The sequence below is a fragment of the Bufo bufo genome, chromosome 2 (assembly GCF_905171765.1).
Source record: "Bufo bufo chromosome 2, aBufBuf1.1, whole genome shotgun sequence".
Classification (NCBI taxonomy): Eukaryota; Metazoa; Chordata; class Amphibia; order Anura; family Bufonidae; genus Bufo; species Bufo bufo.
This window is the reverse complement of record NC_053390.1, coordinates 437,949,752-438,021,840: the sequence shown is the minus strand read 5'-3', so window position 1 is coordinate 438,021,840 and position 72,089 is coordinate 437,949,752.

The window sequence follows — 72,089 nt, the reverse complement described above, 5'->3', positions numbered from 1 at the left end:
CGTCTTCATCCCTGACCTCCTGTTCAGTCTGCACACTGCAGAAAGACGCAGCAGTTGGAACCTGTGTTTCGTCATCATCAGAGACGTGCTGAGGTGGTATTCCCATGTCCTCATCATCAGGAAACATAAGTGGTTGTGCGTTAGTGCATTCTATGTCTTCCACCGCTGGGGAAGGTCTAGGTGGATGCCCTTGGGAAACCCTGCCAGCAGAGTCTTCAAACAGCATAAGAGACTGCTGCATAACTTGAGGCTCAGACAGTTTCCCTGATATGCATGGGGGTGATGTGACAGACTGATGGGCTTGTTTTTCATGCGCCATCTGTGTGCTTTCTGTAGAAGACTGGGTGGGAGATAATGTGAACGTGCTGGATCCACTGTCGGCCACCCAATTGACTAATGCCTGTACCTGCTCAGGCCTTACCATCCTTAGAACGGCATTGGGCCCCACCAAATATGGCTGTAAATTCTGGCGGCTACTGGGACCTGAGGTAGTTGGTACACTAGGACGTGTGGCTGTGGCAGAACGGCCACGTCCTCTCCCAGCACCAGAGGGTCCACTAACACCACCACGACCATGTCCGCGTCCCTTACTAGATGTTTTCCTCATTGTTACAGTTCACCACAATAAGAAAAATATTATTTGGCCCAATGTATTGAATTCAAATTCAGGCCTTTTTTTACAGACACCTAACACTATCTGGCTATCTATTTAGGTACCGTATTACACTAATACAGGCACAGCAGTAATGACCGATTTAGCTGAATATAAATTTGAGGCCTATTATTTAGGCGCTGGGTGACAGGTATACGTTTACGGACAGAATTAGACTTGGATCTGCACAGTAGCGTGTGTGTGAAGTTATTGAGAATTACCCTATCAGCACCTTGAATCTAATATACCCTTTTAGGGATAGATTTAAAGTAGGCCTGATACAGCAGAAATCACTAATTTAGAGAATTGCAAAATTGGGAATTGTATTTCAACCCAGAACAAAAACTGTGCTTTGACGGACACTAAATAACTTGACCAGCTAAAGCAATAATGACAGATTTGGATGAATATAAATTTGAGGCCTATTTTTTAGGCGCTGGGTGACAGGTATACGTTTACACACAGAATTAGACTTGGAATTGCACTGTAGCGTGTGTGTGATGTTATTGAGAATAACCCTATCTGCACCTTGAATCTTGTATACCCTTTTAGGGATAGATTTAAAGTAGGCCTGATACAGCAGAAACCACTAATTTAGAGAATTTCAAAATTGGGAATTGTATTTCAACCCAGAACAAAAACTGTGCTTTGACGGACACTAAATAACTTGACCAGCTAAAGCAATAATGACAGATTTGGATGAATATAAATTTGAGGCCTATTTTTTAGGCGCTGGGTGACAGGTATACGTTTACACACAGAATTAGACTTGGAATTGCACTGTAGCGTGTGTGTGATGTTATTGAGAATAACCCTATCTGCACCTTGAATCTTATATACCCTTTTAGGGATAGATTTAAAGTAGGCCTGATACAGCAGAAACCACTAATTTAGAGAATTGCAAAATTGGGAATTGTATTTCAACCCAGAACAAAAACTGTGCTTTGACGGACACTAAATAACTTGACCAGCTAAAGCAATAATGACAGATTTGGATGAATATAAATTTGAGGCCTATTTTTTAGGCGCTGGGTGACAGGTATACGTTTACACACAGAATTAGACTTGGAATTGAACAGTAGCGTGTGTGTGAAGTTATTGAGAATAACCCTATCTGCACCTTGAATCTTATATACCCTTTTAGGGATAGATTTAAAGTAGGCCTGATACAGCAGAAACCACTAATTTACAGAATTGCAAAATTGGGACTGTATTTCAACCCAGAACAAAAACTGTGCTTTGACGGACACTAAATAACTTGACCAGCTAAAGCAATAATGACAGATTTGGATGAATATAAATTTGAGGCCTATTTTTTAGGCGCTGGGTGACAGGTATACGTTTACACACAGAATTAGACTTGGAATTGAACAATAGCGTGTGTGTGAAGTTATTGAGAATAACCCTATCTGCACCTTGAATCTTATATACCCTTTTAGGGATAGATTTAAAGTAGGCCTGATACAGCAGAAACCACTAATTTAGAGAATTGCAAAATTGGGAATTGTATTTCAACCCAGAACAAAAACTGTGCTTTGACAGACACTAAATAACTTGACCAGCTAAAGCAATAATGACAGATTTGGATGAATATAAATTTGAGGCCTATTTTTTAGGCGCTGGGTGACAGGTATACGTTTACACACAGAATTAGACTTGGAATTGCACAGTAGCGTGTGTGTGAAGTTATTGAGAATAACTTTGTGACAGGCTCAGCTTGACCCTGATGTAGTATATTGCCAAAAAATAACCACACTATTCATGGTTAAATGCACTTGATGACAGCTTGACCCTGATGTAGGATATAGCCAAAATATAACCACACTATTGATGGTTAAATGCACTTCGTGACAGGCTCAGCTTGCCCCTGATGTAGTATATGGCCAAAAAATAACCACACTATTGATGGTTAAATGCACTTGGTGACAGCTTGACCCTGATGTAGGATATAGCCAAAAAATAACCACACTATTGATGGTTAAATGCACTTCGTGACAGGCTCAGCTTGCCCCCGATGTAGTATATGGCCAAAAAACCACACTATTGATGGTTAAATGCACTTTGTGACAGGCTCAGCTTGACCCTGATGTAGGATATAGCCAAAAAATAACCACACTATTGATGGTTAAATGTACTTGGTGGCAGCTTGTGCTGGCGCACCACAAGACACAAAATGGCCGCCGATCAACCCAGAAAAAAGTGAATGAAAAACGCTCTGGGCACCCTAAAAACAGTGAGCAATTGAATAGCAGCAGTTCAATGATCCACAGCTGTAGATCGATCACTGAATGAAGTCTTTTGGAGGAGTTAATCACTGCCTAATCTCGCCCTAACGTCGCAGCTGCAACCTCTCCCTACACTTGTAACAGCAGACTGACGTGCAGCGCTACGTGACCCAAGCTTATATAGAGGCTGGGTCACATGCTGCACTGGCCAATCACAGCCATGCCAATAGTAGGCATGGCTGTGACGGCCTCTTGGGGCAAGTAGTATGATGCTTGTTGATTGGCTGCTTTGCAGCCTTTCAAAAAGCGGCAAGAAAGCGCCGAACACCGAACCCGAACCCGGACTTTTACGAAAATGTTCGGGTTCGGGTCCGTGTCACGGACACCCCAAAATTCGGTACGAACCCGAACTATACAGTTCGGGTTCGCTCATCCCTAGTGTTGAAATGGAAATATTTCTGACGGGGTAGATCATGTGCTATTTTGATAGAGCCGATTGTAATAGACGCGGCAGTACCCAATATGTCTTTTTGTTTTGCAATATTCTACAATAAAAACATATATTTTTTTAAATCCTGTTTTCGCGTTGCCATTTTCTTAGAGCCATATTTTTTACATTTTTCTGCCGATCATCTTGTGTGGAGTTTCATTGGTGCCATAGTACTTTTTGATCACTCGCGGTTACACTTTTTGTAGGGTAATGTGACCAAAAAATTTCAATTTTGGCAGTTTTTTTTATGGCGTTCATCTGACAGTGTAGATTATGTGCTAATTTTTATAGCGCCAGTCGTTACGGACACGGCGATACCTAATATGCCTTTTATATATATTTTTTTTATTGTACTCGATTACAGGAAAGGGCGCTTTTTTTTTACTTGAAGCTTAATTTTTTATTGTTAAAAATCTTTTTTTTTTTACTTTTTCTTTAAGTCTATATGGGACAACATTTCAGGGTCTGATCCCTGTTTCAATGCAGTACAATACATGGCTATGGCTGAGCCTCATAGGCCTCCATAGCTGCCAGGCCACAAACCCTTTTCAAGGCTTGGGTTGCCATGGCAACCATCAGAACCCCGCCATCGCAGTTTGGTGATCCCTCAACAGCACACTAAAGGGTTAATCTTCCTTTCTCCCTACTAGCACAGAAGAAAAAAAGAACAACATTCAAATTGAAAAGAACTGCCCAGGGGCGGACACTATAAGAGCCACACTAAGACAACCCTCACACATGTTTTTTTCTTCTGTCTCCTCCAGTAAGAAGTGGAGGGTTAAATGCGGCATACCTGGGGGTTACTAGGCTCAGCCCGCCCCCCGCTACCTCGTTTCTGCGGCCAGGTGGAGCAGGAGCTTTCCTGTCTCGCTACCTAGGGGGGACCCTGTTGGTTTTTTTCACCTTTTACGTCACTCTTCATTCCAGCTGAGGCCGCTTCCCAGGTTTGATGGCACATGCGCCGCTTCTCTGTGTGATTGCTTGTGCGCCATCTTTGATTCTCCTCTTTGGAGTATTTTGTTGTACGCATGCCCCAGTGGCTCAGCATCACTCCCAGGGCCGGAGTTTACAAAATATAACACAGCCTTGGCTACCTGTGTTTGGTGCCCAGCCAGGCAGCAGAGTTTAGCTGGTGTATGAGGTGTGAAGGGCTTCTCTGCCCTTCAAGGCTCTGGTTCCTGTGTTTTTAGCCTGCATTATGATTGTTGGTTGAGCATTTTTTTTTTGTGCCCCATATGTTCTTTTGCAGTTGTCATCCTCCAGAGAGTTCGCTAAAAGAAGGAGGAAGGAGAAGCACAGGATATGTCTTCAGTGCTCCGAACCACTTTCAGACGACCATCCTGCAGATGTCTGTGGTCAGTGCTCTGTTTCTGAAGAGGCTCTCTATGGTCCTAGAACCCACCAGTTTTTAGGCTGGTTTCAAAACCAGGTTTCTGAAGTTTTTCAGGAATTTATGTCTAGTCACTGCTCCAGTAAACGTCCAAGACGAAGCTCTCCTATCCCTGGTGTGTTATCTACTGAAGATTCAGATACTCAGATCCGCTCAGAAGGAGAATTGGATTCAGACTCCAGTTCCAGTGACAAGGGTGACCCTGAAGATTTTTATCTTCTTCCAAAGGATAGAGCCTCTTACCTTATTAAGAAAGTCAAAAGAACAGTTGAGGAAGCATCTGCCTCTAATGTAATTTCAAAAAAGGAAGCACTTTATTATTTTCCAAAAGCCCCTTATTATTGTCTTCCAGAGCAGCCCTTACTTAAGTACTTTATGCAGTCTGATTGGAACAACCCAGAAAGAAGCCAGATACAGGCTCCAGATTCAAGTCTATGTATAATCTAGACCCCAAAGCCACGGCTGAGTGAGAGTCTCCCTCCCGGTGTCAAGACTTTCTAGAATATCTATGTTTCCTTCTGAGGAATCCTCTCTCCTCAGGGATGCTATTGACAGACAGGCAGAAGCATCCCTAAAAAGGGTTAAGTAGGTTATTTAAGTAGAAGCATGCAATAGTGATTTCCTCATCTCAAACAATTTATCTCAAAGGCTTGTCTGCTGACAATGGCTGATGCATTATGCTCTCCTTGACGTCTCCAACATTGTTGGCGGCCATCATTTCTGCTTAATGTGAATTAACTTTTATCGGTGAACAGCACTGAGGCCCACTGGCCTGTGCCTGGTGGTTTGGTCAGGTACCATTGCAGGTCGCCTAATACGCAGACCACGCTGATGTAAATGGTTTCAAATGGTCTGATGTGACACTTGGGTGCCTCTCACCTCCCTTAAATGTGCCTGGAGTTGTGTGGCATTCATCATCTGGTTCCGCAGGGTATTGCTCACAATGAAGCGGTCATCAATGTGGGATGTAGCCAAAGGATGTCCATGTCTATACATTTCTGTGATTCTTTCAGTCTCTCTGTATCTCTGTTGCAACTTGCTGATGACACTCTGTGAAATTCTAAACTCAGTGGCCACTTCCGTCTGAGAACATCCTGCTTGAGGCCTCGCAATGGCGAGATACTGTTGATCATTTGTTAGGTGTTGGTCTCATGATGTCAAAATGTGAATAGCATGATGAGGAGGACTGTTTAAATACCAATTCTAATTGAACCAGGAAATTTTTTATATTATACACATTATATAATATATTATTATATACTTTAGAATTATAAGACTACCATTTCACCAATGTTTTCTTTGGATGGGCTCATGAACTATTTACATATTGACAGTATTGGGGTGTATACTGAGAATAAAGGGTGTACATGTGGACAGAGCGTAATGTCACTTAGGTGATACACTATTGGGATGGATGTTGAATGGATGAGAATACAGCTGATGAGATGTCTCGCCCTGCCAATCAAAGGGGAGGGGGGAGTACCTAGAGGGGATGGGCATTAGAATAGCAGTGCTCCAAGGCTTCTGGCCTACCCCTTGGTGCTTGAAAGAGCTCTTATCTGCTTAATAAGAATAATGCTTGTATCTTGGGAACAGTGCTACTTATAAAAACCTAACTAAGCTTTTTAATCAGCATGATCAACCCTACCAGGCCATATGCCTAGTTTTACAGGGCTGATCATGCTGACAGAGGCTCTTTAAGGATACATTTACACAACAATATCCGTTTTGCATTTACAATTCACGGATCTACAAAATATGGATGTCATCTATGTGGATTCTACACTTTTCGAGGGCATCATTGTAAAAATGCCTATTCTTGTCCACAAAATTAACAACAGGACATGATCTATAATTTGAGGCACTGCAACACGGATGGCACATGGATGACATCTGTGTGCTGTCCACATTTTTTGCGGACCAATAGACATGAATAGGTCTGTGTGCAAGCCGCAGAAAATGTGGATTGGACACGGACCAAAAATATAGTTGTGTGAATGTAGCCTAAAGCACAGTTTGCGTGAATCTATGATCTGCAAACAATTTTTGTTCTAGGGAAAGGACAGGCACCTAGTAACAGCTATGAGGTGAAGATGGCTGCCTCTCTTCTTCCGAGCTGAAGTAGCTGATGCAAGTAGGTCTATTTTCCTGGTACCAAATGTTTGACTTATCTGTGTGAATAGGTGTTGTTTGAATGCTACAGTTGATGACCAGTGTCAGACTGGGGTGCCTAGGGCCCACCATTTAAATTCATTCTAGGGGCCCACTGTATAACTACATGCAAATTATTGTTAGCTTACATTATGCCAGACAGCAGCAAGACGATACAGAATGATTATGGGAGTCCCTGCAGTGACTTCGAGAGGCCAGGTCTCTGATGAAAGAGGATACTGACTGGCCTGCCTGTTTACCTGCAAGTCATCTGAGCCACCTGATGAATCTATAGTAATAAACTGGGTAATTTGTTACATAATCTATCCAGTTTGGGATGCTATACACTGCATATCTACAGTATATTTAGTGCATTCAGTCTATTGTGCCATGAGCCGCTTGTGCAGGGCATGGGATCTAGGGTCTCACCTTGCTCAGGGTCCTACCGGGTGATTTACCTGTTCCTCTGTGAGGAAGTCCAAGCCTGGTGATGACTGCTGTATCTTGACTAATAGGGCCAACACTGCAGCGCAGATACAAGGTTATCGGGACAGGAGCTGCTGCGCACAGATGTCTAGACTAGATGTGCTCCCACGGTCCCGGCCACTAGAGAAACCAGTGGTTTTTCTTATAGTGTGCAAGCATGGGCACCACTACTGAATTACAGGGCAGTTGTAACCTCTGGAAACAAACAGTGTATAATGCGATGGAAAATGAATCCAGCCAGCAAAGGAAGTAACATGGACGATCACAATACATTAGTAAGTGCTTTGTATTAACTTTGTCTATATGATGAATGCCATTTGCTGAAGTGAGATGTACCTCTGAGGTCCATTTTTTCATGTGTTTCAGACGTTTGCCTAACCAATTATGTGTCTGGCACAGTAATGGCACAATTTTAAAAGCTGTCTGCATCACTACTAAAGAGTGTATTAGACTGCCAGGTTTTCTGGCAGATGATCGCTAATGAGCGTTCCTATGAATGCGTTCATCGGGCAATTGTGATTGTTAAGCATACTTAAAAATTACAATGGTGCCAGCGGCAGATTGCTCTGTGTAAGAGGGATCTGCAACGGCACTCCATTGCCCTGCATAGGGACGACCGATGGCATTGTGATCACTCCTCATACCACGGAGGACATCGCTGCATGTAATAGCAAGCTATCTGACGATTGCTGGGAGGGAACACTTCTCTCCCGAAAAATGTCTACAGCATCGGGGTGTCTAATACACCCTTAGGGCTCATGCACACGACCGTTTGTATTTTGCGGTCCGCAAAAAACGGATTCGGAAAAATACGGATGACATCCGTGTGCATTCCGTATTTTGCGGAATGGAACAGCTGGCCCTTCATAGAACTGTACTATCCTTGTCCGTAATGCGGACAATAATAGGACATGTTCTATTTTTTTGCGGAATGAAAATACGGACATACGGAAACATATGTTCAGTTTTTTTTGCGGACCCATTGAAGTGAATGGTTTTGCATACAGTCCGCAAAAAAAACTAAATGGACACGGAAAGAAAATACATTTGTGTGCATGAGGCCTTAACATCCCTTTTTGGCTGGCTATTGTTTTCAAAGTCACTGTTTCTTTGCATAGTGTATATTCAACTGATGTCAGTACTTTGAACCATTTCTCTCTTGGAAACCTTCATATCCAGAATGAACCCTAGAAAAGTTAGACATTTTGTATGGGGCTAATATGGACTTTTCTATGTTTATGCAAAATTCTGCTTTCAAAAACAGTTTTAGGATTTTCTCTTTCTGGATTAATAGTATTTTATTTTAAGTCCTTATGAAAGACTAGGAGATTGTGTAAACAAAACGATGCATGTTACTCTTTTGTTCTCAAGTGAGTAAAACTTTCATTAGTCAAGTAGGGCCTCATGCACACAACCGTATTTTGGGTCTGCCTTTGATCCACATTTTTTGCGGATCACAGGGCGACCCATTCATTTCTATGAGGCTGCAAAAATGCGTACAACACATGGTCATCCGTGCACATGGTCATCTCTGCAGCTGTTCCTCAAGTTGTAGAACATGACATATTCTTGTCCATTTTGCAGAGAAGTATAGGCATTCTATAATAGGGACCAAGGAAAATGCGGAATGCACATGGCCGGTATCTGTAGGATTTGCGGACTGCAAACCAGCAATGGCTGAGTGCATGAGACCTAAAAGGGCCATTGGAGAGGCCAGACACCATGACATTCCAATGGTAAATGTTTCCTTTCCATTTGAATAGTCTGTGCTTGTGAGCTTCATATATAGCGTCAAAGGCATCTTTTATATCTATATTAATTAAATACATATCTTTTTGGATAAAAAAAATATATAAATTTGTTTTGCTCTCCATGCAGAATTTCTTTGGCCTTGGAATTTTTTTGGAGCTTTTACATAAAAAAAATGTTAACCTTAAAAATGTGACTTATCCAGCCCTTTTCTGTTCTGTCTATTTTGGATATCTTTCCTTGAGCGAGAGCAGTGTCTAAGGCTACTTTCACACTCGAGTTTTGACGGATCCGTTCAGATAGTACAAATGTCTGCATCCGTTCAGAATGGATCTGTTTGTATTATCTGTAACATAGCCAAGACAGATCCGTCTTGAACACCATTGAAAGTCAATGGAGGACGGATCAGTTTTCTATTGTGCCAGATTGTGTCAGTGAAAACAGATCCGTCCCCATTGACTTACATTGTGTGCCAGGACGGATTCGTTTGGCTCAGTTTCATCAGACGGACACCAAAACACTGCAAGCAGCGGAATGGAGACGGAACGGAGGCAAACTGATGCATTCTGAGCAGATCCTTTTCCATTCAGAATGTATTAGGGCAAAACTGATCCGTTTTGGACCGCTTGTGAGAGCCCTGAACGGATCTCCCAAACGGAAAGCCAAAGCGCCAGTGTGAAAGTAGCCTTACTGTGTCTAGACACTGTTTTGTTTGGAAAGACACCTGCTGGGGCCAGATTTATCATTAGCTCAGGTCAGAATAATGGAGTGAAAAAGTCCCAAAAAAGTCCCAAACGCTAAAACTGCGCACAAATTTGCGACTTTTTTCTGCTCTGCACTATGCTCGCCAGTTTTCTGAAAGTGGGCGTGTTTTCTTATGTAAATGAATCTCTAGACAGATTTACTATTGGGACTATTTAAAAAAGTCGCAAAAAAGTCGCAAAAAAGTCCCAATTTCACTCCAGTGAGGACCATGCTTATCTTATGAGACTTTTTAATAGAACATGCGACTTTTTCATAAAAACGTGCGACTTTTTTATAAAAACGTGCGACTTTTGTAAAGCTGCTTACTGACGGATAAACTGCTACCGTCAAACCACATTTATTACAGTCTTAAAGGGCCGATCATAAATCTGACTTGGCTAAAACTGACTTTAGCCATATGTGAAAGTGGAGTGAGCTGTCAGAGTAATGATAAATCTGGCCCCTGAAGTGGTAATTTAAAGGGAACCTGTCACCAGTTTTATGGTGTCCTAACTAAGGGCAACATAAATAAGTGACTGATTCTCTTAGCACAATGCTGGGTCACTTTCTTTAATTGACCCAGTCAATCTGCCAACATTTTGTATTGAAAAGCTCCAGCTGATAATGATGAGTCCTGAATATTCATGAGCTCCTGACTCTCCCCGCCTACCTGCTGCTGATTTTCCATATGAATCAGCAGCAGGTGGGCAGGGGAGTGGCTATAGCTCTGAATTAAATAAACGCTGGACTCAATGACATCACGCTGGACTCAAATCAGCTCATTAGCATGTGGCATGTGGCATCTTTGTGTGTATATAATGAGGTAACCATCTGTCACACCAGTAAGTGAATACATCTAAGGTACTTTTTAGTTGTTAATGATTGTATAAAATTAGTTAGATTATAATCAAATATCCACATGACACGTTCCCTTTAAGGCAGTTTTTTTTATCACATTTATGACCTAACGGTCTGTGAGTATCTTTTCCCATAATGTAACGATGGGAAGGGATGATAAATCGGGGCTTACCTAAATAAGGTTTCTTGTATGTATTTGGCTTTGTTGAAGCTCCTTTTCCCAAACAGTATACCTTTAACCCCTTCCCGACCTTTGACGTACTGTTACGTCATGGGAACCACTGAGTTCCCGCAATTATAGTAATAGTACGTCATAGTGATCGCGCGGGCATCGGAGCGGTGCGCGCGATCACTGCAGGGGCCCGGCAGTCCGTGGTAGCCGGGCCCCTGCAATATCCGCCGGCATCGCTGTAAAAGCCGATACCGGCAGATTAACCCCTTCTATGCCGCGGTCCGTGCTGACCGCGACATAGAAGAGGTTTGTGTCGGGTGAGGGAGAGCATCGAGTCCCTGCGCTGCTGTGGCGGGGACCCGATGTGACACAAGGCAGCACGATGCCGTGCAGAGGCTGCCCAATGCCTTGCACGGCATCGGGAACTGCCTTCTACGGGAGCCGAGGAGATCCAGCCTCAGGCTGGGTCTCCTAGGCAACCTGTTAGTGTATGACTCAGTGTCATACACTAACAGGCAATGCATTACAATACAGATATATTGTAATGCATTGCAGAGGGGATCAGACCCCCAAAAGTGAATGTCATAAATAAAGTAAAGTAAAAAAAAGTAAAAAAAAAAGTGTTTTTAATAAAATTGATAAAGTAATAAAATTAATAAAGTAAAAAAGAAAAAAAACGTCCCTTTCACCTTATTTTATAATAAAAAACTGAAAAAAACCAAAAACCCACACATATTAGGTATCGCCGCGTCCGTAATGACCGGCTCTATAAATATATCACATGATCCACCCTGTCCGATAAACACCATAAAACAATTTTTAAAAAAACTGTGTAAAAAAAAGCCATTTTTGTCACCTTACATCAAAAAAAGTGCAACACCAAGCGATCAAAAAGACGTATGCCCCCCCAAAATGTTGTTAATAAAACCGTCACCTCATCCCGCAAAGAATGAGCCCCTACATAAGACAATCGCCCAAAAAAAAATAAAAAATATAGCTCTCAAAACTGCTATTATTGTGCTAAAGTGAAATACATTTTAAAAAAATATACATATTAGGTATCACCACATCCGTAACAAACAGCTCTATAAAAATATCACATGACCTAACCACTCAGGTGAACACCGTAAAAAATAAATAATGTGTAAAAAAAAAAAGCAATTTTTGTCACATTACATCACAAAAATTGCAACAGCAAGTGATCAAAAAAGTGTATGCCCCCCAAAATAGCACCAATCAGACCGTCGCCTCATCCCGCAAAAAATGAGACCCTACCTGAGAGAATCGGTCAAAAAATAAAAAATCTATGGCTCTCCGACTGAGACACTAAAATATGATTATTTTTTGCTTCCAAACTGCTATTATTGTGCTAAAGTGAAACAAATAAAAAAAAAGTATACATATTAGGTATCGCCACGTTCGTCACAAACATCTCTATAAAAATATCACATGACCTCACCACTCAGATGAACACCGTAAAAAAATAAAAAATTTAAACTGTGTAAAAAAAAAAAGCAATTTTTGTCACATTACATCACAAAAATTGCAACAGCAAATGATCAAAAAGGCGTATGCCCCCCAATAGAGTACCAATCAGACCGTCACCTCATCCCGCAACCCTGAGAGAATCGATCAAAAAATAAAAAAGCTATGGCTCTCAGACTCTGAGACACTAAAATATCATTATTTCGGTTTCAAAAATGCTATTGTGTAAAACTTAAATAAATAAGAAAAAGTAGCCCAAAATAGTACCAATAAAACTGGCACCTTATCCCATAGTTTCCAAAATGTGGTCACTTTTGAGTTTCTACTGTAGAGGTGCATCAGGGGGGCTTCAAATGGGACATGGCATCTAAAAACCAGTTCAGCTAAATTTGCCTTCCAAAAACCATATGGTGTTCCTTTCCTTCTGCGCCCTGCCGTGTACCCGTACAGAAGTTTACGATCACATGTGGAGTGTTTCTGTAAACCGCAGAATCAGGGTAATAAATATTGAGTTTTATTTGGCTGCTAACCCTTGCTTTGCTACTGTAAAAAATGAATTAAAATGTAAAATCTGCCAAAAAAGTGAAATTCGAAAATTTAATCTCCATTTTCCATCAATTCTTGTGGAACACCTAAAGGGTTAAGAAAGTTTGTAAAATCAGTTTTGTATACCTTGAGGGGTGTAGTTTCTAAAATGTGGGTTTTGGAAATTTTCCGTAAAATTTCAAGATTTGCTTCCATACTTCTAAGCCTTCTAACGTCCCCAAAAAATAAAATGTAATTTTCAAAATGATCCAAATATGAAGTAGACATATTGCGAATGTAAAGTAATTACTATTTTTGAAGGTATTACTATCTATTATAAAAGTAGAGAAATTGAAATTTGGAAATTTGGAAATCTTTCAAAATTTTTGGTAAATTTGGTATTTTTTATGAATAACAATTATATTTTTACCACTGTCATACAGTAAAATCGCCTGGGCAGGAAGGGGAAAACGGGCCCGGGGTTGAAGGGGTTAAAGTTATTTTGGGATTGTCCCTGTGCATCTCAGGTGTGCCTCTGGGACTGCTGTGAGGAAGTCTATGAGCAAAAAGGTTTCTTAGATTGTGCTGGCCTCTGTAGTTCTGCAAAGCACTTAAGGGTCCTTTACACAGGCTGAGAATTCCGCAGATAATTGCTAACATGCATTCATAGGAACGCTCGTTAACAATTATCTGGCTGTGTAAATGTGTCACCAATTACCTGATTAACAAGCAAAATGCTCATTCACCAGGTAACAGATCACTTGTGCAGTCACAAAAATTATTGTTTGCCCACAACAAATCATGCTGTGTGTATCTGCTGCCTAGGCGATTGTCAGGAAGGAATGCTTCTGTGTCATATGTGTAAAGGGACCTTAACATGCCCTTTATCTCATTTTAACTTTGTAAATGAACTCTGGACTAAAAAGATTACTGTTTCCAAGATTAAGGTATTCATGTGATTTTTAGGTCAAATCTGCCATTCACACTCAAATGAGCCAACAGGCTGTTCTGATGTTTGTAATGTAATTAAAGGATTGTCCTATAATCAGGACAGCTTTTAGCAGAGCTAATTTAGATGAAAGTAAAGATTTCGCCTTCTGTGAGGATTACACCTCACCTTCCTGCTCTGCCTTTAAGGCCGAATGCACACCGCCGTGTTCCGCGGCCGAGAGCGGTCCGTGGTATTCCGGGCTGGATTCCTGTTCAGAGCAGGAGCGCACGGCGTCATTGGTTGCTATGGCGCTGTGCGCTTCATGCCGCCGCTGCTGTACAGTAATACACTCGTATAGTGTATTACTGTACAGCAGTGGCGGCATGATGCGCACGGCGTCATAGCAACCAATGACGCCGTGCGCTCCTGCTCATAACAGGAATCCAGCCCGGCATACCACGGACCGCTCTCGGCCGCGGAACACGGCCGTGTGCATTCGGCCTAACCAATATAAATAGTAGTGGACCTACTACGTCTTCTACTTTGAACATTTTTAGGTGTCTGGTCAGCAATGTCATTAGAATAGTATGTTCCAGTAATTGATAGCAGAGCAGGGTCTATATCTCGGGCCAATAAGGGCCTGAATTTTGGTATGCGTATAAAGTTTCTGAAAACGAAAACCTGTATTACGTAGGCCGATTGAGCAAGCGATTGTTGGGTCGTTCATCAGGCAATCGGCTGCAGTATTAGGCCTCATGCACACGACCGTATTTTGTTTCCGTGTCCGATCCATACATACGGTCGTGTGCATGTAGACTTGTACTGCAAGATGATCGCTAACAAGCATTCATACGAATGCTCGTAAGCGACTGTCGGAAAATCAGCAGGTGTAATACAGCCTTAACTCATCTTCTTTAACCAAAGAGGAACTAAAGGCCAGCAGTGCAAATTCTCTCACTTCAGAATATACAGATATGGCCCATCTGTGAGAAAATTATTTTGATGGTGTGGTTCTACCTGACACACCCACTCTCAACATTTGTAGTTCAATCCGTTTTCCCATTTCAGAGGATACTGTGGAGTAGAGATGAGCAAACCAGTTAAGATTCATTTCGGGTCTGGTTCACCGAATTTTTGAAGCAAAATGAAGTTGCTCCAATTGCCCTGAAAGTTGGTATATAACCCCCTCTAGCCTCCTAGGACTCATCCTTTTTAGGAAAACTTGTTATCAGGGATGAGCGAACTTGTGTTTCAAGTTCGGCTTACAAGGTTCGGGTTATCTAAGAATTCCGTTATGGATTCCACTACCTCGGACCATAACTTATGGTCTGTGGTAGCGGAATCCATGACAGAATTCTTAGATGACCCGAACCTTGTTCGCCGAACTTAAAACACAATTTCGCTCAACACTACTTGTTATCTCTTCGTTTATTTTTTATGAATCTTTTTCCCCAACAACATCCACCTTCCCCAAGCTCTGCAACGCAATGACAGGTATAAGCAAGATATTGCTGCATTTGTGGGAGGGGAGGCTGATTATAAGGCTATTCATACGTACCTGTGGGCCCAGGCTGGCTGATAACTAGGCTATTTATAGGCACCTGTGGGCCCAGGCTGGCTGATTACTAGGCTATTTATAGGCATCTGTGGGCCCAGGCTGACGCCGATTCAGCTGATTTCACTACCTCTGAGTCAGCTCTAGGATACAGCAACATGGTGTGGAGGCTCCTTACGGCTGGGCGATGGCAGAATGTCTCAAGAGGGCGCTGGTATTCATGGTAGGATCGGAGTTGTTTGCACGGGACCCATGCTGCGGTCAGCGACATGTAGCGCTCTGGGATGAAGCAGAGCTTGGGCGCTGATGGTCGAACGATGGTTGTTTGTATTGTTTGTCTGGCTATTCAGAGGCCTGTGCGGCCATTGCATACAGTTATTGGGGTAGCATGTGCTTAGAGTGGGCATGATTGTATGTTTTCTGATACCTGGTTTACATGCGGGGCGCGTGTCTGCAGTTGGCTCAAGCTATGCATGCTGTGTTTAAGTGATGGTAAGTGAGAGGAGTGCGGCGTACCTGGAGATCCTGGGGTCGGCAAGGGTAAGAAGCTGCTTCTCCGCAGCATGCAGTATTAGAGGCCGGCAGGGGGGCGGCCCCCTAGGTGAGGGGGGGCACCCCTGCACCGGAGCACAATGCCAGGGAGCTGTGTGGCTCCCCACGCGGCACACGATTCAAACCGGCGGGGCCCATGGTAAAGGAAGGGCTCCCCCTGCCCCGGTGCACATTGCCAGGGAGCTGCGCTGCTCCCCACGCGGTACGAGTGTCCAGCCGGCGGTGGGTCGGCCCCTGGCTGAAGGGGGGCTCCCCCGCACTGGTGCACTCTGCCAGGGAGCTGTGCGGCTTCCCACGCGGCACACGATTCACACCGGCGGGGGGTGGGGCCCATGGTGAAGGAAGGGCTCCCCCTGCCCCGGTGCACATTGCCAGGGAGCTGCGCTGCTCCCCACACGGTACGAGTGTCCAGCCGGCGGTGGGTCGGCCCCTGGCTGAGGGAGGGCTCCCCCGCACTGGTGCACTCTGCCAGGGAGCAGCGTGAGCTCCCCACGCAGCTATGTGTAAAGGTGCAGGGGACACCGTGTCCCCGCTCCTCATCTTCAATAAAGTCTGGCACGGGCCGCCGTGCCGTTAGTTAGGCAGGGATCAGGGGAGGGAGTACTAGGCTCGGTCAGGGGGAGCAGATCATAGGCGGTGGCTGGCTTCCTTCTGCCGGCCGTACATAAGGTTCCCAAGGGGGTTATTTAGGCACAGGGTGTTAGTTAGTCCATGCAGGTGGTCTGCTTTATACCTAGTGTTGAGCGCGAATATTCGAATATCGAATTTTTTTCGCGAATATCGGCACTTCGCTAATTCGCGAATATTTCGAATATAGTGATATAAATTCGATATTTCGAATATTCTTTTTTTTTTTTGTTAAATTTTTTTCTTTACCACTTCCCTAAAGTTGTTCTTACCTGTCCTTTGGCTTCCTGGCTGCTCCAGTCAGTGCCCGTTGCCGCTTCTGCCGACTTCCGTGCTCATGGAGCGTCCCCATCACCATGGGAACGTCTCCATATACTAGAATGTACTGTCGGATTTGAGAATTACGTGAAAAATCGCAATTCGATTATTTCAAGTTATAATAATCGAATTTCGATTTTAACTTCGCACTGCTATATTTAATTCTAGCCTAATATGGAATATAGCAGTGCTAAGTTAAAATCTAAATTCGATTATTATAACTTGAATTAATCGAATTGCGATTTCAACTTGGACCTGGTTTACTATGGTTGGCTTGGTAGAATTAGCGAATATGACGAATGTATTCGTCATATTCCACAAAACGAATATAACGAATGTACTCGTCCTATTCCACAAAACGAAGATAACAAAGTATTCTGCATCTTCATTTTAGCTACCTATTCATCAACTTCGCTAATTCTAGCAATCATATAGGAAAGTTTACTATAGAGACAGCTAAGTTTAATTCGCTATGCGATTATATGACTGCTTTTTAAAAAAAAAAAAATAGAATAATTATAATACCTGATAATTATTATAATTATTCTATTTATAAAAAAAAAGCAAAGTAATATAATCGCATAGCGAATTAAACTTAGCTGTCTCTATAGTAAACTTTCCTATATGATTGCTAGAATTAGCGAAGTTGATGAATAGGTAGCTAAAACGAAGATGCAGAATACTTATTTATCTTCGTTTTGTGGAATATGACGAATACATTCGTTATATTCGTTTTGTGGAATATGACGAATACATTCGTCATATTCGCTAATTCTACCAAGCCAACCATAGTAAACCAGGTCCAAGTTGAAATCGCAATTCGATTAATTCAAGTTATAATAATCGAATTTAGATTTTTATAGCAGTGCGAAGTTAAAATCGAAATTCGATTATTATAACTTGAAATAATCGAATTGCGATTTTTCACGTAATTCTCAAATCCGACAGTACATTCTAGTATATGGAGACGTTCCCATGGTGATGGGGACGCTCCATGAGCACGGAAGTCGGCAGAAGCGGCAACGAGCACTGACTGGAGCAGCCAGGAAGCCAGGAATCCAAAGGACAGGTAAGAACAACTTTAGGGAAGTGGGAAAGAAAAAAATATAACAATAAAAAAAATAAAAAAAATTCAAGTTATAATAATCGAATTTCGATTTTAACTTAGCACTGCTATATTCCATATTAAGCTAGAATTAACGAATATGGAATATAGCAGTGCTAAGTTAAAATCGAAATTCGATTATTATAACTTGAATTAATCGCATTGCTATTTCAATAGGAGAGTAGCCTTTAAGTCAAAATCGCAATACGCGATTATTTAAATCGCATATTAATCGCGATAACAAAAATAATGACGAATATTCGATTTCGAATATGGCACCTGCCGCTCATCACTATTTATACCATGCTCTTCATGCTCATACTCAGAGCTGTGCCCATACCATGTTTTTAGGCACCACTCGCATCCAGAGCTGCATTCACCCACTTGTTCTTACATTATGTGTTATACTCTGCTTCCATTTAAAGCTGCATTTCTTTTTATTGCTACATTATGGTTACTCAGTATTCTTACTAGGGCAACCAGCACACCGCTCTGATACTACTCTTCCTATAAACATAGCTGCGGTGGTTTGTTACATTCCATAGGTCTACCTTTTCTGTTCACTTCGAAAAGAAGAAAAAAATAAATAAAAAATGTGGTGTTCTTTAGTCCTGCTATGCATTCACTTAGATTGGTCCCCTGCCCCAGTTAACCAAATAGCTCCCTAGCGGTCAGTGGGCCAATAGGAGTAAGTTCCTACTATGTTTTCACAGTTGTTCATTTGCAATGCCTCTGGCTCCTTTTCTCCTATCTGTTTCAATTTCGCGGTTGGTTTAATGTTTCGTTTATGCACGTGGTTCGGATCACTAATGTCTATGCATTTTCCTTTAGGTCTGGCTCACGTTGTAATTACTTATCGTCACTGTAAGGTCATCCAGTTCAGTCTCTTGGCTTCGGGGGGGCCTCATGGCTTCGGGGGCCCGATGACCATTCTTCATGTTCGTTAGGTGTACAATATGGTTGTAGGCTGGTTAGCGTCCTAGGTTATTGTCGGAGAGGGTCATGGTTATGCGAGTCCACAAGTCATACTGGTGCTGCATAAGTGGTTTATATTTAAAAAAACTAAATTAAATTAAAAATAATTATAATCCGCCATTAGAGTCTCTCACGCATGGCTCCTCCATTTTAGGTTTACACATATGACTCCGCCATTAGAGTCTCTCACGCATGGCTTCTCCGTTTTAGTTTTACACATATGACTCCGCCATTAGAGTCCCTCACGCATGGCTCTGCCATTAGAGTCTCTCACGCATGGCTTCTCCATTTTAGGTTTACACATATGACTCCGCCATTAGTCTCTCACGCATGGCTTCTCCGTTTTAGTTTTACACATATGACTCCGCCATTAGAGTCCCTCACGCATGGCTCAGCCATGAGTCTCCCGCGCATGGCTTCTCCGTTAAAATTTTACACACAACTCCGCCATTCGAGGCCGGCTGCGTGGTCCCACCACAAGTAGGTTCCATGTCTTTTTCTGCCTTCAGACCCGCTCGCATGGCTCGGTCATCTGTGGCTCGCGCGCTTGGCTTGTGCCATTAGAGCCTCACTCACATTATTGTTTTTCTCTGACTTTTATTTTTTAGGTTGTTGGGTCTAAAAGAAAAATCATTGTTTTTTTTTTATAAGCAGTCATCCCAAGCCTGCCTTTGCGGACATCACCTTCTCCCAGGCATGCTTACTTCATCTACAAACTCGGGCTGAGGGTGTTGGTGTCCGGCCTAAGTCCTGGGTATCGGTCCGTCTTCCAGTAGGAGGTACAGTATTAAGGCGCAATTTATGAAGTCTGTCACGTCTACAGACACGACAAATCCTATCATGACTACAGGCGCTGCATACATAGTTTATCACGACTTTAAGCTTATTTCCTGTCACAACTGCAGGTGTTATGTGTACGGTCTGTCCTTATAACAGGCAACTTTAGCTCGTTAATCGAAATTGCCATGTATTCCTGTGGATGGTTCCCCAGGCCTTGTGGGTTTACACATTTCGTTTAATCTACTACTAGAGTAAGACGGCGTACGCCATGTTCTAACTTTTGGATCCTTTATATATAAAAATAAAATAAAAAGTGTGGCCTGGGGGATAAGTAGAGGTGAAGTATTTTGCCACCAGGAACAGTTGGTGTCCGATCAGGGCCCTTGGCGAATGGTTGGAGTTCATTTAGGCCCTTCCAACAGATTCACCATTGTTTGTTTCAGTCTGCAGCTCTCAGGATTCAGACCTTCTCGTAATATGTTCATATGTTGTTAGTCAACATAGGAATAAATCGTTTCTGGTTACCGGCCACTCTTTCAATCGCATCAGCATTAGCCACCTCCAAGAACAATGTGCAGGTGCACATGACAAAGAGGTAAGGTAGATGGAAGTCACTGTGATATATATGGTATATTCCGCACCTTCATCGTAAAAGGTCTTTTCCGTTAAAAAGTGGGTGTCGTAACGGTATGTATATATTTACTCTAAACTAAGGTCTGCTCTCTTTGGCCCCTTTAGGCTGCCCTACCACAGCAGTTATGGCATAACTCTACTGCTTGTTGTAGATGGGGTTAGATAGGTTAGGTTCACCTTTCTGATAGCCGATCCGACCACAAGTATAAGCAAGATATTGCTGCATTTGTGGGAGGGGAGGCTGATTACAAGGCTATTCATACGTACCTGTGGGCCCAGGCTGGCTGATTACTAGGCTATTTATAGGCATCTGTGGGCCCAGGCTGACGCCAATTCAGCTGATTTCACCCACCCACCCACACCATCTTACAGTCACTTCACATTAGGGTGGCCCCCTTTAGGCTGCCCTACCACAGCAGTTATGGCATAACTCTACTGCTTGTTGTAGATGGGGTTAGATAGGTTAGGTTCACCTTTCTGATAGCCGATCCGACCACAAAAATAGTAAATGATGTCTGACACTGACATACATAGTTATGGGAAAACACACATTTGACGGTGTTATCATACAGCATGTTTATAAAGACACTGCACTGGCACATGCTTTTTCATATTCCAAAGCTTTCAAATATTGTCCCTTATTGGGGGCAGATGATGTTTAAACACACACAGTGTTATGAGATAAAAAAGAGGGTCTTTGGGGAAAGTGATGATTGGCAAGTGGCATTAGTGGCATGATGCAGGCCTCATCAGCAGCCGTACAGAACGTGATGGTTAGAAAGTGGCATAAGTGGAATGATGCAGGTCGCAGCATGCAGCAGCCGTACACAATGTGATGGTAGGTAGGCAGATATACAGACAGCAAGACTGGCAAGATGGGGCACCTGCAACAAGTAGAGATCTATTGATCGCATTCAGCCTGCATGGACTGTGGGTAAATACAGTAGTCACGTACATATTCCACCCCCCCTCCCCCCCCGCAATATAAAAATTATAAGCTTCAACCATGGAAAGTGAGTATGCGGAAACTGACCCTCAGGCCTTAGTGGCATGATGTTGGCCCCAGCATTGCCTTGACTGTGAGAATATGGCGGTATTGAGGCAGTAATCACGGACATTTATGCTGCTACTTAAAGAAACGTAACCCCCACCCACCCAAAAAAAATAATTCTAAGTTTCAACTGTGTGGAAAGTGAGTACACGGAAACTGACTCTCAAGGCTTTAAAGGCATGATGTAGGCCCAGCATTGCTTGGACTGTGACAAAATGTCAGTATTGACGCAGTATTCACATACAATATGCTGCGCCTTAACCACCTCAGCCCCCCTAGCTTAAACACCCTTAATGACCAGGCCACTTTTTACACTTCTGCACTACACTACTTTCACCGTTTATTGCTTGGTCATGCAACTTACCACCCAAATGAATGTTACCTCCTTTTCTTCTCACTAATAGAGCTTTCATTTGGTGGTATTTCATTGCTGCTGACATTTTTACTTTTTTTGTTATTAATCGAAATTTAACAATTTTTTTGCAAAAAAATGACATTTTTCACTTTCAGTTGTAAAATTTTGCAAAAAAACGACATCCATATATAATTTTTTCTCTAAATTTATTGTTCTACATGTCTTTGATAAAAAAAAATGTTTGGGTAAAAAAAAAAGGTTTGGGTAAAAGTTATAGCGTTTACAAACTATGGTACAAAAATTTGAATTTCCTCTTTTTGAAGCAGCTCTGACTTTCTGAGCACCTGTCATGTTTCCTGAGGTTCTACAATGGCCAGACAGTACAAACACCCCACAAATGACCCCATTTCAGAAAGTAGACACCCTAAGGTATTCGCTGATGGGCATAGTGAGTTCATAGAACTTTTTTTTTTTTGTCACAAGTTAGCGGAAAATGATGATATATTTTTTATTAATTTTTTTCTTACAAAGTCTCATTCCACTAACTTGTGACAAAAAATAAAAACTTCCATGAACTCACTATGCCCATCACGAAATACCTTGGGGTGTCTTCTTTCCAAAATGGGGTCACTTGTGGGGTAGTTATACTGCCCTTGCATTTTAGGGGCCCAAATGCGTGCGAAGTAGTTTGAAATCAAAATCTGTAAAAATTGTCTGGTGAAATCCGAAAGGTGCTCTTTGGAATGTGGGCCCCTTTGCCCACCTAGGCTGCAAAGAAGTGTCATACATGTGGTATTGCCATACTCAGGAGAAGTTGGGAAATGTTTTTTGGGGTGTCATTTTTCATATACCCATGCTGGGTGAGAGAAATATCTTGGCAAAAGACAACTTTTCCCATTTTTTTTATACAAAGTTGGCATTTGACCAAGATATTTATCTCACCCAGCATGGGTATATGTAAAATGACACCCCAAAACACATTTCCCAACTTCTCCTGAGTACGGCAATACCACATGTGTGACACTTTTTTGCAGCCTAGGTGGGCAAAGGGGCCCACATTCCAAAGAGCACCTTTAGGATTTCACAGGTAATTTTTTACACATTTTGATTTCAAACTACTTACCACACATTAGGGCCCCTAGAATGCCAGGGCAGTATAACTACCCCACAAGTGACCCCATTTTGGAAAGAAGACACCCCAAGGTATTTTGTGATGGGCATAGTGAGTTCATGGAAGTTTTTATTTTTTGTCACAAGTTAGTGGAATATGAGACTTTGTAAGAAAAAATAAAAAAAATAATCATTTTCCGCTAACTTGTGACAAAAAATAAAAAGTTCTATGAACTCACTATGCCCATCAGTGAATACTTTAGGGTGTCTACTTTCCGAAATGGGGTCATTTGTGGTGTTTGTACTGTCTGGCCATTGTAGAACCTCAGGAAACATGACAGGTGCTCAGAAAGTCAGAGCTGCTTCAAAAAGCGGAAATTCACATTTTCGTACCATAGTTTGTAAACGCTATAACTTTTACCCAAACCATTTTTTTTTTTTACCCAAACATTTTTTTTTTATCAAAGACATGTAGAACAATACATTTAGAGGAAAATGTATATATGGATGTCGTTTTTTTTAAAAAAAAATTACAACTGAAAGTGAAAAATGTCTTTTTTTTTGCAAAAATTTCGTTAAATTTCGATTAATAACAAAAAATGTAAAAATGTCATCAGCAATGAAATACCACCAAATGAAAGCTCTATTAGTGAGAAGAAAAGGAGGTAACATTCATTTGGGTGGTAAGTTGCATGACCGAGCATTAAACGGTGAAAGTAGTGTAGTGCAGAAGTGTAAAAAGTGGCCTGGTCATTAAGGGTGTTTTAAGCTAGGGGGGCTGAAGTGGTTAAAGGGTTTCTACCACTTTTTTTTCACATAATTAGCTTTCAGACACTAGCGATCCGCTAGTGTCTGCTCTACCAAACAATCCTAATATAATAGCTTTTGGGGCAGCCGTTTCGCTAAAAAAATAACTTATATTGATATGCTAATGAGCCTCTAGGTGCTATGGGGGCGTCATTAGCACCTAGAGGCTCGGTCTACCTTCACAAAATGCCGCCGCCCAGCGCGTCCCTCCAGCCCGCCCATCTCCTCCGAAATGCGATCCTCCCTGTGAGCGTATGTATCCGGCGCATGCGCAGTGGATGTCTGACCGCTTCCCTGCTCAGACATCTCCACTGCGCCTGTTCCTCGGAGCACTATGACGTCATCGGCGCAGGCGCAGTGGAGATGTCTGAGCAGGGAAGCGGTCAGACATTCACTGCGCATGCGCCGAATACATACGCTCACAGGGAGGATCGCATTCTGGAGGAGATGGGAGGGCTGGAGGGACGCGCTGGGCGGCGGCATTTTGTGAAGGTAGACAGCCCCATAGGGACCCGATGGCACCGCCGCCGCCCGCAACATGAAAAGCCGCAAACCGCAGGTCTGAATTGACCTGCAGTTTGCGGCGATCGCCGACATGGGGGGGTCATGGGACCCCCCCCCCCCCCCTTTAGCCTAGGTGCCTGCTCAATGATTTGAGCAGGCACCTTGTTCCGATCACCGCCCGCCGCGCGGCTGTGATCGGAAATACACAGTGCATACAGGTACGCCCTGTTTCCTTAAGTACTAGGACATCAGGGTGTTTTCTATCGATAACCTATCCTGAGGATAGGTTATTAATATCAGATCGGTGGGAGTTCGACACCTTCCACCCTCGCTGATCAGCTGTATGAGGAGACAGCGCGCACAGTGCGCATGTGCCATCTCCCGTTTCTCTTCCTGTCCGCTGCTGCTGTCCAATAGACTTACAGCAGGGAGCAGGAAGAAAGAAGGGAAACAACACGCTTGCGCCATCTCCTCATACAGCTGATCGTGGGGGTGCCGGGTGTCATACCCCCGCCGATCTGATATTGATGACCTATACTGAGGATAGGTCATCAATAGAAAAAGTCCGGAGAACCTCTTTAACCACTACAGGACCGCCGTAAGCAGGATTGCGTCTTTGCGGCGGCCCTGTTATTCTGGGTGGATGCGCCGATGCGTCCTCTCGCGAGACGCAAGATTTCCTGTGAACACGCGCACACAGGCGCGCTCGTTCACAGGAACCGGAGGTAAACTAGCTGATCTACAGCCTGCCAGCGGCGATCGTTCACTGGCAGGCTGTAGATGCGATTTTTTTAACCCCTAAAAGGTATATTAGACGCTGTTTTGATAACAGCGTCTAATATACCTGCTACCTGGTCCTCTGGTGGTCCCTTTTGCTTGGATCGACCACCAAATGACACAGGCAGCTCTGTAATAAGTAGCACCAAACACCACTACACTACACCCCCCCCCTGTCACTTATTAACCCCTTATTAACCCCTGATCACCCCATATTAGACTCCCTGATCACCCCCCTGTCATTGATCACCCCCCTGTCATTGATTACCCCCCTGTAAGGCTCCATTCAGACGTCCGTATGTGTTTTGCGGATCTGATTCATGGATCCGCGGATCCGCAAAACCCATACGGACGTCTGAATGGAGCCTTACAGGGGGGTGATCAATGACATATAGCCCATATAGACTCCCTGATCACCCCCTTGTAAGGCTGTCTCCATTCAGAGGTCCATATGTGTTTTGCGGATCCACGGATCCATGGATCGGATTCGCAAAACACATACAGACGTCTGATTGGAGCCTTACAGGGGGGTGATCAATGACAGGGGGGTGATCACCCCATATAGACTCCCTGATCACCCCCCTGTCATTGATCACCCCCCTGTACAGCTCCATTCAGAGGTCCGTATGTGTTTTGCGGATCCACGGATCCATGGATCGGATCCGCAAAACACATACGGACGTCTGAATGGAGCCTTACAGGGGGGTGATCAATGACAGGGGGGTGATCACCCCATATAGACTCCCTGATCACCCCCCTGTCATTGATCACCCCCCTGTAAGGCTCCATTCAGACGTCCGTATGTGTTTTGCGGATCCGATCCATGGATCCGTGGATCCGCAAAACACATACGGACCTCTGAATGAAGCTTTACAGGGGGGTGATCACTCCATATAGACTCCCTGATCACCCCCCTGTTATTGATCACCCCCCTGTAAGGCTCCATTCAGACGTCCGTATGTGTTTTGCGGATCTGATCCGTGGATCCGCAAAACACATACGGACCTCTGAATGGAGCCTTACAGGGGGGTGATCAATGACAGGGGGGTGATCAATGACAGGGTGGTGATCACCCCATATAGATTCCCTGATCACCCCCCTGTCATTGATCACCCCCCTGTAAGGCCCCATTCAGACATTTTTTTGGCACAAAGTAGCGGAAATTTATATTTTTTTATTTATTTTTTTGTTTGTTTTTTCTTACAAAATCTCATATTCCACTAACTTGTGACAAAAAATAAAATCTCACATGAACTCACCCTACCCCTCACGGAATCCAAATGCGTAAATTTTTTTAAACATTTAGATCCTAGACTTCTTCTCACGCTTTAGGGCCCCTAAAATGCCAGGGCAGTATAAATACCCCACATGTGAACCCATTTTGGAAAGAAGACACCAAGTTATTTTGTGAGGGGCATGGCGAGTTCATGTAAAATTTTATTTTTTGTCACAAGTTAGCGGATAGAGAGACTTTGTGAGAAAAAAATAAATAAAAATCAATTTCCGCTAACTTGTGCCAAAAAAAAAAACTTCTATGAACTCGCCATGCCCCTCATGGAATACCTTGGGGTGTCTTCTTTCCAAAATGGGGTCACATGTGGGGTATTTATACTGCCCTGGCATTTTAGGGGCCCTAAACCGTGAGACGAAGTCTGGAATCCAAATGCCCTCCTAAAAGATACTCATCGGAATTTGGGCCCCTTTGCGCACCTAGGCTGCAAAAAAGTGTCACACATGTGTTATCGCTGTACTCAGGAGAAGTTGGGCAATGTGTTTTGGGGTGTCTTTTTACATATACCCATGCTGGGTGAGAGAAATATCTCTCTATAATGACAACTTTGTATAAAAAAATGGGAAAAGTTGACATTTAGAGAGATATTCCTCTCACCCAGCATGGGTATATGTAAAAATACACCCCAAAACACATTGCCCTACTTCTCCTGAGTACGGCGATACCACATGTGTGACACTTTTTTGCAGCCTAGGTGGGCAAAGGGGCCCAAATTCCAATGAGTACTTTTAGGATTTTACAGGGCATTTTTTACACATTTGGATTCCAGACTTCTTCTCACGCATTAGGGCCCCTAAAATGCCAGGGCAGTATAACTACCCCACAAGTGACCCCATTTTGGAAAGAAGACACCCCAAGGTATTTTGTGATGGGCATAGTGAGTTCATGGAAGTTTTAATTTTTTGTCACAATTTAGTGGAATATGAGACTTTGTAAGGAAAAAAATAAAATAAATAAATCATTATCTTCCGCTAACTTGTGACAAAAAATAAAAAGTTCTATGAACTCACTATGCCCATCAGTGAATACCTTAGGGTGTCTACTTTCTGAAATGGGGTCATTTGTGGGGTGTTTGTACTGTCTGGCCATTGTAGAACCTCAGGAAACATGACAGGTGCTCAGAAAGTCAGAGTTGCTTAAAAATGCGGACATTCACATTTTTGTACCATAGTTTGTAAACGCTATAACTTTTACCCAAACCATTTTTTTTTACCCAAACGTTGTTTTTTTTTTTATCAAAGACATGTATAACAATAAATTTTGAGAAAAATTTATATTGAAATGTAGTTTTTAAAAAAAAAATTACAACTGAAAGTGAAAAATGTCATTTTTTGCAAAAATTTCGTTAAATTTCGATTAATAACAAAAAAAGTAAAAATGTCAGCAGCAATGAAATACCACCAAATGAAAGCTCTATTAGTGAGAAGAAAAGGAGGTAAAATTCATTTGGGTGGTAAGTTGTATGATCGAGCAATAAACCGTGAAAGTAGTGTAGTGCAGAATTGTAAAAAGTGGTCTGGTCATTAAGGGTGTTTAAGCTAGGGGGGCTGAGGTGGTTAAAGAAAGGGATACCTACAGGCCAGTACATTAGGGCCCGGAGGAACTGCACTGCTGACTCGAGCTTTATTCAAGAAAGCCAAAAGCTTTACGATAGGTTCAGGACCAGAGGTTACCCCAAAAAAGTTCTACATGTGCCAAAAATATGAAACATTCAGATCTATTAATTGGCAAACCATATGCACCTTCCCCCCGGGTCATAAGATGCATTGGAACATATGATGCCCAAACTCATCAGGTCTTTCAGATTCTCAATAAACATTGGCACGTTTTACAAACTGACAATGACCTAAGGGAGGTGATAACCAAGCGCCCTAGCATCACCTACCGTAGAGGGAAAACTCTTAGGCCCCTTTCACACGAGCGAGTATTCCGCGCGGATGCGATGCGGGAGGTGAACGCATTGCACCCGCACTGAATACTGACCCATTCATTTCTATGGGGCTGTGCACACGAGCGGTGATTTTCACGCATCACTTTTGTGTTGCGTGAAAATCGCAGCATGCTCCTCTTTGTGCGTTTTTCACGTAACGCAGGCCCCATAGAAATTAATGGGGTTGCGTGAAAATCGCAAGCATCCGCAAGCAAGTGCGGATGCGGTGCGATTTTCACGCACGGTTGCTAGGAGACGATCGGGATGGAGACCCGAACCTTATTATTTTCCCTTATAACATGGTAAAAGATTATGTGACGTACCATGTGATGACCAGAGTGACATCATCCCAGGTCCTTAAACTATAGTTAATGCTCTCCACAGGTCCTATACGGTAAAAGAGTCAGACGGAGATGCCGGGCATCGCGAGCAAGTGGATTAAGGTGAGTTAAATGATTTTTATTTTTTTTAACCCCTCCAGCCCTGTTTTACTTCGCATTCTGTATTCAGAATGCTATTATTTTCCCTTATAACCATGTTATAAGGGAAAATAATACTATTTACAGAACACCGATCCCAAGCCCGAACTTCTGTGAAGAAGTTCGGGTTTGGGTACCAAACACGCGCGATTTTTCTCACGCGAGTGCAAAACGCATTACAATGTTTTGCACTCGCGCGGAAAAATCGTGAGTGTTCCCGCAACGCACCCGCACATTTTTCCGCAACGCCTGTGTGAAAGAGGCCTTAAGGACTTATTGGTCCATAGCTTATATTGTTCTGAACCTATGAGGACAACCTGGTTGAAGTCCAGTGCAGTAGGCATTTTTCCCCTTTAGCAACTGTACCTTTTGCCCATATGTCAAAAAACGAAAAACTTTTGTGAATCCTGTTGATAACAAAGAATATCAGATACAACAATTTATTAACTGTCAAACAAAAGGCATTGCGTATATAGCACAATGTCCCTATAATAAGATCTATGTAGGAAAGACAATACAAGAGTTTAGACGTCGGATATGCCAGCATTTAAGTAGCATTAATACCAAAGCCGACACAACAATATCTAGACATATCAGACAATTCCATGGTGGAGATCCCAAATGTTTGTCTTTTTGGGGTGTCTGCAAGCAGGGCCGGCGCTTCCATAGAGGCAAGGGGGGCTGTAAAGGGAGAATATTTGTCACTAATATTTATGCAAATATCAGTAATTAATATTTACAAATAGGAGGAGCCGTCTATTGATGACTCCGCCTATTTATACCTTTATATAATAAATACAATATTTTCACTATACTTTACACTAATCACTAAGCTAGCTGCATGCGCCTTACTAGACTATCGCTAATAACTACACGCCACACAGATAGTTATAAACCAAACATAGTATTTATTAATTTCAAACAATACACTATGCACGCAATGCACTAACAATACAGCACTAAATATACAGTACTAAACTACACTACACGATTCCGGATTCCACCCATAAACTAGCTATACCATACACACACAAATATTAACAGTCCACCCACCTGATTCTATTTACTATCGCTATGGAGTATGACGAGGGTTAACTGTGATCTTACAGGGGTGTAAGCAGACCACAAACACAACAAGGGTTGGTAGATCAGGGGTACAGAATCGGGGACAACACAATATAAGGGTAATCAGGGACAAAGGTAGAATATCAGGGGCACAGGATCAGGGGTAACACAATATAAGGGTAATCAAGGACAAAGGTAGAATATCAGGGGCACAGGATCAGGGGTACAAACAAGGTACAGTCAAGGGTTAATCAGGGACACGGATGGGGGTAAACCAGGGGCAAGGGTAAATCAGGGTTATAAACGTGATAGGGGAAAATAAAGGGGGATCAGGATCGTTGGTGGGATAAGGAATAATAAAGGGGGTGATACTTAATATATTGCTCGTTCGTCCAGGGGGTCGTCTCCTTCAGTGGGGGGGGCGGCACGGCTCTTCTCCCTAGTGCTGGGTCCGCCGGATATTTATCTCCGGCGGCCCGCACCGCCCACAGGGTGGCGCGCGTGCACCACCATTGGAGACACGTGGGCCGGCGCAGTGAGATGATGTCACTGCGCCGGCCCGTGCGTCTCCTGAACGAGCGCATCGGGACCGCGCCTACATGCCAACAGGCGGGGGAAGCCTTTGATCTCCCGCCTGTGGCACTCTGCATTCCGGCCAGCGAGATGTTAATTTCGCTGCTGGAATGCGCATAATAGAAGGAGGGGAGGCTTCTCCCCTTCTTCTATCATTTCACACTAAAACTAGTTATGTAGGTAGACGTTCCTTGATACTAATAGATTCACAGCCTGATGAACGTTTAAAAATAAACAAAACAAACCTTTATTATAGGACGGTCATAAATAAATCCTATGTGCACTTGAGAGACTGGACTAAAAAACTGGCTTGCTAGTTAGTAGTTGCTAATGTGCAAGTCCAAATTTGGAGCACGGACTCTGTGTAGATGGACGCTAGTGTGCTACTAGCCCGTGATTGTATTACGTGTGTATATATACAGGTGCGGTTGTGCCACCTTGTTCATAGGTCGCTTGATGTTACACTCAGTTGGTCGCACTGTCTCTACGTAGATAAAGTCTCAAGGGACACATCTATAATGTAGTGCAGTGATCAGAACAGCCTCTGTGTGTAACTGCGGCCAGTGTGTACATCACAACCCTGCACCTGAAGCCGATATATCGCGGCTATACACAATCACTCATAGCCAGTATATTTTGTCTCAAATCACACACCTAAAGCCAGTATATTTTTTCCCTTCTTCTATCATGTATAATTGTCTCCAGCGGCGCTGGCGACAATTATATCAAAGGGCTCGGATTCTGTGGAATCCGAGTCCTTTGTAGTTATCAGGATGACCGGACCTTAGTCCGGTCATTCTGATGCAATCAACCAGATTGCATCTGTGTGAATGCTTGGGGGACATTCACACCGATGCATCTGGTTTCAGGTGTATGGAGGGGGGGGGGGATATTGTATAATATATATATATATATGTGTATGGATGCATGGGGCACATCCATACACATGTATACACCAATATAAGGGACATAGATATATAAACATATATATATACACATCAGGGGGCATAAGGAGCACAGTTATATACATGTACAGTCGTGGCCAAAAGTTTTGAGAATTACATAAATTTTGGAAATTGGAAAAGTTGCTGCTTAAGTTTTTATAATAGCAATTTGCATATACTCCAGAATGATATGAAAAGTGATCAGATGGATTGCATAGTCCTTCTTTGCCATGAAAATTAACTTAATCCCAAAAAAACCTTTCCACTGCATTTCATTGCTGTCGTTAAAGGACCTGCTGAGATCATTTCAGTAATCGTCTTGTTAACTCAGGTGAGAATGTTGATGAGCACAAGGCTGGAGATCATTATGTCAGGCTGATTGGCTTAAAATGGCAGACTTGACATGTTAAAAGGAGGGTGATGCTTGAAATCATTGTTCTTCCATTGTTAACCATGGTGACCTGCAAAGAAACGCGTGCTGCCATCATTGCGTTGCATAAAAATGGCTTCACAGGCAAGGATATTGTGGCTACTAAGATTGCACCTCAATCAACAATTTATAGGATCATCAAGAACTTCAAGGAAAGAGGTTCAATTCTTGTTAAGAAGGCTTCAGGGTGTCCAAGAAAGTCCAGCAAGCGCCAGGATCGTCTCCTAAAGAGGATTCAGCTGCGGGATCGGAGTGCCACCAGTGCAGAGCTTGCTCAGGAATGGCAGCAGGCAGGTGTGAGCGCATCTGCACGCACAGTGAGGCGAAGACTTTTGGAAGATGGCCTGGTGTCAAGAAGGGCAGCAAAGAAGCCACTTCTCTCGAAAAAAAACATCAGGGACAGATTGATCTTCTGCAGAAAGTTTGGTGAATGGACTGCTGAGGACTGGGGAAAAGTCATATTCTCCGATGAAGCCTCTTTCCGATTGTTTGGGGCATCTGGAAAAAGGCTTGTCCGGAGAAGAAAAGGTGAGCGCTACCATCAGTCCTGTGTCATGCCAACAGTAAAGCATCCTGAGACCATTCATGTGTGGGGTTGCTTCTCATCCAAGGGAGTGGGATCACTCATAATTTTGCCCAAAAACACAGCTATGAATAAAGAATGGTACCAAAACACCCTCCAACAGCAACTTCTTCCAACAATCCAACAACAGTTTGGTGAAGAACAATGCATTTTCCAGCATGATGGAGCACCGTGCCATAAGGCAAAAGTGATAACTAAGTGGCTCGGGACCAAAACGTTGACATTTTGGGTCCATGGCCTGGAAACTCCCCTGATCTTAATCCCATTGAGAACTTGTGGTCAATCCTCAAGAGGCGGGTGGACAAACAAAAAAACACTAATTCTGACAAACTCCAAGAAGTGATTATGAAAGAATGGGTTGCTATCAGTCAGGAATTGGCCCAGAAGTTGATTGAGAGCATGCCCAGTCGGATTGCAGAGGTCCTGAAAAAGAAAGGCCAACACTGCAAATACTGACTCTTTGCATAAATGTCATGTAATTGTCAATAAAAGCCTTTGAAACGTATGAAGTGCGTGTAATTATATTTCACTACATCACAGAAACCACTGAAACAAAGATCTAAAAGCAGTTTAGCAGCCAACTTTGTGAAAACTAATATTTGTGTCATTCTCAAAACTTTTGGCCACGACTGTATATACATCCTAATATGTATACACATGTATACAAGGGGCCACAGCCCTATACATATTATAAAGGGGGATTATAGACATATATATAGAACAAGGGGCCACAGTCTATATACTAAGGGGGCACATATTTCCCACAGGGGCCACCATGAGTCCCTGTGGGCACCCATGGGCAAACGTGCACAGATGCTGGGCACATCTGTGCACATCATCCCAGGATATGGTGGTCAATGTATGCATATATACCATACATGCCCGCACGTGTTTGCATGCATGCATGGGTATATATGCATACGTCTCAACCCTTCCTCAACAATCCCCCTGTTGTCGGATATACGACAATATCTTGGGAGAAGGGTTGAGATATATTTGCCTCCCCCCCTCAACCCCATCTTTGGTGATAGTTCAGGAAGAACTGTAGTGTCCAACAGGTTCTTAGGTACTTAAACATCACCCCTCTAGGTTTCCTCCGACCTGCCGTTCACCGTAACTTACTCCTCCATCCAACGGGCACACCATCTTCTTCTTTAGAACTTTCTTGACCTCTTTTATCTTGATCAGTCCCTCCTACTGTCATCTTGGACTTTCGGAGCGGCTTGACCCTTGCAGTCTTTGACTGGTCTTCCTTATTGTTAACTGTCTTCCGTTGTTAGCCACCCCTGGGGTTGGGGTGACCACACTCTCTCTGTCTCTTGGCAATGCTGCCGATCTTCAGGTCCATCCCGTCCCCAAGGAATCTGGAGCGGGTTGACCTTCGCAACCTTAGTCTCTTACTGCGCAAACCTTCAGGTACGACTTTTGCCAACATCTCGTGTTCCGTCTGGGTAGGTGCGGTACTCCCATGGACAGGTTAGTAGGTCTTTACTAGGCAGGTCAGTTCTTTAATTGAGCGGGGTGATGTCACGGAACCCAAATTCTAATGGTGGAGAACACCTCCGCCACACTACACATCCAGCCCTTCCCTTATGAACTTCACCGTTCCAGGGTTCAAGGTGGCAAATGGTAAACAGAGGGGGCCTGTCCCTGTCGTGCCCTAATCTAATCCCCATTCACACAAAACATATATCACAATTCCCCTTCCCCTCCTCCAACCCACCTACACCCAAAATAATTTATATACAATACTATGAGGTCTCAGGAGGGGCAGGGTGTACCTCCCAAAACCTCATACGCACCAGTCCAATATCCATCACATAGGGTCTCAGGATAATTTTGAGATTTTCCATCCTGAATCCCCCCCACGTGAATTGTCCTGTCTTTAGGATCTTCCTCGGCTTCAGGTCTTGGTGAAATCAAGTCCTGAGCCTCCGACGACTGCGTTCGTGAAGTGCTGTCTGGTTCTGGCTTAGTTGGTCCGTTAGTCTCTTGACCCTCCGGTACATCCACCACAGTCCTATGTACATGAGTCCGACCAGAACCAGAAGCACTATCACCGGGTTGAAAATTGAAAAACGAGGTTGCCTTAGGACTGTATCCAAAAAGACTCTCCCACCATGAGATCTTTGAGTCCTTGTCCAATGCTGTGGCAACCGCTGTAATTTTCGTCCGGTCATGGGTAAGTCAGATGGTGGCCTGTTTCTCTGTCTCCCGAAGATGTTGTAAGATTTCTTCCTCTTGGCTGAAGTCCAACAGGAGCTGTTTAAGTTCTTTGCCGAGGCCAAGGGGAATCTTCTGAAGTCTCACGGGAACATCAGGGCGGATGTCGAGTCTTCTTTCCAGGGTAATTGTGGTTCTTCCTTGCTGTTCTGCGACGTCCAGACCTAGAACGGGGCTAAGGGTACAGTACGCTCCGGGGAAGAGTATTCCTCGCTCGGTACAATTAAATCCATAAATTGTATATGACCCATTATTCCCTTGGTACCAACACCAATATCCCTGTCCCAAGTATTTTAAAGAGGACGAAGGTATTGGGTTGACCTTCATCTCACAGGTCCCCTCGGTGTTCCAACACTGGTGCCCAAGCACCCGATCTCGACCACCCTGACATAGGATGGCATCCTCTCTCAACCAACATCCTTCTGTGTCAAACAAAGAAGGATGGCCTTCTTCATAGGTTAGAACGCTCGAGGGGAGCTGGGGATGAAGTACCGTTCGGTTGTTCATCACCGTACCTAGATTGATGACACTGTATCCCTGTCTGAGGCGACTGGACACAGGTGCCAATGACGAAGCAGTACAGGTTGAATTTCGACATCCATGCCATTGAACCACCCACCAGTTGGTATGGTTGATGGCGAAAGGAGAGATCAGTGGACTTATTCGCTGGCGGAGGTTGAATGGAAAGTGGCCGTTGTGTAGTGCTGAGACAATATGTTTAAGGTTGTCCGAGAGTTCGCTTTGGACCTGCGTACACGCCAGAGCAAGCTGAGCCCGATCCTGCTCCTCCAACAGACCCACAACTAACCTCCTAAACTTCTCACGTATAGCAGAAGATAGAGAGGTAGTGGCATCGATGTGCGAGTGCTGTAAACCCTCTAGGACGTGGTTTACATCAAGCTGGGTCTTGAATCCTTCCCCGGCATGTCGCGCAACTTCCCCAAGCTTATTTCTCAGGACTTCCATATCCATAGTGTTCAGGGCGCCCACTCCCAAAGCACCTCCGCCAAGTCCCATAGCCACTAGATCTCTCCTCCCCCTGTTCTTCCTACGTGGGGGGGCGTCTTTTCTTACCTCTTGCCCCGCCTCTATCCAACCTCTTACCATGTCAATTTGGTTCCTAACAAACTCCTCACACCTGTGATCCCAATGATCAACTCGGAAGTCATCTACGGAAATTCTCCAGGTAAACAGGATGAATTTGGCATCCGTGATGATTCTCCAGGGGGATGACAGTTGAGGAGCTACAGGATCTGCCAATTGATGGATAGGGGCGGTGCAAAAGTCTGAATGCGGTTTTACCGGTTGGAGATCTTCTGTATCGTAGGGGACCCTCACCACTGTTGCACAGATCTGTCCCCTTCCTTTGAAGGGATACCACTGATTGTTTTCTCCAGCCTGTAACACTAGCTTCCCTACAGGTTTGGTTTGGGACAGATAGATCCACTGAGTAAAGGTACAGCATCCCTCGTCTACTGCCTCACAAAAAGGCCACTTAAACGAACCATCTATATTGATGTCAAAGTTAATATCTCTACCCCTGGGGTCCTTCCAATTGGAAGACACATACCTACCCCAGTATTCTTCAGTCATAGGAGTACCATCCATCCATACATCCACCGTAGGGGTGTCTATCCCGTTGCACACCAAATCCCAACTCCAGGGATTAGTGTCCAACATCACCATCTGGGTTTCTTGCTCCCAGTGAGCATAGGTGACAAAATAGTATCCTGTCACCTCAGAAGCACACTTGTCTCTCATGATGGTGATCATGAAAGACCGTATGGATGGAGATCCCTTTAACTGAGCATACCTAGGGTCCTTCGCGTCGGTCCGTACCTTTAAAACTGTGGCTCGATATAAGCCTTCCAGTTTTACCAGACCACTCTGATCGTTCCAGATGGCCTGACCAGAGTCACTGCAGTTTAACTTTAACATCATTATACTGGTTCGTAAATAATCAGTGGACACATGTCCCTGAACGTAACTGGATTCCCTGGTGATAATCATCTGGGAATCCCTTAACATGCAATAAGCCTTCAGGGTGCCTTTTACTGGAATGGGTCTATCAAAATATGTCCTAACCCTTAACCTGTCCAGGCTATCCTTCTCCAGGAAGGTAGCCTTCAGGATGTGCCAACTGCTGTACTCTGCCCCAGTGACATCTTCAGGACTCAGTATTCCCTTCTTGGTGCATAACACCGTGGTAGTGTTAGCTCTCACTTGCTGGTATGGGTGCAAGTGTGGGTCCTTAGACACCCATCTTAAAGATTTGATAGGTGTAGGGTCTGAGTCTTGAAAATGCCTAAATTCCTTGAGACAGAGGGCGTGTAAGTCATGTTGAATGGCAGACACATTCTCCACTGGGGTGGAGACACACCGTTGGCAAAACCCTCTCTCTGGAAACCATACAGATACCACTGACCTGAAGTAAAGGTGAAGTTCTCGTATGGTTTCCGGATTTTGCCACCCAAACATTCCACCATTAAAAGGCCGGGTCCATTAAAGGGGTTATCCAAGTTATATTTATTGATGACCTATCCTCAGGATAGGTCATCAATATCAGATCGGCGGGGGTCCGACACCCGGCACCCCCTCCGATCAGCTGTTTGAGAGAAGGCATGTGCGGTGTCAGCGCTGCCTCCTCTTCACTGTTTACCTTCTAGCCGTTGCATCTGCAGTGGTGAGCAGGTGTAATTACACCCAAGCCGTCCCATTCATTTCAATAGGACGGCTTGGGTGTAATTACACCTGCTCACCACTGCAGATGCAACGGCTAGAAGGTAAACAGTGAAGAGGAGGCAGCGCTGACACCGCACATGCCTTCTCTTCAAACAGCTGATCGGAGGGGGTGCCGGGTGTCGGACCCCCGCCGATCTGATATTGATGACCTATTCTGAGGATAGGTCATCAATAAATATAACTTGGATAACCCCTTTAAGTGATATGTTAGCCATATCAATGTTAGTCCCCAGGCCCTCCCCTGAAGAGGCCGATCCTGACGTCAACATGCTTACCACCAGTGTCACAAGCTGGTGGTAAGCATCCCGTTCAGAGGATGCCTAGCTCTTCCCTAGTCAAGTGGTCCCATGGCGTATCTCCCTCTTGTGTTCTGTAATTAGATGGAGTGTGATAAGTGGAATGGATTTGCCATCGACCCACCAAGCCCTATTACCCCCCCTTCACCCAACTCGGAACGGTATGCGTTATTGAGTTGGGGAAGCCCGGGTGGCTTTGGCTTGGTCGATGTGAATCCACAAGAGTTCCTGCCGTCTATGGGATTTCTTTTTGTTGGTGATTGGCCTTTGTACTTTCAGCATGGTGTCTCCCATTACTTCAAGGACCTTGTATGGTCCTTCCCAGTTTGCATCACATGGGCTAGCCCGACGGAAGACTTTTACCATCACCATTTCTCCTACAGCGGGCATTGGTGTTTCCCCCTGTAGATACGGTTTGTGTAGCCGTATTGCTGCGTGAGGCGGTAGCTCTTTCAGGTTCTGTTGAACCTGTTGGAGAAACATGTCTCTGGCGATGGCGTCTTTCGTGGGCTCTGACACTTGAGGTTCGTTGAGTAGACATAGGGGCATCTTACGTCCGGTCATCAGTTCATACGGGGAGATACCGGCTTCAGGGCAGATGCCCTTGGGTTGACTTGGGCACACACCAGGCACTGTTGGGTAGCCTCCTCTACTGAATTGGACATCCCTGGCCAGTATAATTTGTCTCTCAGGAGAGGCAAGAGTTTATTCCGGCCAAGGTGTCCAAACAGTTGGTGGTTCAATCGCGTCAGCTCTGCTTGCAGATGCAGCGGGACCACCGGAAGAGGGAGTTGCTGAGTACAGGTATCGTAACACAAGATCCCTTGTTGTACAGACCAGGGGTGTTAAGGTGATTTGATATGTGTCATTAGAAGAGGATCCTTAGTTTGTTCCTCTTCAAATGACACCGGGCCGTCACTCAGATGGGTACGTGCTGCAATCCGGTGAGTTGGTAGTGGCCCCATGCCTGGTTCCCGGAGGGTACCAGACACTGCCGCTAGTTTAGCCAACTCGTCTGCCTTATTGTTACCCATTATCAAGGGTTCATCGCCTTTTTGATGCGCCGGGATTTTGATAATGGCTGCTTCCGTCATATGTGCCATGCCCCACTCCCACAGCTCTTTCAGGACCGACACATGAGCCAGAGGTTTGTTTTGGCTGTCCACGAAGCCTCTCCTCTTCCATATGTCAAGATGCAGGGTGAGGGAGCGAACTACATACTAGCTGTCGCTATATATAGTTCGTTTCCCTGGGGGCTGAAGAAGCAGAGCTTCTTTGACCGCCTCTAGCTCTGCACGCTGTGCTGACATGTGACCCAGTAGCCTGACAAGACTCTGGGTACCAGTGGTCTCATCCAGTACAGCAAAACCCGTGACATATTCTCCTTCCAAATAGAATCGAGAGCCATCAACAAAGATGACTCTGTCATCTGGACATCTGTCGGTTCTGAACATCTGTGGAGAGTCGTCCAGTTCGGGTTGGCCACAGTCATGTTCGGTTCCAGTCAGGTTTAGCAACTGAGACAGAACATACTTGGCCTTATGGTCCACCTGCAGATTCCGGCCACTGAGATCCATGATCCATCTCCTGAGTCTCTGTTGGGAGACTCCAGGGAGAGTATCACGGAGCAAGAGGGCTAAAGGAGAATGTGGAGTCTGCAAGGTGAGGGGTCGAAAGCCTACAATATGCTCGGTAGTCTTGACGGCATAGTGTATGGCTGCCAGTTGTTTGGCACATTCATCGAACCCTCGTTCGACGGGCGAAAGTAGCCTGGAGAAATATCCCAGCGGTCTGGCCTCATACCCTACTTTCTGAAGAAGGACCGCTGCGATAGACTCCATCCCTGCATGCGCCTGTATGGCCATTTCCCCATCTGGATGTGGAGTAGCCAGCACAGGTGCAGAGGATAGATCCCTTTTCAAAATTGAAAAGGCCTCCTCCTGCGTCTCGGACCAGCCTTTGATTGAGGGTTCTTCCCCTCTAAGGAGCTCATAGAGAGGTTTTGCTTTGGCAGCAATTTGGCCACCCCCAGGAATTTTCTCAAATCCTGAAGAGTGCCAGGCCTGGGTAACTTCACCATGGCTTCCACACGGGCAGTCATGATTCCTTTGGTTCCAAAGGAAATTTGGACCCCAAGGAAGGTTACCTCCGCTTTGGCCAAATTTGCCTTATGGGGACTCAGCTTGAGTCCTGACTTTGCCAGGAGTCCCAGCAGCTCTCTCAACAGAACCAAATGTTCCTCTATGGTTTCTGTATGCAAGAGCAGGTCATCCGCGTATTGTAGAAGGCATTCCGGTCGTGAGAACACACTCAGTACGGCCGCCAATGCCTGATGAAAATACGTGGGGCTGCTGTGTAACCCCTGAGGCAGTACAGCAAACATGTACTGTTTGTCCCCCACCGTAAAGGCAAATTTGTACCGGCATGACTCCGTGAGTTCGATGGAGAAGAACCCGTTAGCAACATCTAGAGTCGAGAATACGCGGCTTTTGCCGCTTATTCTGGCCATGATGTCGGGAGTCTGGACCACCACTGGAGCTGACATTGGGGTGTATTTATTGAGGATACGGAGGTCTATGGTGAGCCTCCATGCACTAGTGTCCTTTTTCTTGACTGGCCAGAGGACATTGTTGCATTTTGAATTACCCTCAATAACCACACCCCTAGTTTTCAATTCCTGGACCGTGTCCATAATTGAATGGGTGGCCTCTGGTGGAAATCGGTATTGGCGTTGAGGTGGAGGGTCAGGACCCTGAATGTCCACCTGAACCCCAATCAGTCTGCCACAGTCATTTTTGCTCTGGGCCCTGGTCTAGATTATGTGAGACCTCAGGCCACTTGTGTTCGATCATGTCAGTAGAATTTTCTACTGCTTGCAAAGGTGGTCCCAGACAATGGCATTGGATAACAAACACCTTAGCTCGTCTGGGACCCTTCCACACAATGCAATTTGCCAGATCCAGGATCCACCCATTTTGTGTCATTACATCGGTTCCGATAATGTTGTCAGAACTGGGGTAATACCACATGGGGATCCTAAGGGTCATGTAACTGGTGATCTGGACGATTACTTCCTCTATTCTGTGGGCCTTCACTCCCCCTTGTTGGTGATCAAATCTGATCACCACACACTGAGGGCTGTTGGGATGTAAATCATGTTTGACATTGGTAATGGAGATTTCCGCACCAGTGTCAAGCATGATTTCAGCGTCCTGATTCTTTATTTTGGCTTTTATGTGGGGTCTCCCTGAAGAATCCAGTATGATAGGACATACTGGCGCCAGATCTTTAGGGATCCCTGATCTTCAATCAATTTCCACCAGACTCCCAGTAGGTACCTGTGAGGTACATACTGCCACTTGTGGGTTCTTGCTATGGAACCTTGGTGTGGATTCCGGGGATTCCACACCCCTTACCGAACGCGCTGGAACATTCACCGCAGCCACACGTTTTGGTGTCTGGACCTGTGAATGTCCCAGATTTCTCTCAACATATTCCCCCACTGATTTGGCATAATTAGGTTTCATCTTGAAACCGTTATTATTGCCCGTTCTCTCAGGATTTGTCCGGTTATTACGTGGCCATTGTGGACAATTCCTCTTTATGTGCCCGTATTGTAAACACAGGAAGCATCGAATGCCTCCTGTCCTTTCCAATGGCGGGGCTGTGGGGCAAACAGTTGAATGAACCTTTGTGTGCTGTACCCGTTCATCTTGAGATGTATCGTGTACAGGCGCACGCTCCGTCATTTTGACGGATTTCTTATTGAGCAGTGTATCCTGTCTGCATTGCTCAATAATCATAGCAGCATCCTCCGTGAGGGATGGCTCCCTAGCTGCACTCTACCGGATTGCAGTGTCAAGGTATGGGAATTTCTCCACAAACATACGTATCATACCCTGTGGAATTCCGATATCGTGAACTTTTGTAACCCTTCTGTACATTGCTTCAAACCGACTACACAAAGACAGAGGTTCGTCATGTATAGTGGGTTTGAATTTGGACAGGATATCTGGAGTGACGTCCCAATGGCCCGTTGCCAGTCTCATGAGTATGGAGAGGCGTTCCTCCTTGTCATAAAACTGTCCATTCATGGGTTGCGTCCTCCCCGTTACCTCATACCTTTGGTTTAGGTGTGTAGGTAACCATAACTTGAATAACTCCATGCGATATTCGTGAGCCACTGAATACTTGTTACAGTGACCCTCGAAGATATCACATGAAGTAAACGGATCTACACTGGGATCATATTTTGGGATCTCCTTGCAGATCCGTGACAGGAAGTTTATCCTTTCCATACTGGAATGGTTAGGGTAAAAATCTTCCTGTCTTTCCGGACGCGTTGGCGGATTGGAAGTGGTAAATGGCCAACCACTTTCCTCTCTCCAATCGTTGTCCTGTTCCTGGGATCAGTTGCTACCCCTATTCTCCCTGGGTGTTTGGGTGAAAGGTAGCATCCGTTCCACCTGTCCCCTAGTGTCTACTGCGTCGGGTGTTTGATCCGTGGGAGATCTTTGCGCCGGCGCCGCTGTCTCCCCCGGTGCCGTTCCCGAAACACAAACCTGTTTCGTGGGCACCCTACTGTTAGCACCAGGCCGTGACAGATTTGAGATGACTGCTGTAAATCCGCAATGGTTTGCGTTTTCGCAGCCAGGTCCTCTCGAAGTTGAACAATCATGCTATCCATAGATACCGTATTGTTCCTGAACTGATTTATCTCAGTGTACAGTCTGAGCAGTTCCTTGTCCATGTCAGAGTAGAAACTCTCCTTGTCCGAGAGTCTAGACTCTAACACGCAAATCTCCCTGCCCCTCTCGACCGTACACTGGGATTTCTCTTGTAGTTGTGTTTGTAATGTGTGTAACTGTTTGATGTTTTCAACACAACAATTGCAGTGAGAGTTTGCCGTGTTGGAAACTTCCTCTGCCTTTGTCGTACTGTTTAGTGTTTCAAGATGTTCTGGCTTCCAAATGATATCCTCAAAGGTGTGAACCAATTTGGCTAACATTTGGAGCCGTTTTTTGTTTTTTTTGAACACACTATGATTAATACAGAGTTTATCATGAGCGTATGCCTGGTCCAATAATGTGAACCATAGCAGCTCAGTGGATTTGTAAGTGATGGGGATGATGGGGTTGTATGTGCTATGTTTGCTGAGGTGTTGCAGTGTGGCGAAGTTCATACTCACTTTTTGGCGAGAGGTCATCTTCATTGGTGTCGTTGTTGGTTGTACTGTGTTGCTGCGTGGAGGAGGTCCTTCAATATTCGGAACGCCTTCTCCCTACCAGCCAGACGACTTCTGTTCGACTTCAAAGACGATGGTTCTCTCTTCAGTGGTGTAGGTGATGACTTCTCTCCAGTGGGCGTGTAAGGGAATCAGAAAATATTAATACAGAAAAATCTGAAAAGATTTTAGATTCTCTGCTGTAGAGATTGTTCCGTGTTCAGTTCTGATTGAGAAAGCCGCTCTGTCTGTCCGAACCTTCAGGCTATGGACGCTCAGAATCCACTGACCGCGTCCCTCCCACCTGACTAGTTCACAGCGGAAGCGATTTTTTCTCCCCAAAACTAAACACAGATACAAACTCAGCAGTGGGCCTGGCTCGCCAATGTAAAGGGAGAATATTTGTTACTAATATTTATGCAAATATCAGTAATTAATATTCATAAATAGGAGGAGCCGTCTATTGAGGACTCCGCCTATTTATACCTTTATATAATAAATACAATATTTTCACTATACTTTACACTAATCACTAAGCTAGCTGCATGCGCCTTACTAGACTATCGCCAATAACTACACGCCACACAGATAGTTATAAACCAAACATAGTATTTATTAATATCAAACAATACACTATGCACGCAATGCACTAACAATACAGCACTAAATATACAGTACTAAACTACACTACACGATTCCGGATTCCACCCATAAACTAGCTATACCATACACACACAAATATTAACAGCCCACCCACCTGATTCTATTTACTATCCCTATGGGGTACGACGAGGGTTAACTGTGATCTTACAGGGGTGTAAGCAGACCACAAACACAACAAGGGTTGGTAGATCAGGGGTACAGAATCAGGGACAACACAATATAAGGGTGATCAGGGACAAAGGTAGAATATCAGGGGCACAGGATCAGGGGTAACACAATATAAGGGTAATCAGGGACAAAGGTAGAATATCAGGGGCACAGGATCAGGGGTACAAACAAGGTACAGTCAAGGGTTAATCAGGGACACGGATGGGGGTAAACCAGGGGCAAGGGTAAATCAGGGTTATAAACGTGATAGGGGAAAATAAAGGGGGATCAGGATCGTTGGTGGGATAAGGAATAATAAAGGGGGTGATACTTAATATATTAATAGAATAATGAGCGAGCACTCATACACTTGGCTACCAGATTGACATATGCAGAAAATATTTATTAAATCCCCATAAAATACAAGTAATAAAATGTATAAGAACAATGTAGCAATAATATACAACATTACAGTCACATATATTGTGGTAGATATGATCGACACTATATTCATATAACTCAATAGTGTCGATAAATTCAATGATATATATCACACCAAAAAACTTCAAGTATATGCTGCTATTTGGGAAAGAGGAGGTATTATCTTCTAGAGCTCTATCCCAATTTGGGAAACTGAATGTCACTGAAAATGTTGTAGGTGTATTCACTGGGAGCGCAATATGTTCATAAAGTGTCCACAGGAATCCTGATAATGTGAAAAGTCTCTTATAGCATATCCTTTTAAGGTCAATATGAGCTTTGAATTGAAGAAAACTTTAAATCGATATTTGGCTTACCGTCTAGCGTCTGCTGTCTCCCTATTGCTTCAATGGAGCTTTAAATATTTGCCGGCTTATTCAGTCGCTCCATACAGAAAGCTGGTTTAAATTTCACAGGAGTTCCAAAGATCGCAGGAGTTGCCACTCTGTTCCACAATTTCCTTTGGTGCAGCTTTCGACCATAAGAATAATTAATCCTTTACTGTAGAAATTTTCTTCTGTATGGCCATACAGTATTATCGGAGGCTTTTCAATGCAGGTACATCACTTGTTTCACCATACGCGTTACGGGTAAATTCACTCTCCCTTCCTCAGTGGTCAAATGTCTGCCTGCTCTGCCTCCATTTTTATCCATTCCTTTAATTGCTTCCCAAATCTCACGCATAGAGACCCTTTCAGGTTGGGAGAGATTGTATAAACGAGATTTAGGCAGCTTGGCTCCTGGGATAAGATTAATAGGGCAATCGTACTCCCGGTGAGGGGGCAGCTCCTGAACACCACTCTAAGAAAACACATCCGAAAATTCAGAGAGAAAAGATGGTACAGTCTTAGTAGAAACCTCTGAAAGAGACGTCGAGAGGCAATTCTCTCTGCAAAAGTCACTCCAACCATTTATTTGCCTCGCTTGCCAATCAATGTTGGGGTTATGTTTAGTGAGCCAGGGTAGCCCCAACACTAGAGGAGTAGGTAATCCGCTTAGGACGAAACATGACACACCCTCAGCATGAGCATCACCCACAGTCAAACGGATATTGTGAACTATGCCCTTTAACGATTTTTGAGAAAGTGGAGCGGAATCAATAGCAAAAACAGGTATGTCCTTTCCCAAAGTGCATACCTGGAAACCATGTGTTATAGCAAATTGATTATCAATGAGATTGACAGCTGCTCCATTATCTACAAAAATCTCACAAACAATGTTCTTGCTCTCTAGCGCCACCCTGGCAGGTAGGACAAAACGGAAACTACAAGCAAACAGAAAACCTTAAATTTCCGCATCAACCTTGCCAATAGTAACAGATGGAAAGTTTTTAGGGGACCTTTTTCTTTTTGTTTCTTTATTACCCTCAAAAAACTCCCTGAACCTCCTAGAGGGACAAACATTTGCCAAATAATTTATACCTCCACAACAGAAACAAACCCTCCTCTGAGAGTTGAATCCTCTGTTGTTAGAGGCAAGCAAACCCAGCTGCATAGGCTCCTGCTCAGAGGGGATTGAGAGAGACTGGGACCCCTGGGCAGTAAATGAGACCGCCCCACTGTCCTTGGACTGAGTATGACAGGAAGAAGTGATCTCTCCTCTCTCTCTAAGATGCCTGTCAATACGAACAGCCCGAGACATGGCAGACTCCAAGGAGGTAGGTCTCTCATGAAAGGCAAATGCATCTTTCAATCCCTCTGAAAGACCATGGCAAAATTGACTTCGGAGTGCAGCATCATTCCAACCAGTATCAGCTGCCCATCTCCGAAATTCTGAACAGTATATCTCTGCGGACTGTTTACCCTGGCATAAAAGACGCAGTTTAGATTCAGCCAGAGCAATACGATCTGGATCATCACATATCTGACCCAGGGCTACAAAAACTTCACCCACCGGCAGCGAAAAGGCCCAAGACTGAGCATTATCCCTGAGCAGTGAGATTATGATCCCCACCCTCTGCTCCTCATCACCAGAGTAATGGGGAAGTAGGTGAAAATGGAGTTTGCAAGCTTCTCTAAAACGAACAAAATTCTCACTACCCCCAGAGAAGGTATCCGGAAGCGAGATCTTAGGCTCCGAACAAACTCCATGAACGCAAGCAGAACCGGTCACCTGAAACTGAGATACAGTTTTACGGAGCTCTGCTACCTCCAGTGAAAGACCCCGCATGCGGTCCGTCAAGGCTGAAACCGGATCCATACTTAGACGGTTTTGGCGGTTTATAATGTCACGGATGGTGTTGCAGAAAACAAGAAGTAACAAATAAAGATCCGACTGACTTGATCCCAAACTAAGGAACAAATGGGTGAGCCCTATAATAGCCCTAGAGCTCTCCCTGACTGCTCAGCCCATGAAAAGATCTCTATGATAGAAAGTTGCATGTCCACGTACCTAGACTGAGTGACATCTAAAACCCCTATAATAGTGAGGGGACATGACCAACGGCTCCCTGCACTTAATACGGAGGGAGTCAGGGTCACCTAGAATCAAGCTAACAGGAAAACACAAATAAAGAAATAGACTTATCTGAGGAACCAACAGTTGCAACTTCTAGGAGTGAGCACAATCCTGGAAGTAGTATAAACTGCAAAGTGAGGCAGTATGGGAGGGGATATAAAGGGAAGCAATCACTGCTAATAGATGACAGCTGGAAGAGGGAGAAGAGATGTCAAAGCGAAACCAAAACAAAAGAACATCATGCAGGAGGTACTGAAGAACGTCTGTCAGAACTTCTCAGAGATCTGGCGGTGACAGGTGATCAATGACGGGGTAGATCAGGGAGTCTATATGGAGTGATCAGGGGTTAATAAGGGGTTAATAAGTGACAGGGGGGAAGGTGTGTAGTGTAGTGTGGTGCTTGGTGCTACTTACAGAGCTGCCTGTGTCCTCTGGTGGTGGATCCAAGCAAAAGGGACCACCAGAGGACCAGGTAGCAGGTATATCAGACGCTGTTAACAAAACAGCGTCTAATATACCTTTCTGATGCGATTTTTTAAACATCTACAGCCTGCCAGCGAATGATCAGCGCTGGCAGGCTGTAGTTTAACTTCAGAGCTGTGCACCGCTGTGAACAGGCGCACGCATTCACGCGAAATTTGGTGTCTCACGAGATGACACCAATAGGCGTCATTGAGACCTGAGAGCGCCGCCGTCCTGACTCCTATCGGCATTAGTGTGACGGGAAGTGGTTAAAAAACTCTTTGGTTGCTTTTGCAGTATGCTTTGGGTCATTGTCCATCTGCACTGTGAACCGCCGTCCAATGAGTTCTAAAGCATTTGGCTGAATATGAGCAGATAATATTGTCTGAAACACTTAAGAATTCATCCTGCTGCTTTTGTCAGCAGTCACATGATCAATAAATACAAGAGAAGCAGTTCCATTGGCAGCCATACATGCCCACGCCATGACACTACCACCACCATGCTTCACTGATGAGGTGGTATGCTTAGGATCATGAGCAGTTCCTTTCCTTCTCTATACTCTTCTCTTCCCATCACTCTGGTACAAGTTGATCTTGGTCTCATCTGTCTATAGGATGTTGTTCCAGAACTGTGAAGGCTTTTTTAGATGTCGTTTGGCAAACTCTAATCTGGCCTTCCTGTTTTTGAGGCTCACCAATGGTTTACATCTTGTGGTAAACCCTCTGTATTCACTCTGGTGAAGTCTTCTCTTGATTGTTGACTTTGACACACATACACCTACCTCATGGAGAGTGTTCTTGATCTGGCCAACTGTTGTAAAGGATGTTTTCTTCACCAGGGAAATAATTCTTCGGTCATCCACCACAGTTCTTTCTGTGGTCTTTCGGGTCTTTTGGTGTTGCTGAGCTCACCGGTGCGTTCCTTCTTTTTAAGAATGTTCCTAACAGTTTTTTTGGCCACGCCTAATGTTTTTGCTATCTCTCTGATGGGTTTGTTTTGTTTTTTCAGCCTAATGATGGCTTGCTTCACTGATAGTGACAGCTCTTTGGATCTCCTCTTGAGAGTTGACAGCAACAGATTCCAAATGCAAATAGCACACTTGAAATTAACTCTGGACCTTTTATCTGCTCATTGTAATTGGGATAATGAGGGAATAACACACACCTGGCCAAGCAACAGCTGAGAAGCCACTTGTCCCATTACTTTTGGTTCTGTAACAAGTGGGAGGCACATATGCAACCTGTTGTAATTCCTACAGCGTTCACCTGATTTGGATGTCAATACCCTCAAATTAAATCTGACAGTCTGCAGTTAAAGCACAACTTGTTTGTTTAATTTCAAATCCATTGTGGTGGTGTATAGAGCCAAAAATGTTACAATTGTGTCAGTGTCCCAATATTTATGGACCTGACTGTATATAATGGTTTATATTAAGCTAAACGTAAATTATTTCAGTAATTCTATTCAAAAAGTGAACCTTATATGTTATATAGATTCATTACACACAGAGTGATTTATTTCAAGTGTTTACTTCTTTTAATGTTGATGATTAGTGATAAGCGGCATAGGCATTATTCGTTTTCGTGATATTTTGCGAATTTTTTGCATAATATTCGCAATAAATTTGCAAATTATAGAATTCGTGATCTCCAGTCATTATTTTCGCGATTGCGCAAATCGGCACTAATGATGCACATATTTTTTATGAGGTCTGAGTAGATATTACTGATTGGTGCATTAAGTATTGTTGTGACATCACAGCACTATGTCTGTAGCATGTATGTATGGACAGCAGAGAAACAATAATTCCTATTACACTACCTAACACCCTGCACTGGGATCAGCTACACTATATCACTATCTAACCTACACTGACTATCTCCCACTAACTATCTGTATTATATATAGGAGATAAATATCTAATGTAATTGGATAAGGAATAGGATCCAGATGAAAGCATAGAGCTGCTGGGGAGTTCCTTATATAGTAAGGGGTAGGAAACTTTCCTATTGGTTTCTAGGGATGTTACTAAGCTCTGACAAAGATATTGCAGCCTTCTCATTGGCCCACAAGCAAGAAGGGAGGTTACTGATGAAAAAAAATCTAGAATATTCGCGATTACGAATATATAGCACTATAATTCTACATCTTCTCGAAGTGGCGATATTCACGATAAAAATTCGCTATTTGAATATTCGCAATCAACACTATTGATGATTATGGCTTACAGCTGATGAAAACCCAAAATCATCTCAGAAAAAAATCTCAGAAAATTAAAATATTGTGAAAAAGTTCAATATTGTAGACCAGGCATCCTCAAACTGCGGCCCTCCAGCTGTTGTAAAACTACAACTCCCACAATGCCCTGCTGTAGGCTGATAGCTGTAGGCTGTTCGGGCATGCTGGGAGTTATAGTTTTGCAACAGCTGGAGGGCCGCAGTTTGAGGATGCCTGTTGTAGACTCATGGTATCAGACTCGTCTCTAACTAGCTAATCAACACAAAACACCTGCAAAAGTTTTCTAAGCCTTCAAATAGTCCCTCAGTCTGGTTCAGTAGGCTACACAATCATGGAGAAGACTGCTGACTTGAAAGTTGTCCAGTCCACAAGGAGGGTACGCCAAAAAGGGTCATTGCTAAAGAAGCTGGCTGTTCATAGAATGATTTTTAATTAAAATACAGAAATGTTGGCCTATTGAAAAGTATGTACAGTATATGCATTCAATACTTAGGCTCCTTTTGCATGAATTACCGTATCAATGCGGTGTCATGGAAGCTCAGCCTTCAGCTCGTTTACATTATTGAGTCTGGTGTCTCCCATCTTCCTCTTGACAATACCCCATAGATTTTCTATGGGGTTTATGATCAGATGGTGACTAGAGATGAGAGGAGTATTCAAAAATTCGATTCAACTGCTTTACAAAATTTTACAAAAGAAATTTGCTTTGTAACAAATTACTTCATCACAAAGCGCATTTCTTTGTAAGTAGTGGGTGCAATGACAGGGAGTGGCGATTGCGCCACCCCCATCATTGTTTCCCTCAGATGCCGCATTCATATCTGATAGCGGCATCTGACAACACCATCTTGATTGAAAATCTAGTGTGAAATCTTGCGCTGCCCGTGGTGACGTTATACTGTACGTCACTGAGCATGGGATTTTGTGCAACATCTTCATTCAAGATGGCAGCGCCCGACTCTTCGCGCTCAAACAGATGAGGTAAGGATGATTATTTAAAAAAAAAATTTACCGCCATTCAGGGAAAATCGATTTGCTACCACGAAGCATGAGAGAAAACGGCTGTGTTGCGAATTGAATTTTCCCTGAAATTCAGATCGAATTCCACTTGGTAGAGTTCAAACTGCTTAATCCTAATTGTGACACCGTGAGTACAATATTGAGCATTTTGACAATATTCTAATTGTCTGAGATACAGAATTTTGAGTTTTCCTTAGCTGTAAGCTATAGTCATCGTCATTAAAAGAAATAAACACTTGAAATAGATCACTCTGTGGATAATGAATATATAATATGAGTTTCACTTTCAGAATTTAATTAATGAAATAAATTAATGTTTCGATGATAATTTATTGAGATGCATCTGTATGTCATATATAAGCGCATCCTCCGGCAATCCATGCGTCTAGACAGAAATCCGCGATAGTTCAGAGCTGCTATAGATTTCTAACTTCAATTGTGCCTGAAAACTGCCATAAATGAATAAATACTTGTTGCGGCTGCTGTCCACAACCCCTTCCCACCATTACCACCCCCTTTCAGAAAAGTGGCGAGGGCGGCGTAAAGAAAGACATTTGTGACCATTTTTTTTTCCAATTTTCCAGCAGAGACTTACCGTATTTTTAGCTTTATAAGACGCACTTTTTTCCCCCAAAAAGTGTGGGGGGGAAATGGCAGTGCGTCTTATAAAGCGAACACTGCCATGTTTACTTTGGTGACGCTGATACATTGCAAGCCGCAATGTATCAGAGGGGTGGGAGGAGGCGACGGAGGCTGGCAACACTCGCGGCGGGGCCCCGCAGTCACTGTACTGTAATACATCGGGCCCTGCTCACGGCAATTTTCACATATACAGTCTATAATCTTCAAGCAGTATCTCTGCTTTAAACTAGGGCAATCCTCTGTAGTAGTACAACTCACTATGAAAGCGGCAGGCAGGGCGGCAGCGTAACCTTGCGATGCTCACTCATTCACGCTCCTCCCACTTCATTCATGAAGGAGGAGCAGGAGCGTGAATGAGTGAGCATCGCGAGGTTACGCTGCCGCCCTGCCTGCCGCTTTCATAGTGAGTTGTACTACTACAGAGGATTGCCCTAGTTTAAAGCAGAGACACTGCTTGAAGATTATAGACTTTACATATGAAAACTGCTTCATTACACTCTGCTTTCTTCTATAACAGTACTCACTATGAAAGCAGCGGTCCAGCCGGCGCGTGACGTCACTCACTCGGTCATGCTCCTCCCACTTCATTAATGAAGCTGGCAGGATCGTGACTAACTGAGTGAGTGACGTCACGTGCTGGCCGGACTGCTGCTTTTATAATGACTACTGTTATAGAAGAAAGCAGAGCCATTAAAAGATTTTACATATAAAGTCTACTGTGTGCCCTGTGGTGTAATGGGGGTCACTATTCGCACAGGGACAATATACTGTGACACATATGATACTGTGACCAGCATAAGATCATCTTATGCTGGTCACAGTATCATACGTGTCACAGTATATTGTCCCTGTGTGAATAGTGACCCCCCATTACATAAGATGCTATATATGATGCTACATCCCCCGTAGTAGCGTATCATCCACACATGCCCTCATAACAGTGCGTCATCCACAGATCCCCCATAACAGTGCGTCATCCACAGGTCCCCCCATAACAGTGTCATCCACAGGTCCCCCCAAAACAGTGCATCATCCACAGGTCACCCATAACAGTGCGTCATCCACAGGTCCCTCCATAACAGTGCGTCATCCACAGACCACCATTAGTTCAAAACCCACCAAAAGCACACCTTTTGGCTCATATTTTTTTTCCTTATTTTCCGCCTCAAAAATCTAGGTGCGTCTTATAAAGCGAAAAATACGGTAATTATAAATCTCCCCCAAAATGTACATACTGCATAAGTTACAACCCAAAGCCAAGATATAAATCATAAATATTGCAAAAACCCATATATACACAGCTCCATACCATCCCCCATATGGGTGATCCGATGACTAATATAAAAAACATAAATCTGAGAACATATAGTACATGACAATCTCTTTCCAACAAAGCTAGAACCTGTACTTCACATGGATCTCCCCATTCATTGCTCTGCTAGATATATATCAAGCTGGCAGCTCAAGGGGAGTGTCTTTTCTGCTGCAGCTAAGGGGGCGTGTCCATGCTCTCCATATCACAGCTCAGGAGGCAGTTGAAGGATGAAACTGAGCATGTGCGGCCATCTCAGTGAGTGGAACAAAGAAATAATAAAAAAATATATAATAATAAGCAGGGTGCACCATATAGATGTTACATTGAATAACTCAGTGGCTATGCAAAATTTTTAATTACATGCAATTACAAAAGTATTCCGATTCAGGTGCTGGTTCTAAAACTGTAGAATATTTTGCGTGGGACAACCCCTTTAAGTATACTGCTATATAATAAAAGATTAGCTAAATTCAAGGACTTGATCATCCTGGGAAAGCAAGCATCCGATGAATTAAAGGCTGGTTATGCACAAAGCACATATAGTTCTGTAGTGGTAGTGATAGTCACCATCTTGGGGGGGGAGGAGTCCTTATTTTAGGCTTAATGAGTTGTTGAGTTTAAATCCCCATGCACACAACAGTGTTCGTTATGCTGTCCGCAAAAGCAGATCCGGTTCATGTGCTGTCCCAATTTGTTTTGCAGAACCATTGATTGCGGACTTATTCAGTTTTTTTTGCAGAATGAACATATGGATGTGGAAAGCACATGTATTATTCATCTGTATGTTCTTTCCTCAAAAAGATAGAACATGTCTTATACTTGTTGCATAATGTGAACAACGGACCCATTAAAGTCAATGGGTCTGCAAAATATGTGGATACAACAAAAACGGTATTCGTAATTTGCAGAGCCGTGATTTGTAGTCCGCAAAATGGATACGGTCATGTGCATGGGGCCTTTTACCTAACTTTTACAAATGTGGTGGAAACAGCACTATAATCAACTTACTACTAGTATAAGGGAATCTGCAGCTCACTCTCTGATAAAAATAATGGCATGGTTGTAGCCCCAAATGGATTTGCTTTTATGCAACTGAACTTGTTCTGGACCTGGGCGCGCAAACTGTTACAAACAGGACTTTATAGGTTTAAATCCTATAAGCTACTTGGTATCAACAAATTCCTCTCTGCCTATCAGCTGTTCTGCAGTATCTCTGGCTCCATAACTACACCTGCGTTCATTGCGTGTAGTGGATAGCACTGGTTGTTGCAGTGCTGCTCCTATTAACAGAGAGCAGCACTGCAGCAACCAGCTCTGCCCAATGCAAACAATGGATGGAAGTGTAGTTCCAGTGCCGACTTCCAGCCTGGAGCTTTTGCAGAACAAATGATTGGCAGAGGTACAGGCAGGGCCGCTGATAGAAATCATGGGGCCCCATACAGCATACATGACGGGGCCCCCTTCAGCTCCACCCCCTGATCCCTCCTTCAGCCACACCCCTGGCCCCGCCCTTGGCCCCTCCCCAGACGCCGCCTTGAAACAACATGCAGATTTGTCTACAAGTGATATTTATGGCGCTGGGGGGTCGTCTGTGAATGGCGCTGTTATGGAGGGGATCTGTGAATGGCACTGTTATGGAGGGGATCTGTGAATGGCACTTTTATGGAGGGGATCTGTGGATGGCACTGTTATGGAGGGGATCTGTGGATGGCACTGTTATGGAGGGGATCTGTGGATGGCACTGTTATGGAGGGGATCTGTGGATGGCACTGTTATGGAGGGGATCTGTGGATGGCACTGTTATGGAGGGGATCTGTGGATGGCACTGTTATGGAGAGGATCTGTGGATGACACTGTTATGGAGGGGATCTGTGGATGGCACTGTTATGGGGGGATCTGTGGATGGCACTGTTATGGGGGGATCTGTGGATGGCACTGTTATAGAGGGGGATCTGTGGATGACACATACCGTATATAGCATCTTATGCTATGTGTCATCCACAGATACCCCTCCATAACAGTGCCATTCACAGATACCCTCCATAACAGTGCCATCCACAGATACCCCCCATAACAGTCATCCACAGACCCCCCCCATAACAGTGTCATCCGACTTCCAGCCTGGAGCTTTTGCAGAACAAATGATTGGCAGAGGTACAGGCAGGGCCGCTGATAGAAATCATGGGGCCCCATACAGCATACATGACGGGGCCCCCTTCAGCTCCACCCCCTGATCCCTCCTTCAGCCACACCCCTGGCCCCGCCCTTGGCCCCTCCCCAGACGCCGCCTTGAAACAACATGCAGATTTGTCTACAAGTGATATTTATGGCGCTGGGGGGTCGTCTGTGAATGGCGCTGTTATGGAGGGGATCTGTGAATGGCACTGTTATGGAGGGGATCTGTGAATGGCACTTTTATGGAGGGGATCTGTGGATGGCACTGTTATGGAGGGGATCTGTGGATGGCACTGTTATGGAGGGGATCTGTGGATGGCACTGTTATGGAGGGGATCTGTGGATGGCACTGTTATGGAGGGGATCTGTGGATGGCACTGTTATGGAGGGGATCTGTGGATGGCACTGTTATGGAGAGGATCTGTGGATGACACTGTTATGGAGGGGATCTGTGGATGGCACTGTTATGGGGGGATCTGTGGATGGCACTGTTATGGGGGGATCTGTGGATGGCACTGTTATAGAGGGGGATCTGTGGATGACACATACCGTATATAGCATCTTATGCTATGTGTCATCCACAGATACCCCTCCATAACAGTGCCATTCACAGATACCCTCCATAACAGTGCCATCCACAGATACCCCCCATAACAGTCATCCACAGATCCCCCCCATAACAGTGTCATCCACAGATCCCCCCCATAACAGTGTCATCCACAGATCCCCCTCCATAATGGTGCCATCCACAGATCCCCCCCATAAGTGTCATCCACAGACCCCCCGGCCCCCCCATAAGTGTCATCCACATGACAGACCCCCCCCCCATAACAGTGCCATCCACGGATCCCCCGCCCTCCCTATAACAGTGCCGTCATGACGTCATCCATATAGATCCCCCCCCCGCCACTCACAGTAGTATACATTAATAAATCGGTGCAGCCGTGCAGGCTGCAGACAGTAACTTTAATTTTAGCACAGGCACAGCGCTCATCTCTTTACTAAAATACTACCTTACATTCAGCTCCTGCCTCCTCCCTCCACCCTCCAGCCTCCAGTAACAAGTGCGGGCGGCAGCGCTCACTCACTGACGTCACGCGCCTGCGCCGCCTAGTGGGAGGAGCAGGCGTGTGACGTCAGTGAGTGAGCGCCGCCCCCACACTGCCTGCTGTTACTGGAGCCAGCCCACTGACAGCAAAAAAATTAAAATGGCTCGGGAGTCGGCAGCCCGGGCCCCCCTGCCAGCCGGGCCCGGTACAACTGGGCCAGCTGTACTGGCCTATCAGCGGCCCTGGGTACAGGGTGCTGGACGCTTGATGATAAGATATCGATGGCCTATCCTGGGGATAGAACATCAGCATAAAAGGACCAAAAAACCCCTTAAACCCACTGTTCAATTTTAAAAGCTTGAATAATGCATTTAAACAGGACCTGTTACTAGTGTTGGGCGAGCATGCTCGTCCAAACACCATTTTGACTCGAGCATCCTAAATATCTGTGACATTCAGTGCAATTGTTTGGCCGCTGGTGACAGTGACATTACCTGCGCTACTCTCCTGAATAACGTTTGCGCATCCTAAATATCTGTGACAGTTAGTTACATTTTTCGCCGCTGGTGACAGCGACATTACCTGTGCTACATCTCCCGTATAACATTTGCATATCCTAAATATCAGTGACATTCAGAAAAAATGTGGGGGGTTCAGTCAGCACAACCCTGTATGCAGGTGCACATCGCTATGGCGAAATACACATACAAACGCAAAAACACAGTCCAGGGAGCGCAGGCACAGCATGCACGCCAGGCACACTCTGCTTTTAACCCCGTCCGGTGCAGTGACAGCTTTCATCGGATCCAGGGATGCAAGTACCAACATGCATGCTGAGCCCACTATATACTTCTCCTGGAGCCAAATGGCTACTGGTAGGCGCTGTAAAAGTAGACTCAGTTTTATACTGACTTTAAAACCAGCCTCCAGGGCAGACTAACTGGTCAGGTGTGCATGACTGCATGGAGATCGCCACGCCTCCAATATATACTACAAAGAAAAAATGTGGGGGATTCAGTCAGCACAACCCTGTATGCAGGTGCACATCGCTATGGCGAAATACACATACAAACGCAAAAACACAAATGCAATAGCACTCTGCAACCAGCACTCTGCCCTGCATCTATGCTGGATGTTGAATGAGTTATTGGTGTACATTTTGGCCAAAGCGTAATAAGCCACTCACCACGTCAAGGTCGCCTCTATGAGTGGTCCCTAACACTAGTTCCTACCTGTTTATGGGCCATGATAGCCACACAAACTCCAGGGAGCGCAGGCACAGCATGCACACCAGGCACACTCTGCTTTTAATCCTGTCAGATGCCGTGAAAGCTTTCATCGGATCCAGGGATGCAAGTTCCAACTGAGTCTACTTTTACAGCGCCTACCAATAGCCATTTGGCTCCAGGAGAAGTATATAGTGGGCTCAGCATGCATGTTGGTACTTGCATCCCTGGATCCGATAAAAGCTGTCACGGCACCGGACGGGGTTAAAAGCAGAGTGTGCCTGGCGTGCATGCTGTGCCTGCGCTCCCTGGACTTTGTGTGGCTATTATGGCCCATAAACAGGTAGGAACTAGTGTTAGGGACCACTCATAGAGGGCGACCTTGACGGGGTGAGTGGCTTATTACGATTTGGCCAAAATGTACACCAATGCCTCATTCAACATCCAGCATAGAGGCAGGGCAGAGTGCTGGTTGCAGAGTGCTATTGCATTTGTGTTTTTGCGTTTATCAGTGACATTGAGTTAAATTTTTTTGCCGCTGGTGACAGCGACATTACCTGGGCTACATCTCCTATATAACATTTGCGCATCCTAAATATCAGTGACATTTAGTTAAATTTTTTCGCCGCTGGTGACAGCGACATTACCTGCGCTACATCTCCTGTATAATGTTCGAGCATCCGAAACATCTGTGACATTCAGTTTAATTTATTTGCGCATACACTTACAAAACCTGCTCTACTGTACGTGTGACATACTTGCAAGCATATATACCATTTAATATGCTCAAGGCGAGCAGTAAGGGACGGGGAAGTGGCCGCGCTGCTGATGGTGCACGCAGAGGCCGTGGCGAAACTGTGCCTGCTGCCAGAGCACAAGAAACACACTCATCCACGATACCTAGCTTTATGTCTCAGTTTGCAGGGCGGTGCAGGACACCACTCTCGAAGTCTTACCAGTTGTGACCAGGTGGTTGGTTGGATTGCAGCAGATAATGCTTCCAATCGGTTAAGCACCACCCTGTCTTCTACAAAGTCCGGTCTCAGTAGCCAAGAGTCTGGTCAACAGAATCCTCACCCTGATCCTCCTTCCTCCCACCATGGAGAGTCTTGGCAAACAAGTGATCCCACACTCAGATATTCCGAGGAGCTCTTTTCATCCTTGATTTGGCCCTCTCGCCAAGCCCGCTTGAAGAGGGACATGAGGAGATCTTGTGCACTGATTCCCAAACTCTTGAGCATCCATAGTCAGAAAAAGATGATGGTGGAGAACGGCAATTAGTGTTTCACGAGGTGGATGATGATTATAAGACACAGTTGCCAATAAGTCAACCGCAAATAGTGTCTCAAGAGGTTCATGATGAGGATGAGACACAGTTGTCAATAAGTGAGGTTCTTGTTAGGTTAACAAGTCAGGAGGATGACCAGAGTGAGGAAGTGGAAGAGGAGGTGATAGATGATGAAATCACTGACCCAACCCGGGAAGGTGACAAGCCGAGCGAGGACAGCAGTACAGAGGCGGAAGGATCCGCAGCACCGCAACAGGCTGGAAGAGGCAGTGGGGTGGAAAAAGGGAGAAGGCGGGCCACACCAAACAGGCCCACAACTGTTCCCTGGAGCACCCCCTTGCGGAAATCTCCCTTGCCAAGGGGGTAGATGTTCCGCAGTCTGGCGCTTTTTTGAGGAAAGTGCGGACGATAAAAGAGTTGTCATTTGCAACCTGTGCCGTACCAAAATGAGCAGGGGGCGTGAACACTAGCAACCTCACTACCACCAACATGATCCGCCACATGGCATTAAAGCACCCTAATAGGTGGGCCGAACGCCTGGGTCCACAATCAGTGTCTGCGGGTCACACCACTGCCTCCTCTTCCCCTGTGTTACGTGCTGGCCAATTCCTTGTCCAAGAAGCAGGCCCGGATGCCTCCCGCCCTGCACCTAGACCTTCGCAAGCACCATCATCTAGCACATCCAATTCTGTGTCCCAGCGCAGCGTACAGATGTCCATACCCAAGGCCTTTGAACTAAAGAGCAAATACCCAGCCAACAGGCCATAGCACTAAATGCGCACCTTTCCAAATTGCTGGCCCTGGAAATGTTTCCATTTAGGCTTGTGGGCACTGAGACTTTCCGCAGCCTGATGGCGATGGCCATCCCTCTTTACTCAGTCCCCAGCCGCCACTATTTTCCAGGTGTGCCGTCCCCGCCTTACACCAGCATGTGTCCCGTAACATCGCCCATGCTCTGACCAATGCAGTTGTAACGGTACGCCTTGCACCTCGACTGGGCACCTTCCGCTGACGGCTGCTCCTAGCGCTTTCCGAGGGCTCCAAGCACTCCACCGGACACCATAACCACTACAGACCCCACGAACTGCTGCTGCTTGGTTGGGGTCTCGCCGTCCTACACCCACTCTGGACCCAAGACCGGGCTTCAGCTTCCAGTGGGAGAAACTCTCCTAAATCTAGAGAGCAGGAACCAGGAACAAGCTCTTACAAGAGCTAATACTCGTATTGTGATATAGCAATCCCCAAGTGTGTAGTTATCCCATTCCCCAAACATGAGCCAAGACTTTATGAAGGAGTAAAGCAGGTCTGTTTAATGAGCACAAAGCCATTTCTTATATACAGTTTTCCTCACAAGGTTACCACCCACGTTGACCTTGTGGAGCACAGGACACAAAGTCACAACAGCCATTCAACACAGTATTGTACAGTTAGACAATCCCAGCTAATGTACGCAACTCCCCCCCCCCCCCCCCCCCCCCCCCGCTTGTGATACAATTAACAAACACAAAGGGATAACATAATCACTCTCAGGCAGAAAACACACATTTTTCCCAACCACAGAAAATACCCCAAAACACCACATATCCCCATAAAAGTCACATCCCCTGATAGCCTCGATCTGGGTGAACAAACTATCCACAAATCACCCAGATCGGTTCAGGGGTTCAGGAATTTCCTGGAAGTCTTATTTTTGCCCCACCGTGCACATGGTCCAATGCCCAAAATAATTCCATGCACTCGACAGAAAAACACTGCTGGACAATTTAAGATGGCCGCCGCCACATGTTTGAATCTGTTCCAGTTAAAATTCCAAGGGGCAGAAACAGTGCCTTTAAAATCAAATATTCCCAAATAGTGTCCCAGAGGCCATAGTCACAGGGCAAGAGGCTGGCAAGCAGGCCTCTCCAAATCGCAGTGACGAAGGTGCTTGCGTCACACATCTTCCCTCCCAGGGGGAGACTAACCAGGTATCTGACCTCCTGTCGGTCAGTACCTGAGTTAGTTGAACAGCCCACCCACAACCAAGTACTGCACCTGTAGTTCTCGGGTGTCCAGCTTTGTTCGGTCTGTTCTACACTGCAGAGGGTACGTCTGCTGCCACTGATCTCCCTTGTGTTCCCAGGCATGGAACTGTAGGTATGTTGTGGGCAGAGGCCAACTGCGCTCTGCCCTGGTTCCAGCGCTTCTGCTTGGACAACCTGTAAGCAGTCAGGCTCTCGATCAAGGGAAATGGCAGGGCAGAGGCTAGCAGCGCTCTACTGGGATGCTAGCTCTTCTGCTGGAAGGGGATCAGTCGGTATTAACGTCTCCTCCACTACCCCCAGGACGCTGTTCAACAGCTGCTGCTGCAGAGGAGGACCGGTTGTCCCCAATCTCTGTAACGTATATGGCTGCTGGGGCATGGGACCAGTAGTCTCCACTCCCTGTAGGACACACTGCCACTGGGGAGAGAGACCAGTTGTCTCTTCTCCCTTTACAACACATTGCCGCTGGGGTGCGAATGCGTGCCGTAATCAAAGTTAAAGGCTTTTTTTGGTGGCAACTTTTTTTTTGGACAGGCAGTGTATTTTGGCCTCTTGTTTCCATAAAACAGAGCTCTTAGTGGAGTGTGTGTCTATTTATCTCCTTTTAGTGAATAATGATTCCAGCAGCTCCTACAAGGGGAATTTCCCATACAAGCTGTGTGTGAGGCTGGCTGTAATTGGTCAAAACTCTTGGGCTGTGTGATGCTGGCTAGGATTGGGCAAGACTCCTGCTTAGCAACAACAGTTTAACTCTATGCTTTCTGTTGTGTCTGCTGTGTCATTGGGCTTACCTTACATTATATAATGAATCTTAAAGGCACATTATCTGTTTCTCCTTCTGTGGACACAAAATATAACTATTACGTGACATCCAAACGTAAAGTCACAGTAAATAACTCTGCTTTTGTCTTTAACATATAAACATAGGAACTGTATTAAAGTTATTGGCAGGTCTAGCTGTATACACATGTAAGCCATATTAGCAACCGAGGACAGGTCTTAGCTGGCCAGCAACACTCCCACTAAAACTACCTATAATTCTATGTTATCAATAGTACGACTTAAACATAATTTTAGGAATTTTCCATCATGTTCTAAACTTCCAAATGTCTTTTATCACTCTTAAGTGGAACAACTAACTTCTGTATAGGACGTTCCAACTTGAGTGGAATAGTGAGACGTTTTCCCTTTTTGTCAAGTTTTGAGTCTCCCATTTGTAACAACACTCTTCTTACTAGTTAGTCTTCATCCTTTTGAACTTCTAGAACTTTGGCAAATTTTCTTTTGACTTCTAGGTAAATCTTCTTCTTTCACTAACATTATGTCACCAACTTGGACATTTCTTCTGGGTGTTTGCCATTTACTTCTTAGCATCAGATTGGCTAAGTACTCTTTTCTCCATCTATTCCAAAACTGATCTGATAGATATTGAACTCTTCGCCATCTCCTTTTAGCATATAAATCCTCTTTGGTGAACTTGCCAGGTGGTGGCTGTATATAATCAGACTTAAGGTGAAGTAGATGGTTGGGTGTTAAAGGGTACAAACTTGTTGGATCGTTGATATTATCACAACTGTAAGTGGACGACTGTTAACAATAGACATTACTTCATAGAATAAGTGAAGCATCATCTATTCTTCCGGCTTTCTTTTTTAACACTAAACTTAACAAATTTCTTACAGATTTGACTTGTCTTTCCCAAACTCCTCCTGTATGGCTTGCATGTGGAGCATTCATGTGAAAAATCACACTGTTTCTCTAACAAATACTCAGTTACTTTTTCTTTATCGATCTCTTTTAGAGCTTTCTTCAATTCATTCTTTGCTCCGACAAAATTAGATCCTTGGTCAGATCTAAGTTCTCTGACAGTACCTCTAATGGCTATGAAACATCTCAAGGCGTTGATGAATGTGTCAGTTGACATATCCTCTAACATTTCGAGGTGAATTGCTCTGGAGCTCAGACATGTAAATATTAGTCCATATCTCTTGTACTCCTTGCGGTTCTGTTTGGTGATGAATGGGCCAAAACAATCCATTCCTCTATAAAGAAATGGTGGTGATGGGTTTACATGATCTGCTGGTAAATCTGCCATTCTTTGTTCTTCAGTAGGTCTACGTGACTTTCTGCAGACTACACATTTACTTATATACTTTGCTATACCTTTGCTTCCTTTCACTATCCAGTAACAACCTTCTCTCTGGTAGTGATCAATAAACAATCTTGTGAAGGTAGAGTTTTTGGGTAGAATTGCTGGATGCTTCACTCTACTAGGTAACAATGCATTTTCAGGTCTTCCTCCCACCTTCAGTATACCATCCTACAGAACAAGATTAAGCTTGTACAATGGGTGGTTGTTTGGAAGTCTTTTAGGTTTTTGACTAAGTCTCTTCAACTCTTCACTGTAGAATCTCTGTTGAATGAGCCTTATGACTGTTTCTTCAGCTTTCATTTTTTCTTCTACATTCAATGATTCCTTCTTTCTGATTCCCTTTGCCAAACGTTGAATTTGAGCTACTACATTTATGACTGTATTCTATTTTGAACATCTAGCTAGTCCTTCAAGTATGTCATCTGTCAACTTGGCAGCAGTGCTCAATGTTTGTACAACTTTACTTCTGGATCAACCATAGACAATTCTGTGTAACCTTTACTGGGCGTGATTTCCTTTTCCCAAAGGAACTCTGCGCCGGTGAACCAGTTTGAATTATTCTATTCTGTTACATTTAGGCCTCTTGAAGCATGATCTGCTGGGTTATGCTTTGTGTCAATGTGATGCCAATGTTCCAGATTTGTTATTTCTAGAATTTTCCCAACTCTGTTGGTGACTAAGATATGGAATCTTCGAGCTTCGTTGTTTATGTATCCTAGGACAACTTGTGAGTCTGTCCAAAAATATTCTTAATCTATTTTCAATTCCAATTCTTCTCTCAGAAACTTGCTTACTGATGCTGAAACTACGGCTGCTGTCAGTTCAAGTCTTGGTATTGTCTGAATACTGGTAGGTGCAACTCTGGCCTTCCCCATAACCAGGGCACAGTGTATCTTTTCGTCTCCTATTACTCTGATGTAGGAGCACTGACCATAACCACAACTACTGGCATCTGAAAAATGATGAAGTTCTATTTTCTTGTACTTTCCGAAATCATGAGGTACAAAACATCAGGGTATCTGAACTTCTCTCAAGTTTTGCAAGTCTCTTATCCAACTCTCCCACCTTGGCCTCAAATGAGAAGCCACTACGGAGAAAAATGGTACATCTAGTTGCAACTTTCTCTTCAGTAGATACTTCGAAGAAAAACTTGTCATTCTCTACATTCCATCCCAATCCAAGTACGTTTTGAACTGGAAGGTGATCATAATTGAGATCTACATTCTTCATTGTTAATGCACGTTTAGAGTCACTGATGGATTCCAGTGCCTCTCTGTTGTTTGAGATGAATTTATGAAGGCACAGGTTTCTTTTTGCGCATAACTCTTGGCTTTCTTTCACTAGTTTGATGGCAGATTCTGTGGACTCTAGACTTATGAGACCATCATCTACATAAAAGTTTTTCTTCAGAAAATTTGCTGCTGATGGGCAATCCTTTTCATTCTGATTGGCCAGGTACTTCATACCATAATTGTCGCAACCTGGAAACGATGCTGCTCCAAACAAGTGTACTTCTGCTGGCTCTGAATCTGTATCTCTGTCCTCCCACCATAGAAACCTCTATCTTAATTCTACACATGAAATTGGTCGAACATCTTTTCAACGTCACACATGACCGCTATGGGATACTTTCTGAATCTACAGAGTACTCCAGGCAGAGTGTTTGTAAGATCTGGTACTTTCAGTAGATGATCATTCAATGCAACACCATTGTACTTTGCTGAGCAATCAAATACTACTCTAATCTTATCTGGTTTCTTTGAGTGGTAAACACCTGGATGTGGGATGTACCACATTTCTCCTTCTTTAGGTTGGTTATTAACTTTCTCTGCATGTCCTTCTTTGAGGATGCCCTCCATGAATTTCAAATAATCATTCTTGAGTTTGGGATCTCTTCTCATCCTTTTCTTCAAACATTTTAATCTTGCTAAGGAAAGAATTCTGTTATTTGGCAGACAAGGTCATTATCTAAAAGGTAAGGGCATTTCAAGATGACCTTGTTGATTCTGCTGAATACTTTCTTCTAGAGTGTGCACAAACTTTATGTCTTCTTGGGATACAATCTTTTCTTTAGAACTTATGTCTGCAAAGTCAGATTCAAGGATCTTGATTACCGCTGGCAACATTAGGTATGTGGCAGTCGAGCAGCTGGAGCTGGTTGCTAGGCTGCTCGCTGTCATTGCATGCGGTTGCACCTGGCAACCTGTCTATTAGGTGTGCCTTGTGTTTGTTTGTTGTACACAAGGTTTTTGTATGTGTGCACGTCCCCTTTAAGTGGCTGTCTTCCCTTCCCTGGTGTGGGAAGGGTTAATTCCCTTCCTAGTGTGTGTGCACTGGGTGTGTCTGTGTGGGTGTGGCTACATGGGCTATTTAGCCTCAGTTGAGAACAGAAGTCTGAGGGGTACTTCAGCCATGGTTAGCTGGAGTCTTCCTCCTGGTATATATTCCATCTGCCAGTGAGGGCCACCCTTGTGGTCATAAGTTTATGTCACACATGATGTCATGTAGATGTGTTTTTGGTATGATTGTTTATTGCAGCTTATGGTCCTGGGTTCCTGTGTAATGTCTGGTGTGTGCTGTGTCCGTGTGTGTTCTTTGGACAGCAGCGCTTCTGTATGGGTTCCAGGCTTTGTGTCTGTGGCAGGTAGGTGCTATACTTGTTGCATTTACCTGCCATTGCCATAAGTTGTTTATGTTTCCCCTTTTTGGTAGCCTGGCCTGTGAGACTCCTGTTCCTCCGTGTCTAGGAGGAACAGGTAGTCTTACCCTGCTCCTAGCTTTAGGGATCTGCGGAGGGTTACTAGGGATCCGAGGTTCCGGATCATGAGCCCTCCTACCTTCAAGGTCGGCTCATGCATTAGGAGGTGACCTGCTCCCTAATTCTGTGCTCCTGGCCAAGCAGGGACTAACATCTCGTGGCATCGCACGGCTGAGGGTTTCCCCCATCCTCAGCCGTGACACCGTTATTGTGGTAAGTTTGAGCTTCACTGGTTCTATAGCCACTTGTAATTTCTTGCAGATTTCTTGATCAATGAAGGTGACGTCACTCTGAGCATCCAGTAGCGCATAGGCGTATACCTTCTTGTTCCCCCTTTTAGGATTTGAAATGCACACTGGTACAACCATAGATGTGCTGTTGCTTTCTTCTTCCCTTACTCTGCAAGAGGATACTGATACTTTCTTTCCTTCCTCAGTATATTTAGGTATTGAGGATTTATCTTTCTTTGGACGTTCTTCATTTAGTGGTGTAGGATGGCGTCCTTTGCAAATGCTGCATGTGGCCTTTTTCTTACACTCCTTAGTAACATGGCCTTTTCTTGGACAACCGAAACAGAGTTGGTTTTCAAGTACAAACCTTTTCTTTTCATCTGGGGACTTCTCCTTCAATTATTTGCACTTGTGTATGGAGTGGTTCTCTCCACAGAACATACACTTGAAGGTAGTCTGAAGATTTGTTGGTTCTATCTCTTTACTGATCCCAGTAGTGACTTTGAACTTGCTCTCATAGGTATCTGGATCTTTAGCTGCTGCATTGGTTGCAAAGCTAGTTGCTCTTGCACGTCTTATCTCTCTTGCAGGCCTTTCTTCTAAGGATTTTAAGATGTAAGATGATGTTACTGGATTACATGCTATCTGTGCTTCCTTATTGACGAACTCAGAACTCTTTAAAATTTGGGAAGTTCTTGCCTAGATCTAACTGTTCAGTCACATAGCGATTCCATCTAGAAGCCACTTCTTCAGGTAGCTTGGTTAGCATCCTGTGGTTTTCTAGATAGTCGTTCAGTACTTCTAGACCTTGAACATGTGGGATGGCATTGCTGCATGCTTGCAGGAAATCACCATACTCTTGGAGTCTGAAGTGTTCTTTAGGGCCTATTTTAGGCCAGTTATTCAATTTCTCTCTAAAAGCTCTTTGTACTAAGAAAGGATGACCATATCTTGCATTTAATTTTTCCCAAGCTTGCTTGTAGGCTTCTTTGTCTTTTCTATAGAAGTTACCTTTAAGAACATTCTTTGCTTCCCCACCAACATATCTCTGAAGGTAGAATAACTTGTCGACTGGACTGAAGTGATGCTCAATGATCATTTCAAAACTTTCCTTCCACTCTATGAACTTCAGTACGTCTCCTGAAAATACAGTAGGTTCCGGAAACGGGAAGTCTAGCTAGGACTGTTCTCTGTGGTCTTGCTGGGACAATGGTTGTAACATTCTCCTGAGCATTGCCGTGGCATCTAGGAATAGAATCATCCGGTTATATTTTCTCACTTAGTTCTGAATTAGGTGAGTCCCTTTCTTCTTCTTTTCCAGTAGAGAGAAGGGTAAATCCACACACCTTTTTCCTAACACTGGACTAGGCCTCTCTTTGTCTTTCTGAGCAGGGATGGAAGGATAATGACTTATTTCCTCACTAAGTGCTGGAGATTTCCTTCCATTCTCCTGGGAGTATATAGGAAAGTAGGACTCTGCTTCATCACTTAGTACAGATTTGAACCCATGACTACTCTAAATCATATCCCCTTCGTGTACTCTGAGTCTGGCTTCTATGATCTTAACTTATTTTTGCCTTTCCAGACTTTTCAATTCAGCTTCCATTTGATGGCGCTGTGCCTCTCTTTCAGCTTCAATTTGATGGCGCTGTGCTTCCATTTGAAAGAGCTTTGCCTCGATGGCAGCTTCCATTTCAATTTCTGCTCTCTTGACAGCAAGTTGTTCAGCTAATTCTTTTCTTTTGGCTGAAGTATTTGGGGACTCTGATATATGGGTGGCACTTCTGCTAGCGAAGGAAGTCACACTTGAGATTGATTCCCCCTAAGGATCTAGCATAGCTTATTCATTCTACTTCTTGCTTTAACTTCATCGTAATTAGATGCAGAGGAAAGTTCTCTCATGAGCTTTACTAAATCTTTGTTGACTGCATTGCATGTGTCCATGTTCCTTACAATATCCTGGGAAAGTGTCGTAAACGACGTCAGGTTGACATATGATGCCATAAGCTCTGATTCAGATTCTTCTACTGTCTCTACCATGTCACTCAAGTTCCCTTTTATACTTTTTTGCTTTAGCTTTTTATGAATGTCTTTAATGTATAATTTCCACTTACATACATTCTGATGAACTTTTTCTCTTTAATTGCTGCTACTTGCTCCAAATTTCCCAGCGTCTTTGAGGTCGGTTTTCTGGCACGTAATGAACATCTTAGTTCATCTGCTTGTGCTATATTTGTTTGAGGCAAGACTAATGCTGCATCAGACTCTTCTACCTCAGACAGGTTCCCTTGCTCTTCAACTTCTACTCTATCTATCTCTGCATCCTCTAACAGTGGCATGGTAATACTAGGTTCAGACATTTTACTTTAAATGCTATAACAATCAATACGAATATTAAAGGACCTGTCACTTAAAATGCAATATTGACAAATGCAGAAATAAATGACTTTCACTTTAAATGCAATAGCAATAGATGCAGGCAATAAATGACTTTCACTTTAAATCCTTTAGAGTCCGTATACTACAAACTGTCCTTTGTTTTTACTTTAAAGTATCTTATTTCTGAACACAAAAAATGTCTTTTTATGCCAGTCTTCTTCTTTGTCCAGATGAGCTTTTGCAAAGATTCACCAGGATGGCCTGGGTGGTAATTCTTGGATTCTTTTTCAACTCTCTAACTATCCTCCTGGTCAGCACAGGTGTCACTTTTGGCTTCCGACCACATCTTCTTGTATTTTTTGCTCAAATGTAAATAAAAGCTGAGAAATGTTTTTTTTTTCCATAATAATGACTCTTGTACATCATCTTATTATCTTTTAGGAGACACCTATGTCATTTCCCGTCAAAAAATTACTTGCTGGTTGAATAAAAGTAACTTTAGGTAAAAATTTTCCAGGGGTATGAATAATTATGGGCAGCACTGTATATGCAATGATAAGTAAAAAAAGGAAAGCTCTGACCTTATTCTGAAGAGCAGGAACAAATGTCAGTCTTAAAGGAGACGTGTCCTTTCTTGATATGATGCTCTGCGCTGACTTGCGATGCTCTGTGCAGACTTGCGATGCTCTGTGCAGACTTGCGATGCTCTGTGCTGACTTGCGATGCGCTGGCTTGGATAAGCTGCTTGCAGGCTTTGGACCTAGTGGCGGAAAACTAGCTGGCTGCAGTAAGAGGTCTCTCCGTGGATAGCGGTGTGGGCACTCTAGCTCTGGACTTTGGCCTCCCACCATGCGTCTCTTTCTCTCTCTAGGGATTGCAGGAGGGTTGGCGCTCTTTCTCTGACTATTTTGCCTTTGCCGTTCTGCCACTTTAAGAGTCGGCTGCAGTTTGACTAATGCACACGTTCTATGGCCTTTATGGTAGCTCAGCTGAAGTGTCTTTGCTTGCTCACTCAGGGAACAGTTGCTGCGCGGCGGTATATGTTGACGCTCCGCTGCTCTAATGCGCTCTTTACTGTGCAAGTTAAGGAGCGCTATCACTATGCCCTCTGAGGGTAATAGTTCCACTGTGGCAGGTGCAGCACTATGAAGTGCCTTTTGCGGTGTAGCATTAGAAGAATTTTGATATCTCTGACTTTTTAGTCTAACCAGACTGTCTATTACTCTGTAATTCCTCTAGCGCCGTTCTATGGAAACAGTAGGTTTAAAGAGCACACCAAATGCTTGAAATAACTTCTTTATTAACCTAATCTTTTCTTCATATATAACACTGCTGCCTCCGCAGCAGATAGTCCAGGTACAAAAAACGTGTTGAATAAAGTATCATAAAATGGCGGCATGCATAAGATGGTGGTTCAACTGTTCAATCTTGTCATTCAACATAAAATGGTGGATACATTTCTCTCTTGAGTATCTGTACTCTCACTTTAAGTTATTTAAGCACTTTATGATCTCTCTGAGAAGTATATCTGAGGTCTAACTAATAGTTCTACTTGCTGAATTTGGTCGCAATTTGTGTGGATTGTATGATTGTATGGCTCAGTAGTTTGTTTGTATGGTGGAACTATTTTGGCCTCTTGCTTCCATAAAAAATAGCTCTTAGTGGAGTGTGTCTGTTCAGCTCCTTCTAGTGAATGATTCCAGCAGCTCCTGCAAGGGGAATTTCCCACACAAGCTGTGGGTGAGGCTGGCTGTAATTGGTCAAAACTCCTGGGCTGTATGAGGCTGGCTAGGATTGCTCAAGACTCCTGCTTAGCAACAACAGTTTAACTCTATGCTTTCTGTTGTATCTGCTGTGTCATTGAGCTTAACTTACATTATATAATGAATCTTAAAGTAATCACTCACAGGCAGAAAACACACATTTTTTCCCAACCACAGAAAACACCCCAAAACACCACATATCCCCATAAAAGTCACATCCCCTGATAGCCTCGACCTGGGTAAACAAACAAGCTGCCCATGGGTGATGAAGTGATGACGTAGGATGTCACGCTCTCCCCTCCTCCCGTGGCTCGGCTTCCTCGCTCTCCTTGAGTGTCTCTGCGGCCTCTCCCCCTCTCCCTAGACCCGGGGACTTGTGATGTACTCCCGGTCCCTGCTTTAGTTGTGTCCCTGCCTCTGCCTCCGAGCGTGTCTCCTCCTCTCCCTCCTTCCTTACCCGATTGTCTCTTCATCTTACCATGCCCGGACTGTACATCTGCCTCTGCTACGGCCTGTTCCTGTTTACCTCCTTGGCCGGCGGTGCTCGGCGCGGCTCGGTCCGTGGTCCCTCTGGTGACTTCCGGTTTCCCTGTGCCAGCTGGTTGCAGTGTTCCTCTCCTCCTGGTGGATCTTCTTTGTGCCTGTGTCCTGGGCTGCGTGTGGTGGCCGTCGGTGCCTGGTCGGCTGCTCCTCTTGAAGGTCTTCTCCAGGCTGTGTCCTGTGTCTCCTGCTCCTTTCCGGGCTGCCTGTGGTGGTGTTCTTGGAGCTTGGTCGGCTGCTCCCTCTGGCGATCCTCTTCGGCCATGTCGCTGTGCCTCCTGGCTCCCCTCGTGCCATCCGGCTGTTCCTCCAAATGCCTAATGTTTCCACGACTGTCCGGTCTTCATGTTGAAATTGGTGAGACGGTTTCATTTTTTTGTTTTTTCATTTTTCTCTTTGGCTCTTTTATTCTCCTACTAATTGACTAACAAAGTAACAAACCAACCAAAGCTAATTGAAGGACACTAATGTACATTTAATCTATATCTTACATGAATCATTTCTGAGGGAGGACAAGGAGAAAAAAGATAAAGAAACAGGAAAAAGGGGGAGCAGGAGAGCAAAAGCAAAAGAAAGAGAAAGGAGGGAAGAAGAAAAAAGGAAAGGGGAAAGGAAAAGAGAAGAGAAAAAAAAAATCACCCAGATCGGTTTGATTGTTCAGGAATTTCCTGGAAGTCTTATTTTTGCCCCACCGTGCACATGGTCCCATGCCCAAACTAGTTCCATACTCTCGATGGCAAAACACTGCTGGACAATTTAGGATAGCCACCGCAACATGTTTGAATCTGTTCCAGTTAAAAGTCCAAGGGGCAGAAATAGTGCCTTTAAAATCCAATATGCCCAAATAGTGTCCCAGGGGCCATAGTCACGGGGCAAGAGGATGGCAAGCAGGCCTCTCCAAATCCCAGTGATGAAGGTGCTTTTATTTGGAAGGTCCACTAAACGACTGACACATGGACAAGTGTAGTGTCCCACTCCCGTGTGTATGGTCCACTCCAAATTGTTGTGTAATATGATGTTATTTTACACTAATTTCTTTGTCTATGCTGCTAAATCCATATTTCAGGCTGGTAACTTGCACTACATACTTTTCACCACTAGAGGTCTCTAACACAGTACTTATATAGTGCAGACACAGGAAGTGAGAGGGGAGTAGAGAATAGGAGTGGAGGAGTTAGGAGGCAGGAGAGGAGACAGTCTTGTCTCTGTCCTTCTGGGCCTTGCCCAGGAAAACTAACTGGTTTCAACCATTGAGTCCAAAGATCAGGACTATAGGATCCTATGCTGCAGAGTACCCTTCCGGGGTATCAAGTGGATTATTAACTTTGAACACCACAACCTTTTCAAATAATGAAGCAGAGTGTTTTGCCTGCCATGAGGGAAATGCCCCTTGGGTTGTTGGATCATTAAACTAAAGACTATATTGACAAAGGAAGGTAACTGTCATTTATTAGACTCCAGACTCCTTTGCATCAGGTAGAGAGATTCTAAGTTTCCAGCAGCTCAACCATAATCAAGGACAGATAGACCATCTGTCAGAATACTCATTTACAGAGGATCTAAACTAATAGCGAAAGGTTGAGGGATCAGAGCAAGACCAGGAACCAAGCACAAGTAAGAACATCACCTTTACTCAAGTGGGCTGGAGGTAACCTATGCACTTCACTATAAGTAGCCTGCTAATTTGGATTTTGCAGCTTTGCCCTTTTTGCCATCTGTATGAAAGAAAAAGTGATGTTATTGGAAGCCTACTACATCTGACAAGTAAAGTTTCTGCCTTGTTCAACTACTGCCTCTCTCATCATTCCACTTCTCCTCCTCAAAGCACCTTACACTAATTAACATCAAGGCACCTCAACTTCCATCTGGCTTGTGTTCCCTGCAACCGAGAGTGCGCCGAAAGATTTTGTGCTGTCTTTCCATCCACTCCGCTGCCGGCCCCAAGGGACAACTTAACCATGAGTACTACTATCCTTTATCACCTTACCACTAGTACGCTCACGCGCACATCCTCCATAGGGAGTCCCGGCATGCTGCACAAGTGCTTTTGGCCAGGGATGCTACATTTCTCTCACAGCACACTGGGTGAACGTTGTGGAGGCCGGGAGCGAGTCATACCCTGGGATGGCACAGGTGCTTTCAATGCCAAGGATTGCGGGCCCTACTGTACTTCCATCAGGATTTCCACCACCACCTACATTAGTGGCTGTAACCCCCCCTTCTCCTCATCCACCTCCTCTTCCACTTCCACCTCTGAATTCTCATCTTTCAGCACCAGTCAGCCATAAGTC